Source organism: Myxocyprinus asiaticus, chromosome 5, assembly GCF_019703515.2.
Source record: "Myxocyprinus asiaticus isolate MX2 ecotype Aquarium Trade chromosome 5, UBuf_Myxa_2, whole genome shotgun sequence".
Taxonomy (NCBI): Eukaryota; Metazoa; Chordata; class Actinopteri; order Cypriniformes; family Catostomidae; genus Myxocyprinus; species Myxocyprinus asiaticus.
The window spans coordinates 11,619,330-11,691,418 of NC_059348.1; the positions used below are offsets into that span (position 1 = coordinate 11,619,330).

General features: G+C 38.8%; 1 long non-coding RNA gene across 1 annotated transcript; it reads left to right on the top strand.

The window, feature by feature from the left end:
- The first annotated feature begins 24,532 nt into the window (after window positions 1-24,532).
- LOC127440922 (uncharacterized) lies at window positions 24,533-39,782 on the top strand. The gene is made up of 3 exons (XR_007897232.1): window positions 24,533-24,878; window positions 38,500-38,618; window positions 38,751-39,782. It is a non-coding gene; the product is annotated as an uncharacterized LOC127440922 (long non-coding RNA).
- Window positions 39,783-72,089: the final 32,307 nt, after the last annotated feature.

Sequence of the window (72,089 nt, forward strand, 5' to 3'; positions counted from 1 at the left end):
CATTGTACTTTATGCTATGAGTTGCTGACAAGCAGAATCTCCCATCAGACATTTTTGCATCAGTTCAAGTGTATTTACTTTTATCTGTAGCTTGACCAATACAACGTTGCATCAGCAGCATATGGGAGACGAGTGTTTTCGACCCACCTCGAAACCAGGAAGTAACTGCGTTTGCATAATCAGTCACAGTGCGATTTAGACTAATTTTTCCTCCAAGATTAAATTTTAACTTCACTAACAATTAGGTTCAGAATTTGGGTTTGGGGGTAGGGGTTTATAAAATATGCATTCCTCTTCATTGTATTGTATCATTTACAAATAAAAAAAACTCCCACTCCAATTGCCATTACTTTGGTAATTAGCTGCAGATTTTCCAACCAAAATAGAATCTGCTTCTTGCAACAATATGAGAAGCATTTATAAAAAAATATTTTAATGCATTTGTAAAGATGTTTAAATACTGAAAGAAAAACTAATACTATTTCTGCAAGTGAACATAGAGTTAATCGGTCTACACTTGACTGAAATTTTAGTTAGACTTTGTCATCTGTTTATGGGCAAATGTGTTTATAAAACTCAAGGAAATGTTACTCATAGACTTATAGACATGATGATTTTCTGAACTGTACTCTGAAATTTGTCCTTACTCGGTTAAAGCAGTACTCAAGGGAACCATTAGGCCATAAATTGCTTTTCCCTCTGCTACAAATTGACAGAGACATGTCTATGTGATAAAGTATGCTGATGACTGCAGGAATAAAAGTCTGAGGAACAAAAACAATGTGATATGGCACATTTTAACAGCTGTAAATGCGCTAAGCTTTGTGGCTAAGCACTTGTTGCCATAGCTGCTCATGTTTGGAAATCATGAGATTTTATTACAGCAGCTTGTATAGCATAGACACTTCAGCTGACACGATAATCAGATTCCTTGGCAAATTATCAGAACCGCACATGGCCCAATGCTTCCCAAGCACACAGATCCAATGAATGATGACGCAGAGAGGCTGGTTGGGGTGAACTCAATATGTCACAATCTGAAAAGTTTGCTGCCATTAAATGTTCATATTGCCAGGAGCAGTTCTGTAGTACCACAAAATGATCAGAGAAGACAAAGTGGGTGTCCTAGGTTGTAAACAATCTGATTCTTTGTGAAGTAGCTGTAAATGCTTGACTAATGAGTGGGCGACTCTTCACACGCATTCACCATTCTTTTGTTGTATGAATTCAGTTTTGGCAATTGTTCATCACAGTGTTAATAAAAACTAAAATGAAAATTACATTTTATAATAAGGTTGTATCCCTTAACATTAACTCACTACATTAGTTAACATGAACAAACATTGGACAATACTTGTTCAGCCCTAATTAATCTTGATTAATGTTAATTTCAACAGATACTACTACATTTTTTAAATGAAAAGTTGTATGTTAATGCATTATGAACTAACATGAACAGTAAACAATTGTATTTTCATAAATTAACATTAAATAACATAGTGACGGGTTGGTTATTAACCAAGTAACCATAAGCAAATGATGTTACCCTAAAATAATAAAAAGGCCATAAACTAATTTTAGCTTTTGATGCAGTGTATTTTTTTTCTGTCCTAATTAAACATGAAAAATGCCACAATAACGCAATAAAACTAGAGAAATGTACAGCTGTTAAATGTATTTAAATAATATTTTAAATAATTAATTGTGCAGCCCTAAAACACTAAAACTAAATATACTGAAAAACATAACTTAAACTATGAAACATAAAAAAAAAAAAACTAGAAAGAAACTTTAAAACGTTGAAAAAACTAAAACAAACTCAAACTAGCCGTCGCAAAGTGAAAACAAATGAAGACTCTAAATATTATTAAAAAAAAAAAAAACTAAAAAAACTACATAGTAAGACTTGTTTTCTTCAGGAAATATGAATCTGGACTATGTGCATGTCCTGTTATGCCATTAATGCACATAGGCCCAGCTGTTTATTAGAAAGATGTAAAGAGTTGTTCTGGAAAGGTAATCTTTGAAAGAGGTGTTGCTTCATTACCTTGAAGTAACACCTCATCATCTAGTGCTTCATTAATCTCACGTTTGACCTTATTTGTATGATGAAACGCAACTTTGCTTATTGCTTGATTTGGTGTTCCATTAATTTCTTCAGATTCTCAAATGGCATGTTGCATGGCATTAATAATAATAATAAAACAAATTATAATAACAATAAATAAAGGCAGTGAAACTGAGTGTCCCAGGAAGTCTTGTAAAAGTACACACATTGTAAATAAAATCTGATTACTGATGGTGTCCCCAAGGAGGTCTGTAATGCCTGAGTGTAGTTATTCGTTCCCATATCAACGTTCCCATTCATCTCAATGAATGTTGCTTGGCTGGCACATTTACCACTGGAAGTACCTACCTGGGCACTCATGCTGCCTTCAAGTGCACATGGAAATCTCCTATGTCTACGTTGGACATTCGTTATTACAACATGTCAAGCAAGTTGGAAACAATAAAAATAATAATATTAACAATGTTAATAATAGTAGCAATAATAGTTTCTTCACACTTAAAGGTGCTAAATGTGTCGCTTTGAGCCACCTTAGAATAAAATTCATGTTCATTCTAATGTGTGACTTGAATTTACAGCTTTCCGTGCCAGTATACAGGGACCAAAAATGAAATGTTTTCATTTTGGTTCATTCCGAGCAGAAACAGTATATTTTTGTTCTGGTTCCGGCGTTACGCAGCCTCCTTTCCAAATGGTAACCAGTTAGAATGAAATAAATGAATGGTTAAAACGTTCTTTTTAAAATGACATATTCTGTGCTAAGGGTGGGTGATATACCAGTTGCAGTGTTTTCAGATCTCACAAGAGAAACAAGGCACCTGTTTTGGAAAAACAAGCTTAAAATTAGGGACTTGCCTCACAAAATAAGCAAAAATAAGTGATTACAGTGGCTTATGTAAAGTAACGTCTTTTCAATACATATATTCTTATTAATAATATAGATCTCTAAAAATATTTGGCCACCTAAAATGAATTAATAGCCTAAATCTCTCCTGCACGCACTGCGTGAGCGCATTTGAACTAAACATCACCTTTTACGGGCATATTTTTTTTTTTTTTTTATTTTTTTTTTCATTGGTTTTTAAACTAGCGGTGTTTTTCAGAATCAAAGTGCATGCTTATGTTCTACTAAAAGGATAGAAGCCTAATTTTTTCAGGCAACAGGAAGTGATGTTATTCCGAAAATGTACTGTGATAAACTCTTTGGTTTTTGGTTCAAAATTATTGGAACAAAATTAACCAGTTATTAATAATGTTTTCACTCCGGAACAATTGAAAGGGATTTTGTTCCTGTTTTCAGCTACATTCTGCAAAAAAAATTTATTTCGTTTTCAGTTTTCGTTCCTTGAACTGTTTTTAGTCCCTGCACGGTGGTAAGGGTCATTTAGGTCTGGTACCTACTGTAAAGGATGTATTAATTAATGCATGTTTTCTAGAAAATTATTAGCTAAACTGCATAAAACAAACCACAATGTGAGAGTTATTAGCTAAACATTAGACCACAAGAACACAGTCAACGACTGTCCTCAACTGTGACATCAAAGGCAGCAGACTGGGAAAAATCTAAGTCTATAAAAACAGAAAAATCTATTACTGGCAAAACTTATACTATTATATAATGAAACATTTTTTATCTATATATTGCTTGCCAAAATTTTTATTTCGTCTGAGTGTTGAATTGCCGACAATGAAGAAAGATGCTTTTTGGGCCCATAATGCTGTAGTTACTTCCAGCAGGGCCTAACTCGACCATGCTAATAACCAGCTAAAACTTGACCCTTGGTTGTCCATGTCATTGTACATGTGGGAAGGGTTCATAAAATAGAGGTACAGTAAGTCCTGAGGCAGAGGGGCAAGTAATTGAGTTGGTAGCGGTCAAGTTGTTGCGTACAACACACCAACACATCTGATGCAGGCACGGGTAACCGGTTCCACGTGGGACAGATAAGATGCTTGATTTTTCTATTTGTATGACACTACTACACACTGTTTGTACCCAACAACAAATCCATTTCCTCATTCATTCCACATGCAAGGCTGTTAGCCAATGATGATTTGATTAATTTGTGCTAAAAGGTTCGATACTCTGCCAGAATTCCTCTCAGTTCTCATATGTTTACACCATAGAAAGCACTCAGCCTATGATAATCAATTGCACAAGTAGCTTGTTGAACATTGTTGACAATATAATTAGCAACGCAATGATTTTGTTTGTCTCAATTGAAAATGACAAGTATAATTAGCTTTGGCAAAATGTCAAGAACTGCACCACATTCATCTTCCTACCACTTAATATCAACTTGCCATTTGGAAACAAAAAAGGTGACTACATAATCGTTGGGATGTATCGTTTCAAAGGGCACCTTGCCTACCTTGAGTAAATCATAGAAATGGAACTGTCCAATTCCGAAGGGCATCTGTACAGTTTTCCAACTATCTGTAAATGTTATCCAATAGAGCTGTCTCTAAAATGTCTTAATGCGCCACAAACTACCTATACTGTACTGACAAAGACACATTTAGTATTGAAAGGTCGGTAAGGTTTCTTTATACCAACATTCGTCTAACTTTCATGCATAAAGACAAAGTTTATAAAGAACAACGCAAGCAGTGTAGGAAAAAAAAAAAACTGAAATGACAAAAAAGATCCAAGTTTGCGTTAAAGTCCACAGTAGTTACCACAATGTGAAAAATTCACTGAGTGCAACCATTTGAACACCAAAGAAAATATTACACTGATGTGAAATGGGATGAAGCTGGAGAAAATGTTCAGTAATTCATAATGTATTCCAGTGAGTGTACTGCAATTGAAAAATACACCAAAAAAGTTTAAACTTTTGAAAGCACTAACCCTCTAAAAGATGTTAAGTTGTTTTCAGCAACCTCTTTTGAATGCTCACAATAAAACACAAAGGAAAGTTGTTAAAAATAAAGCATCAGGTGATAATCAGAGCTCTGTTTCGTAAGATGTGATTTTGTTGAGTGAATACTGTGAAACTCAAAAGAGAGAAACGCAAGATGCAATATTTTTTTTCATGAATTTGAATGCAGCCAGCCCAATGCCTATTGCATATTGACAGTCTGGTCAAGGGCCAAAATGAATGAGATGCACAATGCAGCTATGGTATTTGAACTGGCTCTGATACTGACTATATCCACTGGCCCCAATTCATTTGTATATCACCAACTTATTATTTTTATTCTGTTTTTTTTTTTTTTTTTTTAGTTGTTTAAATGTCTGAATAAAACATTTGCATATATTCCTTCCCACTGAGTAGCTAACTCCGTTGCTTGCATGTTCAGTCCAAGGGGTCAAGGTTTGGTGGGTCAGCAGAGATAAATCAGACTCATCTCACACGGAAACAGTATGTTGACTATTCTTTAGCTAAAATCAGTCTGTGCTTACTGAAATGTGAAACACTGCCCCCAGTGGCCAAAATTGGTAACTGTTGTTGGGTGTGTGGGCACATCTGGGGCCAGTTGCACCAGCTGTGCGTAAGTTAAAACTTAGCCTAGTTGTGGCGTAAATGGGCATTAAGTCACAATTTACGCACTACTAAATATTTGAGCGTTGCACCATTAAACTTAGGTGGAACGTAACCCTACGTACAAACTAAATATTTACGGCAGACTCCGACCAGGAATAATGGATAGAATAATAAAGCAGACTGATATTTTATGACATCAATGAGCTCATGTTTTGCATGACAGGCATCAATCATTTCAACATACATTATGATGTTGACATTTACGAGAGAGTAACAGTGCAGTTTTCAGGGTGCATGGCCCGGTGTCAAGTTTCAACACATTCCAAATATATATATATATATATATATATATATATATATATATATATATATGTGTATATATATAATATAGGATATTAAAATGAATAAATGTCTGTTTTTCCAGCCTGTTGTATTAGTACTTATTTATCACCCCTCATTTTTTTTAGATGCAGTTCTTATAATATTGTTATTTACACAGGGCAAATATACTATTTATCAAATCTACTTTTATTACGTATCATATTTTAATGGGGATTTAATTTATTACAGCTGACAGTTACGTGAGCAAACAAGGTTTGAACATCAACCTTAACTCAAATTGAAGTTCATGGTTGTTTAACACTTCTGTGTATAAATATGAAGGCTGTTTATTGGATCAGTACAGGTAAACGTCATATTATGCAACTACGCATCACTTTACGGAGAGCTTATGACCTACTACTTAAGTCTTGCCTTAAGAAAGGGTGGTGCAACCAAATTAAGCACCGACTTAGTTACAAACTAACTAGTAGTAACTAAGCCCTTAGTGTGAACTTTACGTCCTAACTTACGTGAGAACTTATGCACAGCTGGTGCAACCCTACCCTGAGCTCCATTTTCTGGGTGTATTGTCCACGGGGTGGGGGGTGAGTTGTTTTCAGCTGTACAGGCTGTAATACAGTGAAGAGGAATAGATGTTTTATAGTGCAGAATTCTCCGGGCTGAAGTTAGTGTGCAGTTATGACATGCGATATTCACAGTAATATTTTGTTATTCAATTGCAAACTGAAACACATTTTACAGAGATATTGATGTTTCATTATGATGGATACAATATATTTGAATTAACATGAAATATTGTACAGTCATAACAACAAATTGTTTCTTCTTTAACTTGTAGTTTGTTTGTCAGAAAAGTAAATGTAGAGATGACCAACAACTCACATTAAACAATAATGGTGTTTACAAACAATTTGAGATTGGCATAAATTTATGGGGAACTATTTCAATATCTCCAGTCTCTTTTCACAGACTGTGCATTGCTGTGAGTGGATCAATGAATGGTCCTTCTGAATCGTTATATGTAGACTATTTCAAAATAAAGAAACACTTGGAACTCATGAAGATAGGTAAACTTCGTACAGCAATTCCCAGCAATGGTCTTACTGGGGGTCTTACTGGGGAAATGAATGTGGGTGCTACATTCTCCAAAATCACTCTATAGCATTGGCTAGCCTCGACTGCAGTCATTTTAGACCCTGTTTACAGTTGGTATTAAGATATTTTGTATAATTCAATCAAAAGTTGTCCACGCTAAATACGGGGGTAAACAGAGTCTAAAACGTTTTGTGATCAGATCACAAAAACCATATAGATATAAGGTGTGTCCCAAACCGCGCACTTCTGCACTGTTTTACATCATTTTGTAGTAGAAGAAAAACTGAATTTTTAACACTGAAAATGAAAAAAAAAAAAAAAAAATGTTTCAATAAGTATCAAGATTATTCACTTCTTCCACCATCAAAACAAAGTGTGGAATGTTGGAGACTTCGTGCACTCAGTGCTCGCGGCTTGCCGTATGTAGCAGAAGGGGCGTAGTTACCTGGCTGTGTTGCTGATCTGACAAAACAATTGTAAATAATGGAGAATGTTCTGGCAAGTGAAACATCAGTGAAGACAGTACCTTACAAATGTAAGTTGAATGCTTACCAGCACCCCACCCTGTGTGAATATGTACGTTTGAGATGTTAGTGTTGAACTGAGGTTGGCTAACGTGCTTAAGCTAGTGGCAACACAATGCATGCGTTTGAAACGTCACTTCTGTCAGCTGTTAAATGGTGAATGCTTTGGTATAGAAAAAACTGTTAAGTGTTCCATTTGGGACAAATCTACACTTTTAAATTTCCTACACTACATGGCTGAGTGCATAGTGTATACTGTAAGTGCAGAGTGAACAGTGCGTCAATTGGGACACAGCTATAGGGATTCATCCTTGTCTCATAAAGTAATAGTTTGTCCATGCACTTTCCAAACAGTAAAATTGCTATAGTATGAGTTTAAGAAAGAAAGAAAGAAACTATAAAATTTGCCATTTTTGTTCACTAAATACAGATGGTGCACATACTGGAAGTGTCAGGTTTAAAATGAGCACTTTTTCAGATATAAGACTGTTGACAGGTACAGTTGGTAAGAAACAGAGTGAGAGGAGCAAAGATTCCCCCAAAACACGCACACAGAAGCAGACACCAATAGGATTTTGGACAAAAGCTGCATCCTTTGTTAAGGAAGACCTGCAAAATAAATGCAAGTTGACAGGCAAAGTGGGGGAAAGTATTACCACAACAAAAAGAACGAGGGAGGAGCATCTCCTCTCTGTGAGCTCACTAGAGGAGTTTGAGGACAGAGCAGCGGGAGACGAGGAAGTGTCATGCTGAGCATTGTGTCCATTCATTCGTTGATGACTGCCCGTTACACAGCGCACTGCAATCAAAATCTCCATGTACCCCAATATTCGCTCACTGACACTAATAGCACAGGCTCAACCTGTCATAGTTCACCATGAAACCTGCGGGAAAACACACCAATCCCTACAACAGTGTACATCACCATCCTTTTTTCTCTCTCTCATTCCTCCTGTAGAATGAGAGATGTCTGCTCATGCTGCTTTTGATTCCTGATGGCTCTGAAAGCAGAGAAAAGGATTATAGTCTTGACATTATTTGCGATACAACCAATGCTATCTGGGTTGACATGACATTTTGGACAACTATTACCAATTATTACATATATTTTTGAAAAGCTGTTTTTTAAAATATTAGATTTAGGTCTGTGTTCATTTAAAATAGATCATAAATAATAAATCAAATAAAATAACAAAATAATAATACAATTAAATTATATTTAACATATGAATTGAAATTTCTGTTTTAGTTCCATTTCAATCAATTTCAGTCAACATGAAATTAAAATGGACCCTTTTTATGATACAACTGAGAACTTTCCTAAACCCCCTTTTTTTTTTTTTTTTTTTTTTGTCTCAACATTTTCCTGATCCATGCAATCATTGTGTGCAATGTCTAAATGCTGATTTTTAGGTAATTTGAGGAAACATTTAATAACTTTTTTAATGTTACAAAAGCTAATGAGAATTCCTGAAATTATCACATTTATTTTGAGACAAAATACTTACACTCAATGAGCACTTTATTAGGAACACCTGTACACCTACTTATTTTTGCAATTATCTAATCAGTCAATTATGTGGCAGCAGTGCCATGCTTAAAATCAAGCAAATACAGGTCAGGAGCTTCTGTTAATGTTCACATCAACTATCAGAATGGGGAAAAAATTTGATCTCAGCTATTTCAACTGTGCCTTGATTATTGGTGCCAGATGGGCTGGTTTGAGTATTTCTGTAACCGCTGATCTCCTGGGATTTTCACACACAACAGTCTCTAGAGTTTACTCAGAATGGTGCCAAAAACAAAAAACTTCCAGTGAGTGGCAGTTCTTTGGATGGAAACGCCTTGTTGATGAGAGAGGTCAACAAAGAATGGCCAGACTGGTTCGAGCTGATAGAAAGGCTATGGTAACTCAGATAACCACTCTGTACAGTTGTAGTGAGCAGAATAGCATCTCAGAATGCACAACATATCAAACCCTGAGGCGGATGGGCTACAACAGCAGAAGACCATGTTGGGCACTTTATTAGGACCATAGTGTTCCTAATAAAGTGCTCGGTGAGTTTCATTTTCAGTTTTGCTCAAGGTGATTAAATTAATTTTTTTTTAATAACTGTCTAATAAGTGAATGGATGGTATTTGGGGTTAAAAAATAAATAAAAAATAAAAATAAAAAAACATTGTTGCAGGGGCTAAAGGCCCCCCATAAAATACACTGTTTTTCTGAATTGGGGGTAACAGATTTGTTATGAAAAATGTTCAAAGTGGGCTCACATTGTCTGATCCAATTACAATGGAGATTATATATATATATATAGAATGCTGTTTTAAAATTCGAAATGTGATTGAAATTAACAGGAAATGGTGCACTCTTTTCTGAAGTGGTTATTTTCAATAAGCATTATCTTAATTTGTCACTCAAAAAAGCATCTTGCTGTCTCAAAAGTATTTGGGGTAAAAGCCCCCCTCGCCACCTTTTTGTTTTAAAATTATTTTGAATCAGAACAACCCTCCGTTATGATTTATTTTCACACAAATGATATTGCTCCATCAATATGCAATAAAAACATGTATTTTGTAAATTGTGGTACACATTGCAACCAGAAAAAAAAAACACTGTTTCCCCACCGCATTAAATATGTTTCACTTGGAAACTTGCCAACTTACGGAAGTAAAATGAGTTGCAAACGTTGGTTCATGCTGACTTTAAATAAGGTAATAAAACTAGCCTAGCATCAGTTCATGATCAGTTTTCCTCAAAATAAAAACAATAATTTGAGATTAATGTGTGACTACATTTCCATTTTGCCCTTTGCTACTAAAACAACCTTAAAGGTTGTATTTTGAAAGTTAGCATGCTAGTTGTGTTAGCTAAGTGTCTTCCTTTTAATGAGGCTTGAAGACAACAGTTTTCTCTAGACTCACTAGTCAGACATGATCGCTGCAGAGGTCTTTAGGCTCATAGTGCTCTAAAGTAGAGTTTTCTGAAAATCATAAACACATGGTTAATAAAGTCATAAAATATCTACACACAGGCTCCTACTGCAATACAGAGACAGATTTCATAAGTCCAGAGTGAGAGATACAATATCACCACATCCTATATCCTGGAGAAGTATGCAGTCTAAAAGGGGTCAGAAAAGAGGACATTGGTATGTTTATTTGAGCGGTGTTGCCCTTTTATTACATTCCAGTCATCACTACTTTAGATTCACACCCTTGAAATATTGACCCACAACACTGCACAATTTGGGACAGCTTCATTATTAAATGAACACACGTGATTCAACTCAACAGCTCGTTAGTAAAGAATGCCACACTCAATGATACAGGTTTTTACTGTATGCACTGTAAAAAATAATTTTGCTGTTTAGTTGTATCAACATGATTTTTTGAGTGAAATTTTAAGTTGTCATTGTTTCAACTTGTTAACAACACACACACACACACACAAAAACTGAGACTATGAAATGTGATCGTCTTGCACAGTGAAGGCCAGTTAAAAGCTTATTACCATCACATTGCTACAATGCTAGATAGTGTCTGATTAACTAACACTGTATGTATTGTAAAGTATATCTTTAGTGCAAAAAACTACATGTAAATTCTGGAGCTTGGTCTAATATTCCCCATTAATAAAGAAATCTGCCATATCTGTAATACAATCCTGCCTCTCTCTCTCTCTCTCTCTCTCTCTCTCTCTCTCTCTCGGTCTCTGCCTCTCTCTCTCTCTCTCTCTCTCTCTCTCTCTCTCTCTCTCTCTGTCTCTCTCTGTCTCTCTCTCTCTGCCCAGTAGTAGGCTACAGTGTAATCCAAATAACACTGCTATTACTTACTATTTCATAAACAGACTGGGACAAGTAGAGAAGACACTTATCAGATGCTGGGTTGCAGGGGTGACTGTTTTATTGATTGATCCGGTGTAAAGTTCATTCAGGGTCTGTTTTGATATTTCTCGTGTGGGAAATAGTCTTGAAGAGCGAGACTGCACATAGTGCAGCTGGTGGAGCTGGTATTTAGATTTCATCTGCTGGGGATTAGATTTGTTTTTCAGCCAACTTCCCTGGCATGCTGCATTCATCTAGTTAAGATGTGAAAATAATGCAGCCTGAGCTGATGAGGTGATTAGAGATGTTGATGATGACGGAATGACAACATGATTGTTTAATATTGTGAATGATTATTATTGTTCTGTATGTTGATCAGTGTCAGAAATTCACTTTTACATAAAGGGGCAATATTTGTCCCTGGAATTTGCTTTTTATTTTTTAAAACATAAACTCATCCGTTTATGTCAAATGCATCAATTTAGTCAATTCATTAACACAAATTCTCAAGATTGAGAATGTATTACCTCACCCTAAGAATTAAATTAATTTCATACTTTCATACATAATGTGTAATATTAGGAACTATTGCAGATGTTACAAATGTACAAAATAAAATAAAATAATAATAATTTTTTACGAAGGCATTTTGCCATCCAAATTTTGCCATTTTTGGTAGCATTTTTTACCCAAGCCAACCTTGATTTCTGACCCTGATGTGGATAATAAAGCAGTTATTTAGCTCAGTTTATAAAAATGAATGACCAAAACCATAGAGCTTAAGTTTTTTGCATATTTGTCAAACCCAGGCAGTAGTTATCAATGTAATGGCATTAACTATTTTTCTAAAAGAAACAATAAATATTATTATTGCTATTATTTACATAAACAAATGAATCTCATTAAATTAATCTCATCCATAAATTCTGTACTCTCCTATATTAAAAATTGGTTTAAAGACAATAAAATAAAATGTTCTTGCATGCTCAATATGAGCCTAGGCTGTAGCAGTGGAATTAATAACCTTCCTTATGTCCAGTTCCTCATGTCCTGGGTTCATTGCACTAATTTTCTACATTTCAGCTTTATGCTTGTATTTTATGTGCAAATAAAAAAAAAGAGAGATAAAAGTATATTTCTTCATTTGGGGTCAGAAATTAACAGGGGCTCTGGGCATAAATGCCACCAAAAGTGACAAAAATGTCATATTCTCCATTTTAGATATGGTATATTGTTGTGTTAATTTATGTTAATTGTTTGTAATTATTTAGAATTTTCTGTTTAGAGAATGCCCTCACAAAGGTCAACAATGCCCCAAAATTAAAATCCAGGGGGAAAACATTACCCCTTAATGGACAAGTTAAATTCTGACACTGATTTAGTCCATATGAATTTTAGAAAAAAAAAAAAAGAAAAAAGCAAAGCAAGTAATAAGACTTGCTAGGCCCTTCAGTAATGTGATTGAAAGAAGAAAATATACTCAAATAAGCCATTTTTTCCAATCAACAATGTCAAAATAAATATCATGCCGACATTTCAGGTTTGTCACCACAAGTCTGTCTTTTGCCTGCACAAAATGGCGCCCCCAAAGAGGATTGTTTCTGTCAGTAAAGAGAAAGATTCGCTTAACTTATGGAGCGCACAATATTTTTGGGGGGAGTTTCTGAATTGCTTCTTTTTGCCCGTTGTTAGGTGTATCTATCTCTCAAACAAGCCTGACAGAAGATTTGACACTAATGTCAGTCAATTGGATATTTTGTTTTGACATTCTTGCTGTGGTCGTTCGGTTTAGCATCTCGCTTACATTATGCCCCTTATTCTGTTTTTGTTTTCCTTGTCTTCGCAGCACTTGCGTGGCGTGTTGTGTTTTCTGTTGTTTTGTATACTGCTGTTTTGTCTGCAACATTGTAATTGTGCTATTGACGGCTGTATTTACATGAAACCTGAATGCTTGCTGTATTTATCTAGTAAGCGTGTCAGGTTATAATGCAGTGACGAGGTAGAAGGGTGGATGCTGACAAATAGATTATGTCACTGCGAAATGCTGGTTTGGCATTAGGGTGCTGGGAAATTATACAGCACCGAGACTGCGAACGACACGGAGCGACAGAACAAGCTGCTGAGGACGCCTCACATTTCGGGATAGTGCCCATACAAGACAGGATCAGTGTCAGGAAAGATTTGACTCACAATTATTGTGTTTTGGTCACCACCTCCATGGCCCGCAGCTGTCCTCCACATCCCATTGTAAGGAGCCATTTTATTGTGTATATGCAAATGTTTTTGAGGGCCAATTTTCAGACCTGACACCTTAACTTTAGGGGAAAGTTGATAAGTGTCATTTTAGTTTGCAATTGTCCCATTAGCTTAGAGACCCACTAGCCCATTCATGCATTTCATGTAGCAGATTCAAATTCAAATTCAAATTTCAAATATTCTTAGCGTACTTCCTGACATATTAGACAAAGTAAACAAGTAGGGCTTAGTCTAATAATCAATTGCAAGTTAATTTAATTGTGCATTTATCAGCGGTACTTGCTTAGATACTTAAACAAACCCCTAACCAAAAGTATTAAACTTCAGCTCGTAGCTTATCCATGTTTCAAAGTGTTAAGAAGAGGTGTACTATTACATTTCTAAGTGAACAGACTTACAATTGTCGCCTGGGACGAACACATTAGCAACCAGGGCAGTCTCATTTCAAAGACGATTCCATCATAGACTCAGCAATCTTCAGATTTATCGCACCTATTTAACTGCAATATGTTTCTTTATACTTATAAATATAGTACTTTAGTTACATTGCACTATCATAGCCATATTTTAGATCCCTTAACCCAACCCCATTCCTAAACCTAACCACTTATCAACCAACCCAATCTCAATGAATTCATCACAATTGTACTTGCTAGTATTTGCACTAGTTCATGCATACGAAATCAAACGAGTTATACACCCACCAATGAGAGATGCCTCGCTCATGTCCATGTAGTTCCTGATGTGGTGTTTGTTCCGTGTTAATCCAAAACTGTTTTTCGTAACTTTAACCCCTAACCCCATCCCTAAACCTAACCATAGAGTGTAACACCTTACCCTTCCCAGAGAGTAAACAAAAGCATGATAGCAATATTAAAGCTGCACTATGTAAGATTTTTGAGTTACAATTAACAAAAGTTCATTACATTTGGGTACATAAAAATCCATGTTCAAAACCCTGTCAGTACCTACAATGATGATTTTTTTTTTAGAGCCATCTGGATGGATTTGGCTCAAAAGCACAGGCATACATCATTCGTCCTTGCATGTTTACCTCATGTCTGTAAGCTCAGAAAGAAGGATCGGCTGTGGTGTGACTCACATGAATGTCAAGGAAGCGGGAAGCGAATGCAACACCTGTTAAGCAGTGGCGTGAAACATTCTCCTTATGTATTTATAACTGTTATAACTGTTTGGCGAAGTTGTTTACCTGCTTTAATGCTTGGATATGTTTTCTGGTAGTGCTGTTGAAGCTTACATAGTTTGTCATGCTATTATCGAACTGTAGTCATGTGTACTGATCACAATGTGTTTACAAGTTTCCTTTTTTCGATGAAGTTACTGTAACATGTAAAGTAATATTTATGACTTCTTAGTATTTTATAACATTGCTGCAGTTTTCAGATTCCCAAAGTGTGTGTACTGTTGTTTTCTAAGGCTATTCTTATTTTTACCTCAGTAACAGAAATACACAAGTTGCTGTCACTGTCCGTTGTCCTTTTAGCAGAATTATTATAATTTATTTTTTTTAGAACTAATGGTTTAAATGCTGCAAGCAAGTGTAAGCCGATGAAGTATTTTTGGAGCAATAAATTAGTGTGCAAACACTTACCATTTTTTTCATTTAGCAAATAGCCTGTTTAAATAAATCTAAAAGCCATTATAAGTACAAGGTGGTTCCCCATGAATGTACGCTCATCTCAACTTGTTTGTAATGTACAGATTTCATAGCACAGTAATGTATATTAATTTGTTCACCATCCTTAACCATCTCTCTATTATAACTTTACTTCCAAATAAACAATTAAAAATGTATTATTGTAATTGTTATATTGCACATTTCTGCATGTTAATTTTATGTTCAATAAAATATATTTCATAATTACTTATTAAATCCTCATTTTGCATTTTAATATTACAGTCTTATTGTGTGCAGTGCATAGACCTACTATTGTAGTATTAGGGTTCAACATGAAAACAAGACGTTGACTCATGACTACTGCAGGTAAATATCTCCTTTTGTCCTCTAACCATAAGATTAATTTGCGCAGAAGAGCAGTGTCGAAACACAACTCACGTAAAATGTTCTTCCACAAGTAACTTGCAGTTTTATGCTTCAACTGCTAAAGAGCCATAAGTGACAGTGTAGCTTTAAAAGCCATGATGCGCAATACGAAAGAAAGTGCCACCTCCGGGTTCCAACAAGTGTCCATGAAGCGTGACTGCTTGATGTATAAGTTGAACGTTTTGGTACTATTGAAGTATGAATTGGTACGAATTTGCCACTCCATAGTATTGGGATGAATTCTCATGAGACTATGTTGTGTCTGCAATATAAAACGGTAGGCAAATGTAGTCACAATAATTTTAGTTATGTATAATATAGATATTTTAGAGCACCTAGCCCAACCCCTATGCCTAAACCTAACTAATAGTATGTAACTATTTCGGTGTAAAACTACTTTCTCCCATCCCATCTTTATATGCAGAGACAACTATAAATAAGCCATTCATAGGTCCATTTTCTAGAAAACTGTAAACACTGTGTCTCTGTGGCACTATAAAATTTGTTCTCTTTGTAGCTTTTTAAAAACAATGTTAATTTTTGCAATTAAGAGGCGCTAGTCGGGCAGGAATTACACACTTCAGCTTTAAGGTTGTAATCGCTAAAAATCTCTTTGTAAGGCAGTCACATCTGATTCAAAACTATGCATCCAAACATTTGCATGTCACAGTTGGTCACAGAACACGTGAGATCCGATGGCATTTGACATCATTGACGTCAAAGCTTTCATAACATTTGCTATCAAAATGAGTGTGGGTCGGGATCTGACTGTTATGGTGGTTGGAGATAATGAATGTTGCATAAAGATTGAAATATGCATCTGGTCCTCACACAGAGGTCACACAACCTCAGAAAATCTGGAATACAGTGCGCAAACAGCATGGATTATTTTTATGATCATTTTTTATGGTGCTTTTCTCATATTTTGTGCCACAACTCTGAAAATTCTGAAAACTCCTTTTGTGTCCCACAACAAACAAAACAATCAGCAAATAAGTAATAAATAAATGAAGCAATGACTAAATGATGACATAATTTTCAGTTCTTTTTATTTTAGAATGTACCTTGGGCCTTGTTATGAGAGTGTGTTGTAGCAACACTTGCACAATGAGTTTTTGTGAGTTTTCTGAGTTTTGCATGGAAAAGCACCACTCACATTTTCTATCTAGTTTTGCTAGGCTCACTATATTTGATATGCCCACACATAGCATTGTAAAAAAATGCTTTAAAGTGGTAGTCTTTCCCTGTGGTGCAGGAAGCCAAAACAGAACGTTCTGACAAATTCATGCATTTATATGTGAAATGAACATGAAATTTTATAATTTAAAGTGCCACTTGCATCACATATTTCTGCTATTTAGTTTACACTCACAGTTTAAGGTGGGGTTTTTAAATTCATATTAAATGCAGTATTCTCTTCTTGACCCATATTTGTTCTATCCTAATGCCATCTACTGGATGCAAAATATATATATATATATATTTTATTTTTTAGACACTTGTTCCATTTTTGTTCCACTGAGTTCTAGCTTATTATAAAGTTAAATTACCTCCATATAACATATGATTAGTTTGAATGGCTGAGTCGGGTTTAGACCAGGCAAAAGGTGGTTTTCTCAACAATGTGAATCGTGCAGTGATATTATGAATCTTCCAGATTTACAAAATCCTTAATTGCCTGTTTAAGTATTTAATTTGTGTATGCACTTTATTTTTACTCCTGCTTTATCTCTCAATATGTAAAGGCTACTGCACTCATTTCAATTTACTGAAGCGTCTCTTCCTTTAAAGACTGTGAATGCATTATGAGAAGAGTTGTTTTCCAGTTACCTTATTTAAATATATAAAACATCTCACAGAACTTCATTCTGTAATGCATTTCCGAACAATCAAAACAAGCTTGTATGTGTTTTACATATATTTTGCTAAATGTTTCTATCTTACAAACATGTTCAGGAACTTGCAGCCACAGAATGCACCGGCTGGCATTAGAGCACAGCTACATGACATCTTATTCTAGATTCTGGACATCTTGGAGACAAAATGGCAGCAGTTGTAGCAGACTTTAAATCCGCTTAATTTTTCCCCCCACTCTGGTTCAAATTACTGTATGCACTGGCATACTTCAGTTTCATTCCAGTGGTTGTCTAAAAACCACAGAATTTCAGGACATACAGATACAGACAGAGGAACAACTGGAATTAATACAATATTGATCCTATAGAAAATAAAATGTATGCATTTGGGAGATACTTTAATTTAGAGACTTTAATTTAGAGACATTTGCAGTGCATTCAAGGTATACTTTTTTCCAGTATGTGTAATCCCTGAATCGAAAACTTGACCTAAATCGTGCTATTGACAGGGTTGGGGAGTAACGGAATACATGTAACAGGATTACGTATTTAAAATACAAAATATAAGTAACTGTATTCCACTTCAGTTACAATTTAAATCATTGGTATTTAGAATACAGTTACATTCAAAAAGTATTTTGATTACTGAAGAGATTACTTTGCATTTTATTGCCATTTGTTTAATTTAATATTTAGTCCTTTCAGATGGAAAACATTTATACATATAAATGATGTGATCCAAAGTGCATTTGAACAGCGGTGAAACACTTTCTTATGATGTGTTACATTCATACGAGCAGACAGAGAAGTAATTTTGAAGTAAGTTTGGAGCAGAAGAAATAGAAATAAACCTTGTCTAAACTGTCAGCTTTACGCTAAGCTAAAATGCTATTTCTAGCCATTTTACATGCACGTGTTACCAGGAACAATCATATTTTTTTTATCAAGAAAATTCACGTTGGATCATAATTAATTTTTTTCTAGTAAGACCTTTGATATTAGGGCAAAAATTGTATTCTTGATAATAATTTTTGTATTGTCTTCCTGTAAAAATATCTAAAAATCCTTAAAACAAGATCAGTTTGATTTATCTTGTTTTAGAAACAACACTGCATAAGATATTTAGGTTTTTCAGAGAATGTATTTTTAACATGTGTATTTTGTCTTACTGTACTGGCAGAGTTTTTATAGTCAAAACAAGTGAAAAAATCTACCAGTGCTGAAGAAGTAATCCAAAGTATTTAGAATACATTACTGACCTTGAGTAATCTAACGGAATATGTTACAAATGACATTTTACAGCATGTATTCTGTAATCTGTAGTGGAATACATTTCAAAAGTAACCCTCCCAACCCTGGCTATTGACATGCTCTGGTAGAAGCTACAGAAACAAGAACATAATGTATTAACTTGTACAGTTAAATAAGTTTGTATTACATTTAATAACCCCTAGAAAAAGTCTGCATTTTCAGTTTGGCCTCAATATCAGCAGTGTTTAATAATGCAAAATGTGTAGCAGTAGGACCGGATGTGGGCGCGTCAAAATTAATTTTCTCTTTTAACTCTCTTATGTTTATAGTTTCTCTATATAAAATAAGTCTCAGATAGGCCTATTTAAATCATATTATTATTATTAATAATAATAATTATAAACATATTTATTATTATTATTATTATTATTATTTAATTATATTATTGATATATTCTTTAATTTTTCTTACCAGATGTAGCTGAATATGTAGGCTACATTAACTGTGTTTCTCTTATTTTTGACAGTAATATCTGCAGAAACAGAATTTCAGTTTATGTCTGCAGCAGGGTCGTTTCAGACCATTCTGGCACCCTAGGCGAGATCCTATTGCTTCCCCCGTTGGGGGTGGTGGGGTATGGGGTGCATTGTGGTAGCCTGCTCTTTAGCGCACCCCCCCAGCAGGTGGCATCCTAGGCCCTGATCTGCAGTATAACAATGTTATTCTGGAGGCAGGATGCGTCAAGCAATTGAAAAATGTCAAGCACACATTTCGTAGTGAATATTAAATGCAAATACAAACATTAAAAGAAATAAGAATAAATTAATATATCCTACAAAGAGTTGAAAGCACCATAAATCTATATCAGAAATTTTTTTATACACTCAAGGCTTATTTTCTGAGCACATATTTTAACATAATCTGGAGGACATAATTATTTATTTAAATGACATGTGCAGAATTAGCTAAATTCAGTGGAATAAATGGCAAGAGCGAGCCTCAGAAAAAAGTATGCATGTTTTTAGTTACTGTTACTCTTGACAAGCTTTCTGAGATGCGCAAAATAAACAGGATGCAAATGGAGTCGAGACCTCGGACATCCGATCTGAACTTGATATCACCGTGCGCATTTTCATAATGTTTACACTGTAGTAATATTCGCTTCACATACTCATTATTGCTTTGCAATTTTTATATATGTTTATTTAAAATATCGCTTCATCAATATCAGTCTTCCGAATATTTTTTCTGTTATTCGGATTAATTCGTTATTTGTTATGAAGTTATTATTCATGTCTTTCTGAATAAGGTATTCGGCTTCGGGCACATCCCTAAATAAATACCTTAAAAAATATATTGTTCATTGTTAGTTCATGATACCAAATGCATTAACTAATGTTAACAAATGTAATGTTATTATGAAGTGCTTCCAAAATTTCAATATAACAGTTGAGCAATATTTTGGTAACACATCACATTAATGTTCCCTTTGTTAAGGGTTTATAAAGGGGGTTATTAATAACTAATACACCATATACAAATGCATTCTAAATAATTGATATGTTGTTATAACAAGATGACTAAATCGAGTTTTGTCAGTGATTTGTATTACATATGAAAATGGCTTGTTAGTCATTAATGGACCCCTTTACAAGCTCTTAACAAAGGGATCATTAATGATCAGCATAAACAAAAATTTTAAAGCAGTGGGTTTGCTCAGTTAAACATGAGAATCTGGGTCTTATGTTAATGGCATGAACCCAGTATGTACCCCAAGTTTAGTAAAAATGAGTGAATTTTTTTAGTCATTCTTACTGAACTTTTCAAAAGAAATTAGTATTAATGGTTAAAAAAGAAGTTTCAAGAATGTTTTCATTGACTGCATCTTCACTTCTCATAATCCCACCCTAAATACTGCTAAAATCCCTCTAAATTTGGACGTGTTTTACACTGATGTCTGGAAATAGACTCCATGCAAATGTGTTGGCTTGAAAAATCCTTCAGAAGTAATGGAAAAAACACAGGGAAAAGTAGGTCAGCATCGTAGACCCTGCAGTTTGAATAGAGTAGACAGATCTTTCTCTCTCCCTGTCTCTCTCTTTCTCCATCTATACCTCTAAAATGGAAAGCTGAAATGCAATATTAGGTTGTAAATGATAAAACACACAAAGTGACCAACAGGGGCATCTAAAAGGAAAGAGAGATTAAAAAGAGAGAAAAGGTGGCTGCTTTTGATAGAAGTGCACATTGTCAAAGTGGGCAGAAAAGACAACCTTGAACTCTTGACAAATGAATAAAAATGTGATGGGGAGACCGAGGCAATTTGTCACACGATGGAGTTTTCACAAGGGCTATATGTCGAGGTTTTGAATCAAAAGTCCAGTTACATTGTGTGTTTTCTCTAGCAGAGGAATGTTAGTCCAAAATTGTATTACATTTTAATATTCTTGTGGATTCTATCCTGCAAACTAAAATTGCTGTTGGGTAAACAAGTGAACACAATAAAACCTGGCATACAGGTAAACAGACCTGATTGGAAGTCACATGTCTTGACAGGACGAGTTCTACAAGTATCTTTATTCCATAAGTAGCCTAGTCTAATGTCCCTGACCACACACACACACACACAAAATAAATAAATAAATAAATAAAATAACAAAACACATACTTGAAGCACAAATAATGAACTGAATAATATGATTTCCAACACAAGCAGATTAACTGACTAATGATTTGATGAAAGCAATGATGCTTACATTTTTAAATACTTTTTATTCGCATTTCAAGTGAATTAAATTTAGCAAAAAAAGCAAAGGATTTTAAAGTCCCTTTTACAAATAGATCTATTACAGATTAGCATTTTCCATTTCTATCTTAAGTTAAATGTCTCCACATTTTCTTTTGTTTTTTGTCCCTGGATTTCCCTGGAATGTCCATTCAAATAGTTACATTAACCATTCACCTTTCTCTACATTCTTCATGCATTGTATGAACATAATCCAAACATTTATCCGATAATTCTTGGAAAGTATATCTTGTATCCGAAAGTATCTTCTGTGCTATGTAAAGTATACACTCTTATACTCAAACGCCCATCAGAAAGGTTTCGGGATGCAGACATTCATTGATAATATTTAGTTGTCAGTTTTCTATTTCTGTCAGTGGGTAATGCATAGAATAATATCACAGACTTTTTGCAAACTATTTTCAAAAGGGCATGTTAGCATTTGTGTTCATGGGTGAAACCATGAGATGTCTAGGAACATGTCTAAGTCATATAACAGCAATAATAATAATACTAATAAAAACAAATAAAATAACAAATAAATAAATAATATCTCTCATAAAGACATTTTTGGTATTTTGACACTAACAAAGAACATTTCCCCACACATTTCTCATTATAATAATGCAAAAAATAAAACCTTATTATCACTACTGACATGCAAAAAAATAAAAAAATAAAATAAAAAAATAAACATACAAATATACATGAAAATTATTTAAACTGTAAATAAGTATTTGTACAGCATGGTATTTGTTGTGCTGTCTTTCATTGATTTAAATAAATGAATTACTGATTTACAGTACAGCATTTTACAATATAAAAATTATTGTATTGAAGAAATGAGAATGTAACGAGAATCAACATTTAGAATAATGCAAACAAACTCAAAAATCACATTAACAAGAAATTGTATCGTCATGAAAATGTTACAATGCAAAAAATAAATAAATAAAAATCTTAATAGTCCCAAATAGACTTCATTTTCGAAACATGACCTGGGAATGTTTCTGTCAGATTCATCCTGATGTAACAATAAAGGTTCTGGAAAGATGCAAAAGCCTCCTTTTGTTATCATAATCATAAAACATTTATTATGAGAATAATGCACATTTGGTTCTTATTGTAATGATGATGAAGGTTTATTCTTCAATTCTTGGGGGATTCTAAATGTTTTCCCTATCTGATTTCTCCATAGTTTTACAATGCCTGACCATTATAATCAGTTGCCATGGGAGACACCCTTTTAACGCATTTCACAAGCACATTTTCAGCTAAATCTGTTTGGCTTTAAAGGGCTATCAAGAGACTGTGGAAAAACTGCACCCAGTTTTAAGGACGCTAAAAGCAAAATGCTATTTATGAGAAAAAGAAAAAAGCAAATTTCCTTTCATGCCTTTATATTCTGAAAATAAGCCTCAATGTTTATTTTATTTCTAAATAAAAAATGATGTAGCTGCATAAAAGGCTCTCATTCTTGTAGATTCCAAGGGTTGATAGGGAACTAGAAAATTTTCATTATAGGGGATATAGCATGCCCCATATTGTGTCACAAGCTGTCACAATGAAATCTGCCATTTAACAGTCTATTCTAGGCTTTTCAGCTTATTTTAAACAGTAAAATAATTGTGAAACACAAAACAATTAATTGAAACAGCAAAATGTAAAAGATAACATAAAAATACCAAAACATTGTTTTGGCCATATTTATTGTAATAAATAAATTGTATATGTTTATAACATCTTAAACACGTAAGAACTAGCCCCAGTAAATATATAAATGTTCCTTGATCTTACTGTATATCTATGAAAAATATCGTTAATCTACCTTTCAATACTTTCATTATACAGTTGAGCCTTGCCTGAATGCCTGTGTGGCTTTATTGTATTCACTTGTTTACCCAACAGCTTTTACAAAAATATGTTAATATTGGAATTTTAATTTGGAGTACAGATTCAAGTCTTTTTTTTAATATTTATTTTAATAAAAAATACAATAATAATAATAATAATAATAAATAAATAAATAAATGAAAATTAAAAATAAAAATAAAAGAGAGAGAAAACCAAGCAAATTCAACTTCTGACTCAAAGCCTCCGAACCCTTGTGACAACTTCACAGTGTGACAATGGTCAAGGAGTTTTGTTTTAACTTGACACTTTTCAATCAAACAATATCAGTAATACTTTAAATTCAATTTTGCACTATTGCTGGGTTTAAACTTTCAGCTGCATTTGACATCACTGCTACCATACATAATCTCTCCTGCAACTCATGAATATTATAATAAGGTTTTCAATGAGAGGATATTCACATCCAGCTTTCTTTTTCAATATTCTGTACTCGTGACTCAAGGTGAGTGTGTTCTTTACTTTAGCTAGATGTCTGTATGAATTTGTGTAGAACACATTTGAAGTCTAATGAAAGACTAAGACACCGATAGATGTGAAACTGCAGTGAGGGCATGCATACAGTTTCTCAGAAGGTGCTGTCGCTACATTTTCAGTTTCATGTCCTGCTCATTGAGGCATGATTGTTTTATTATGTGATTATTTGTAATTGAGCAATGTTTTCAATTGACACAATATTAGAAGTGAGTTTGATGACAAGCCATCTGATTATTTACAATACCGATCTTCCTCTGTATTCAGTGCTTTTATCCAAACCTCTCCGAACCCATTCTACAAGACTTAATAAAGATAATGTATCTCTCATATATACAAAACAAAGATAAGAAAATTATAACGTGACAGAAAAATAAATAAATAAATAACTGAGTAAAATGTTACAATACATCAACCCTTTACTCTGCATTTTAAACTGGGATAGAAGAAAGTATTAAAAAAAGACATTTGAAAAATGGCACAGAGCTGCATCTGAAAAGCACACAACCCAAGCACTCTATATCTGTCGTCAATTCGTGTCGCAATTGACTCGACTCCAGCTGACTTCCTGTTCTGGTTGCTGCCAGCATGCTGCATGAGTGTTTGTAGCTTGCTAGTCTGCTTAGCATTGCTTATTCTTATACATTCATCGTTTTATCCTTTGCCATTTTACTGCGTGCTTCGGGTTTTTCCGCTTTTCTACTGTTTCAACTGTGTGTATTTTACCGCATGCACCTGTTTTCTTTCTTTTTCTCTTTTCCCGCTTGTCTACATCTCGTGTCTCAACTGTGTGCATTAGTTTTCTCCACTGTATTTTACATTGATGATTGCATCAATCTCAAACCTCTGCTGATCAGGAACAACATCAAACCACATCGATCTCAAACCCTCTCCGCTCAAGAACAACCATAACAACAACAACAACAAACAATTGCGGTAAGTCATGGCATCCGCTCATGTTATTTTTTCCTGCATTGCATGCCACATGTTTACTATAGATTCTTCCGTCAGCAGTGAGGGATTCACATGTGATAAATGTAAGGAATTAGTCAGGCTGACGGAGAAGGTTAATGAGTTAGAGACACGCATCCGAACACTAGTGGAAGTCTGTGAGAAAATGTGCCGGTAGATACTGTTTCGTATGCAGGTAGTACAGCGAGCAACACACACACTTTGGTTCAGGCTCTAGAGCCCCTACAGCAGGGCATTTGGGTGATGTCCCAGCAGCATACTCGATCAGCAAAGCGGCACCACTCTCCCGTTCCTGTTAGGGTTTCCAATCGATTCTCCCACTTGAGAATCATGTTGAAAGATCCTTAATAATTGGTGATTCTATTGTAAGGAATGTGGAAATAGAGATTCAAGCCACCATTGTTAAATGCATGCACATCAGATCAAATTTACAAGTGCTGGCTAATGCTAAATGTAGATTTTCTAAAATTGTTATTCATATCAGCACTAACGATGTCCGGCTTCACTAGTTGGAGATCACAAAAGATAATGTTAAAGAGGTCAGACACTGAAATATGCTCTGGCCCCCTCTCTGCTCATCGTGGTGACAAGGTTTATAGTAGATTAGTGTCACTGAATGGCTGGATTTTTGAGTGTAGAATAGCATAGGATTTATAGACAATTGGAAGAGTTTTTGGGGTAGACCTGACCTGCTAAGGAGAGACGGACTCCATCCCTCCAGGGAAGGTGCCACTCTCCTCTCAAGTAATTTGGATCATAGTCTTAATAGTGATAGTATTTGACTAATTGGGGCCCAGGTCAGTAAGCAGACAAAATGGTTAAATCCGAACGTCCGAACACAAAATCATTTAGAAAAAATGTGATTAAGGTCAAACTTGAAAAAACTAACAAAATTGAAGATAAACATCATTTAAAGGTAGGGCTACTAAACATTAGATCTCTTTCTACCAAAACACTAACTGTAAATTAAATTATTACAGATCATAGTTTGGATGCATTCTGTTTGACTGAAGCCTGGCTTAAACTGGATGAATATATTAGTTTAAATGAACCTACTCCCTCATGTTATTGTTATAAACATGAGCCTCGTTTGAAGGGTCGAGGAGGAGGTGTTGATACAATTTACAGTGAAGTTTTTGGTGTTACTCAGAGGACAGGATATAAGTTTAAGTCTTTTGAACTAATAATGCTTAATGTGACACCGTCAGATATAAATAAAAAATCTCTGTCGTCTTTTGCCCTTGCTACAGTATATAGATCACCCGGGCCGTACTCAGATTTCCTTGGTGAATTTGCTAATTTTCTATCAGATCTAGTAGTTAATGTAGATAGAGCTTCAATTGTTGGTGACTTCAACATTCACATAGATAATGAAAATGATACATTGGGATAAGCATTTATCGATATTCTCAACTCTCTTGGAGTCAGACAAAATGTGAAAGGACCAACTCATCGCCATAATCATATGCTAGATTTAATTCTGTCATATGGAGTTGATGTTGGTACTATAAAAATTCTACTGCAGAGCGATGACATCTCAGATCATTACCTCGTCTCTTGTTTGCTGCGATCAGCTTATGTCACTCAATCTACACCACGCTATCGTTCATTTAGAACTATTCTTTCTACCACTAAAGATTGCTTCACTAATAATCTTCCAGAATTGTCTCACATACTCAGTAAACCAAAAAGTATAGAAGAACTTGATGTAATAACAGAAAATATAAATACAGTCTTATCTAGCACTCTTGATAGTATCGCCCCACTTCGATTAAAGAAAATTCAAGAAAAATCCCCAGACCATGGTACAATGATCACAATGCTCAAGAGAGCAGCTCAGGAAATGGAGCGTAAGAATACAAAATTAGAGGTATTTAGCGGTGCATGTAAGGATATTGTCTGTAGCTACAGACAGGCAATAAAAGCTGCCAGGTCAGCATATTTTAGCAAACTCATAGAAAATAACCACAACAATCCTAGGTGTTTATTCAGTACTGTGGCTAAATTGGTTAGGAATAAAGCATCAACTGAACCAGATATTCCGTCACAGCACAATAGTAACGACTTCATGAATTTCTTTACTGATATAATTGAAATAATAAGAAATATGCAATCAACTGTCACAGCACCTCAGAAAACAGTGTCTCATCATTTTCCTCACGAGCAACTTTAATCCTTCGCTATCAGAGTTCATGAAGAGCTAACAAAACAAATAAAAAAATCAAAACCCACAACATGCATGTAGATCCAATACTAACTAAGCTCTTAAAAGAGGTATTCCCTGTAATCTCAGAACCTCTTCTTAATATTATTAACTCCTCGCTATCCTTAGGACATGTCCCAAGAAACTTTAAAATGTCCATTATCAAACCGCTTATTAAGAAGCCACAGCTTGATCCTGGAGAATTGGCTAATTACAGACCAATTTCAAATCTACTATTTATGTTGAAAATACCAGAAAAGGTAGTGTCCACCCAGCTATGTTCATTTCTACAGAGAAATGGTATATATGAAAAATTTCAGTCAGGAAATAGGCCCCATCACAGTATAGAGACTGCACATATCAGAATTACAAATGACTTGCTCTTATCATCTGATCGCGGCTGCATTTCTTTTCTAGTTCTTTTAGATCTTAGTGCTGCCTTCGACACAATAGATCACGACATTCTCTTGAATAGGCTGGAGAATTATGTAGGCATTAATGGACTTGCATTAGCATGGTTTAGGTCCTATTTAACAGACCGCTACCACTTTGTATGTTTAAACAAAGAACTATCAAATCAAACAAAAGTTAATTATGGAGTGCCACAGGGATCAGTTTTAGGGCCTCTGATTTTCTCCTTATACATGCTTCCCCTGGGAGATATTATCAGGAATCATGGAATAAGTTTCTACTGTTATGCCAATGATACCCAACAAAATTTCTTCTAAACCCAAAAAAAAAAAAAAGAAAAAAAAAAGAAAGAAATTCTCCAAATAAGCAGAGTGTATCAATGAAATCAAAGACTGGATGGCCAGAAATTTCCTTCTACTCAATTCCGACAAAACAGAGGTACTAATTATTGGACCAAAAACCTCTAAAAATAAGCTGCTAAAATAGAATTTGACTCTCAGTGGATGTACTGTTACGTCGTCTTCTACAGCGAAGAACTTGGCTGTTATATTTGATACACAGCAAAATCCCCTTTGTTAAATTACACTCCTGGTGTTTATATGGGTCTCACCAGCTGGTGTTAAAAACTAACAATGAAGCAGTTGAATCTACACTTTGTAGCATTGAATGTTAAATTGCCCAAACAGATAATTAAATAAAATAGGTACACTCTCTGAGTGATGACTGATCATTAGCGATGACACCTGCTGTTAACAAGCAGAGTCTACTGAAGGAAAGAGAAACATTGAGAACAGGAAAACAAGAGAACAGACCAGCAAACACCATAACAATTAAATCTGTCTTACAGCCACATTACATGTGCATCGACTGCAAATAAAATATGCTCTTGGACAACAAATTAAATGTCTCAGCATCTCACGGGAAAATGCTTGAAAATGCTCAAAATACAACAATGCCATGTTCTATTATTATAAGTAACTTTGGGATTTTTTTCATGTGTGCCTAAGGTTGGGAGTTAATAAAGCTTTAGCTTCAAGTGTTGCTGATTTTGTGTTTTTATTATTTATGTTTTTATTTCATTATGGTGATTAATGTTATCTTTGGTTAGGCACTGGAACCTTATTTTACCTTAACAAGATCTCCTCCAGTCAGTGCAATAACATTTCATCAAAACAAATATAATTGTAGTGTGATGGGAGAGAATACAACTAGCTGAAAGCAGGTTTTTCTTATTTTGAAAAGGGTCAGTTAGAAGTGTGATGGGCTGATTTCATTTGATGGATGCTCACTGTAAATAAAATGAAAGCTACATTATTCATGCCAACAGCAGTTTGTATGAAAGAGTTACTACAACAGGTGAAGTTGAGCAGATACTGCCAGTGAAGAATGTAATAACTGCTTATGAAAAAAAAAATTTTTTTGCTGCACAATTAGACATACAGACATCAACACTCGGCATATAAAACTCATCAATGGTGACAATCAACAAACTCATTTTCAGATAGAGACAGTTTCTGTTCACCTTATCACTGCCTGCATTACCTTTGTCTACTGATGGACTATTTTATTTTTTTATTTTATTTTATTTATTTATTTATCATACATTATACATTTGCACATATACAGTGAAATTCTTTTTCTCACATATCCCAGCTAGGCTGGGGTCAGAGTGCAGGGTCAGCCATGATACGGCATGATACGGTCAGCCACGACTACACTCTTGAAATGGAATACATAGACTATCGTTTAATTGCCAACAAAAGCTTTCATCAGCCAACTAACAAAGGACAATGCATCTATGTGAACTTCTGCAGTTAATCCAGGATGGACTTCAAATACATTAGTCATTAATCTTACAGTTCATGGGGTCACGTGACGCTATGCGAGAAGCAGACGTGTAAACGGCGAGCTCTGCGAACTTTGCTAATTTTTGTAATTATTTTCATGTTATAACCAGTGAGATTCGATATACCCAGTTACATATTTGCTTTTTGAGGTAAACATGGCAAAGAAGTCAAAATCCTCAGACTCAGAATCCTCAGAGACATTAAAAGACACTTACGTGTTCAAGCTGAGGCCTTTGGTGGGCCTGCAGACCAGGGACTCGATTTGGACGGCACGTCAGGAGAAGAAATTCAGCGTCAACTGTCCAACATCTCGGTGATGCTGACGAAGGTTGTTGCTGACTTGGAGGATCTCGCTGTAATACATCGATTGATTATGGAGATGGAAACAAAATTCTCTGAGTTGGTCACAAGAGTGACAGAAGTTGAAAGATGGATCGATTATTTGGAGTCTTCCGAAAGGGAATTATCCGCTAATCTGCCCGCGTCCAAAACAGCTTTGGAATCCATTTTGGAAAAACTTGAAGATTTGGAAAATAGGAGTCGGAGGAACAATATACAAATTGTTGGAATTCCTGAGCATGAGGAGGGCAGAGATATGGTGAAATTCCTTGATGAGCTCTTCCCGAGTCTGCTTGACATAACAGGCCATAAACTGGAAATCGAGTGAGCTCACAGAGTCCCAGCTCGCAGATCTGCTGAGGGAGACAGGCCCTGATCACTTCTGGCCAAATTTTTTAGATCATACGATAAAGATCTCATGTTGGAGAAAAGGACAACTTTCTTGGAAGAATCAGAACATTTTCTTGTTCCCGGACTTTGCGAATTCGACAAGAGAGAAACGTGATCAGTTTAAGGAATGTAAGAAACTCTTACATCAATGGAAGATCGCTTTTGCACTAATGTTTCCTGCTAAACTGAGAATAAACACCAAGGATGGTCGCAAAGTATTTTTATGCCCCAGGCAGGCACTGTCATTCATAGAATCTATGGGTGAGTAATCTATTGGGTGTTTTTTATGTGAGTGGACTGACTCACCGTACATAACTCGACTGTTTAAGGAATCTGGGCGCTATCTTTGTTTCTTTTTGCGTTGGCTCCGCCTAGCGGATGGAGTTTTGTAGCATGACACATCTTAAATAAACTTTTGCATTGATGGAAGATCACTTTTACACTGAAGTTCCTGGCCAGATTGAGAATGGACACTATGGATGACCACAAAATATATACATGCTCACATAAAGGACGTCTTTTCTAAAGTTAATGGACTGAGTAAGTCATGGTGTATTTCTTTTTTCATGCGGCCTCCGAGTGAGTTTGACTCGCTCAATACATACTTGATCATCTGAGGAACCGGGATGCCTATCTTGTTTCTGTTTGTGCTGGTTCCGCCTAGCGGCTGAAGCTTGTTTTGTGAAATAACACTGCTTCGGTTTAGTGTGGATGAATCTGTTTGTTCTTTGCACTTATGCCTCCTGTTGGCTGGAGTTTTGTTTTGTTTTTCTAATTCTTAAAAAAGACAAAGATCCAAGCAAATGTAAAAGTTACCAACCAATTTCCCTGATCCAGCTAGATGTAAAAATGTTGTCAAAAATTCTAGCTAACCAATTAAGTAAAGTTATGACATCTCTTATAGATCAGGTGGGGTTTATTCGGGGCCGCAGCTCTTTTGATAACATTAGGCGTTTCATCAATATCATGTGGTCAGTGGTGAATGATCAGACCCCGGTTGCAGAAAAGGCGTTTGATATGGTAGAATGGGATTGTCTTTTTAAGATTTTGTAAATATATGGGTTTAGGAGTACGTTTATTGGTTGGATCAAGTTACTTTATAGACACCCTTTAGCAGGGGTACAAACAAATGGATTAATTTCAGATTATTTTACTCTGGATAGGGGCACCCATCAGGGTTTCCCTCTTTCCCCATTATTGTTCTGTCTTGCCCTGGAACCATTTGCAGCCGCGATAAGAAAGGAGGATGATTGTCCAGGGGTGGTGGTGGAAGGCGTGGCGCATAAGCTTCTGCTTTATGCAGATAATATTTTATTATTCGTCTCTGACCCTACTAAATCTATGCCTTTCCTTCACAGAATTATTAATTCCTTTTCCAAATTCTCAGGATACAAAGTCAACTGGTCTAAATCCGAAGCTTTGGCTCTGACAGCGTACTGTCCTGTAACGGCCTTCCAGTGGCCCAAACAGGGCATTAAGTATTTGGGCATTTTATTCCCCACAAATTTGTCTGATTTAGTTAGAGTTCATTTTTACCCTTTAATAAAAAGGTTTTCGAGCAATGTAGACAGGTGGGCTTTATTACATTTATCGATGATTGGGAAGGTTAATGTTATTAAAATTAACTGTATTCCAAAATTTAACTACCTACTACAGTCTCTCCTGGTAGATGTCCCCCTCTCTTATTTCAAGCAATTTGAAAGCATAGTGAAGTCTTTCCTTTGGAATGATAAGCGCCCCAGATTACATTTCAATAAGTTATATAGGCCGATTGACAAAGGTGGGCTAGGCTTACCCAAGATTTCGTTTTATTATTATGCATTCGGTCTCAGACATTTGGCTCATTGGTCGCTTCCACCTGAAAGAGTCCCTCCCTGGTTCTGCATTGAACAAGAACTTCTTGCCCCTATCTTGCCATTGCAATGTCTTTCTACCAAGCTGCCCGGAGAAGTAAAGACACATCCCGTTATCTCACACATGCAGTTAGTGTGGACAGGGGTTTCCCGCATGCTCAATTCGGACATTTACCTGAACGTTGCCGCAAGTATTTGGTTAAACCCTAAACTGTGTATTAATAAGTCCCCATTTTGCTGGAGAGAATGGATTGAGAAGGGAGTTGCTACGCTGGGTGACCTGTATGAAAATGGAGCATTGAGATCCTTTGAAAATATTACACACCGGTTTGGGATTCCCAGATCTCAATTCTTCAGGTGCTTACAGCTGCGCCATCTACTTTATACCATCTTTGGGTGTAGTACACAGCCCCCTAAAGCTGCAGACAGAGATGGTACTAGCGGCTTTTGGAAAGGGTCACGAGGCTTCAGCGTACTATTCCTGGCTAATTCAGAGTCTAGGGGATGGGGTTTTTACATCTCTCAAGAAGTTATGGGAGAAAGACTTGAATTTAGTACTGGAGGATGAAGAATGGGGTAGGATTTTAAAAAATGCCAAGTCTATGTCTAGGGATGCAAGGATGCGGCTCATTCAATTTAAGATTCGTTTTTATTGGACTCCCTCTAGATTGCATAGGCTTGGTCTTAAAGATACACCCACCTGTTGCCGATGCCGATCAGAGGATGGGGACATAGCCCACATTTTTATGGTATTGTGCTAAGATTCAAGAGTTTTGGTCAAGGGTTCAGAGTTATGTCTGTGAGATCCTGAGCACTCAGATTTCATTCTGCCCCAGACTTTGTATTTTGGGTGATGGGGCGGGGGTTAACTTAGGGAATACACACATTAAAAACTGGGTCCTTACTAGTGTGATGATCGGCAGGAAAGTGATCCTTGGGGGATGGAAGTTGGCTGGTGCACCCTCATTTCATGAGTGGTGCACCGAATTGGGCACAGTGGCGGCCTTTGAAAGGATGTTGCATAGGCAGCTGGGCAGCTTGGGTGCCTTTGAGAAGAAGTGGGGCACTTATTTGGCCTTCTTGGAGGGTGCCAGGGAGGAACAGTGGAGAGGGACAGTTTAAATGGTGTGTAAGTAATTAATTGATGTGTGGAACCCTTTTTTCTTTTTTGTTGGGCAATTTTTTGTGTTTTTTTTAATTATTATTTTTTTTTATGTCTGAGTATTTGTTTGGACTGTCTGCTTGTATGTGTGTCTGTTATTATTCGGTGTCTGACCACTGGGATGTGTGTTGGGTGGGGGGGAAGGAGGGAGGGAGCGGGATATATTTTGTTGAAAATTGATTCCGTGTTTTCATGTGCTGTTTATGTTGATCTGAGTGTGGAATCAATAAAAATTGTTAATGACAAAAAAAATAAAAATAAATAAATAAAAATCTTACAGTTCATAAAAAATATTTTTTTTTTAACTCTGGATCTTAACACTTACTTAGTTTACTAATCTTAAACTATGACCTGCACTGCACATAAATAACATATTGGCATTATATTCATGCTGGTTAGCCAGTGGGGAACTGGCCCCCACAGTGAGCCTGGTTTCTCCCAAGGTTATTTTTCTCCATTAACCAACATGTTTTGGAGTTTTGTGTTCCTTGCCACAGTCACCTTCAGCTTGCTAACAGGGGTTCTAAATACAATTATTAATTATTACATTTTTATACACAATTTACAATCATATTTAATTAAACTACACAGTGATCATTCTAAGAATTTATAGATATTTTTGTTAATGCACAATTTTCTGTAAAGCTGCTTTGAAACGATGTGTGTTGTGAAAAGCGCTATACAAATAAAAATGATTTGACGACTAGAATATAATAATGACATTGACCTTTTGAAAAGGTATCGCCTGAATCACTAGGGTGTTTTCATAGATGTAAATTTAGTTAGGGGTGCAATTACCTCTCCCTTGAATCAAAATAACCCAGTTACACCAGAGATAAATGTTTTGACAAATCTGTGCTATAGCCACAGGCAAAATGCAACTGTGCAGTGTGGATGAATTGGGAATTTCTCTGTCAACTATAAATGCACTCTCCAGGCCCCATATTGTCCATCAGTTCATACCTTTTCACTGCACTCAGTAAGTTTATTCTTCACACAAACACGTTTACTTGACTGGGTAAAGGTAAAGCTTCATATAAACACTCAAAATGCTTTATTTAGTGGGACTGGCAGCTGCCAACACATTTGAAGCTTCAGCTGGGCTCTCTCCCTTACTCTGAGGTCTGGCCCCTTTTATTTCCCCGTCTCTGACTGTGAACAAAGAAATAGCAATTACCAGCAATTCATCTCAGGTGAAAACCCTTACCACTTCCTCTCTTCCCAGATGAACGCTCGATGGAAGGGTCACAAATTGGTGTAAGCCAAACGGTGTGGAGAAGAACTTTTTTCATGGGACATTGGTGTTAAGGGGATCTGCCAATATCCTTTTGTTAAATCCAATGTCGAATAAAAGTGAGCCGTGCCCAAGCGATCAAGCAGTTCGTCAATATGAGGCATTGGATAAGCATAAAATTTTAACACTGCATTAACTTTTCTATCGCCCACAAAGAACCAGACCAAGCTGTCACTCTACGGTACCAACACCACCGTGCTGGCCCAGTCACTGTGGGATTCTTCTATTACCCCCATAATGAGCATAGCCTTTAATTCTTCCCTTACTTCCTGTTTTTTGTGTTCAGGTAAGCGGTACAGACAACTACGTACCACTACCCCTGGGGGTGTATTTGGTTAGTGCAGCCATGGCGAGGCGAGAACACGCTGGGAAATTCTTTTGCAACTCCTGTATGTTGTCATAGCCAGAGGTAGCCTCCACAAGGGATAAAGGGTGAAGTGACTGGCTTTTAGATTCACCTCTGGGCCAAGCTCCTTCCTCTCCAGAACTACCATCGCCAAGGATACGGGTACCTCCTCTCTCCATGGTTTTAGTAGGTTGAGAAGGTAAATCTGACATGCCCTGCCCCTATCCATATGCACTACCTCATAATCGGCTTCCCCAACTCGCCATGTGACCTCAAAGGGCCCTTGCCACTTCGTGAGTAATTCTGAGCTCGATGTGGGCAGTAATACAAGTATTTTATCTCCCTGTGCAAACTCCCGTAGCTGAACTCCCCTGTTATTCAGCCAGGACTGATGTTCTTGCGCCTGTAGCAAATCCTCCTGTGATAGTCGCACCAATGTGTGGAGTTTTGCTCTCAGGTCAAGAACGTATTGAATTTCATTTTTGCTCTGTGAAGGTCCCTCCTCCCAATTTTCCTTTATGACGTCTAACACGCCACGGGGCTTATGCCCATATAACAATTCAAATGGTTAAAACCCCGTGGAGGCTTGCGGGACCTCTTGCACTGTGAATAATAGGGGTTCGAGCCACTCATCCCAGTTCCGAGCATCTTCGTGCATGAGGTCTTATTAAAATGTTTGACCAAGCCGTCTGTTTATTATAAGTAACTTTGGGATTTTTTTTCATGTGTGCAAAAGATAAAGCTTTAGCTTCATTTAGTGTTGCTGATTTTGTGTTATAATTTTTTTTTATTTTAAGTCAACATTATGATGATTTGTGTTATCTTTGGTTAGGCACTTTTTCGACATTGTGAAGTTTTCTTCCAATAGTGCAATAAAGTTTCAGCAAAACAAGTATAATTGTACTGGGGTGAAAGAAAATACAATCAGCTGAAAGCAGGTTTTTCTTATTTTGAAAAAGTCAGTTAGAGATGTAATGCAGTGAATCTATTTGATGGATGCACACTGTAAATATAACAAAAGCTACATTATTCATACCAACAGCAGTTTATATGAAAGAGTTACAACGACAGATATTTTATCAAGTTGAGCAGATACTTCCAGTGAATGACACAACTGCTTACAGAAAAAGAAAAATAGAATTTTGACATAATTAAACATACAGACATCAACACTCGGTGTACAAAACTCATCAATGGTGACAATCAACAAACTCATTTTTAAATCTATGCCGCAATGCATGCTGGGTGGCATTGTTGAGTTGTGTACTATGCAAACACCCATAATGCATGGTGGCATGAATCTGAAATTGACTTTGTTGATTGTCAACATTAATGAGTTTTGTATGCTGTGTCTTGATGTCTGTGTGCATCATCTATATCTCATAAATTATCCTTAAGAGACAGTTTCTGGTCACCTTATCACAGCATTGACTTCACCCTTTTTATTCACCTTTTTCCTTAGTATTTCTGAAATGTATATGGTTTTACTTTCAATAATGAGACTTCAGATGAGATCTCATTTAAATATATCAGATCTCTATCGCACTGTTTTGTACATGACCAGTACTACACTGCCCTGAATATAATGAAGTTTCAGGTATCTAACCAAAGAGAACAATAATCACCATAATCGTGACTTCAAATTAAACAAAATGACATCAGCAACACTGAGACAAATCTCTATTAATTATCAGTAAATAACTTTTGCAGACATTTAAAAACAAACATCCTCACTCAACATATTGCAAGATTGTTGTCTAATAACATATTTTATTTGCAGTTGTAGTAAATCTCAGTAAGACAGATTCAATTGTTGTGATGTCTGCTGGTTTGTTCTCTTGCTTTCCTGTTCTTGTTGTTCCTCTTTCCTTCAGTAAACTCCATTGGTTAACAGCAGGTGTCATCAACTAATGATCAAACATCACTCAGAGAGTGTATCAACTTGATCTCATTACCTGTTTGGCCAATTCAACATTCAACCCAACACAGAGTAGATTCAACACTGTTCAGTGTTAGTTTTTAACACCAGCGAGTGAGAACCATATAAACACCAAGAGTGTTCATTTAACACCGGGGATTTTGCTGTGTGTATACACATACACTGGCAGCCAAAAGTTTGGAATAATGTACAGATTTTGCTCTTATGGAAAGAAATTGGTACTTTTATTCACCAAAGTGGCATTCAACTGATCACAATGTATAGTGGACATTAATAACGTGAAAAATTACTATTACAAAAAAAAAAAAAAAAAAAAAAAAAAAAAAATACATAACTTCTAAAACTACTTCAAAGAGTTCTCATAAAAAAATCCTCCACGTGGGGCCTGGGTAGCTCAGTGGTAAAAGACTCTGGCTACCACCCCTGGAGTTTGCTAGTTAGAATCCCAGGGCCTGCTGAGTGACTCCAGCCAGGTCTCCTAAGCAACCAAATTCACTATATGCATGGAACGTTAATTACAACTTCCAGAATAATATAAGCCAACTCAAAAACTTCCAGTGAAATGTCACTTGCTGTAGCGGCATATTCAATTTTCTGATAGATACAGTGTAAATAGCCTGTAAGGCGATATTAATCTTTTTTTTTTAATAGTTAGGCCTAACAGTTATTCAGTTGTTCAAATAGATTCTAAAAATAAGTGAACGAAATGAAAAAGATGTTTAAATTTCAGCGTTGTGAGTGGACGAGAGCTGAGCACTGTTGCATCCCTTAGTGTTCATCCTCAGCAAAATTAAATTCGGCTATTAGTTTTCACACTTTCCCCTCCGATGACCAACAACGAAAGAAATGGATCTCAAATATAAGAAGAGTCAACCTAACCATCTCTCACCATACCCATGTGTGTAGTTGACACTTTGTGTCAGAAGAGGCCACAGAGCCGGCTGAACTAGGAAGTAGGCGGAAGCTGAAGCTGAAGCCTGGTGCCGTACCTGTGTTGTTCCCCTGGAACAATTACTCTCTTGTAGTGAAAAGGCTTGGAGTTTAAGAATGGAGAGTAAGGCCAGAAATCGTGCAGAATGGGGAAGATGTTGGCCCTATATACGCCAACAACCATGATTACGGCACAGCTCCGGACCCCACATTTGTTAACGCTGTTTTCAGCAAAAACAGAAGAATTCGCAATGAGATTGTACAGCTAAGGCAACAGCTAGAGCAGTTGTCACTCAAACAGTGCTTTGGGCTACAGCGTTTTTCAGGCTCTGACAGGGACATCTGTTTCTACACAAAGTATTTAAGCCTACTTTTTTAATAGCCTAAGTGACTCCTCACTAATACCATAGTCTATTTTGTTATGTCACATTTGTTCACTTCTTAAGTGCGATTGACTAATATTTCTTGCTCTGTTATTCAGGCTTGTTGTTCAGACTTTTTACTTTGTCCTTGGCTAACATAAAAAAACATAGAGCCAACTAAATTAAAGAGTTGTCCACAAACGTTACTTATGCCACTAAATGCGACTAGAAATCTTGTAAATGTAATTTCCTCATTAACACTTAGGCTACAAGCAAATGCTCTCCAAGGCACAAACGTTTTGGGAAAGTTTCTAAGAATGCGAACAGACGGTCATACAGACAGACGAATGCAAGTTACTTGAGATTCACCTCTGACTAACAAAGTAGTGAACACGCTATCAAAATAAGAACCTCGAATTTACTAAAATACTTTTCATTTTTAACTAGACTCAAGAAATGAAAAGAAATGCAAGAAATATATGCATACCATGACATTTCTATTTTTCCAGGTTCTCCTCTTATGACCACCTGATGCGGTTTTGGCAGCTCATTGAACCATCACTGCAATTCATGGTTTGAGTTTCCAGAGCAAGAACTACAAACAGTGACTGCAAAAAGTGCTGTCATGGTATATTATTACAATTACTTTTTACGATTTTATCATGTAACCATAAACATTGATGTCATATTAACAGTAATAACCTATTCTGCATTACAGCAAATATAAGAATATTTTTTAAATATATTTCATCTGACACAGTCTTTACAGCCAATAGATGAACTGTTCCTCTTCCTGAACTACCTTGCCCTTGGACTGAAGCAGAGGGACCTGGCTGATCGGTATGGGGTCCATCAATCTACCGTCAACAGGATCATCCTTACATGGAGCAGTTTTTTGTTCTGTATTCTTGGCTCACAGCGAATTTGGATGCCCCAACACAAAATTAATGAGCATTTGCCAGTAGAGTTCAGAGATTATGCAGACACTACCGTAATCCTGGAATGCACAGAGCTCAGATGCCAAACACCTACCTCTCCTTTGCTCCAAAGTGAAGTGTATTCAAACTACAAGTCCCACTGCACCCTGTAGGGAATGATTGGCATGGCCCCCCATGGTGCTATAACCTTTGTTTCTCCCCTCTTTGCTGGCTCAGAAAGTGACAAGCAGATCTTTGCAGAGTCAGGAATACTTACATTACTTAGGCAGGATATGGCAATAATGGTGGACAGAGGCTTTCTTGTGGATGACTGTGTGCCCTGTAAAGTGTACAGGCCTGCATTTCTTTCTGGGAGTCCTCAGATGCCAGCACATGAGGTCAAGGAGACCCAGGCTATTGCACATCTGAGAGTGCATGTTGAGCGCCTTATTCGCCATTTAAAGGAACACAAATTCTTTGACACGGTCATCCCCTTAAATATGTTTGGTAACATTAACCAGCTCTAAGTAGTTGCATGCCTTCTGTTAAATTACCAGAGTGGCCCACTTGTAAAAGCTTGGTCTAAATAGAGGCATCAAGACCAGTGCGCAGTTCTGTTTAGTGTTTAAACTATTTTACTGTTGTTAGCTACTGCTATTGTTACATGATAAAGAATGGATTTACATCTCTACAACTTCATACAGGGATCTGTATTTTTCCCTCATTTTCAGTTTCATGCTTCCAGTGAATAAACCTACATTTGTTTGTAACTGCCTTTTTTTAAATGGCTCCCCAAAGCATTGTGTATTTTGTTGTGCTTCATTACAAACAGCATTTAAACAATACTATTTTTAGGTACTGAGTTATAACCTCAAACACTCACATAAATAACATTTATAAAAAAATATGTAATTAAAAAAATTAATGATGACATGTTCAGCTACATAAAATAATTTGTATACATTGTATACTAGAATTCTATTCTATTAGAATATATTTGTGGCAGATGACAATAGTGAGCACATGAAAACTGCTCAGAAATGTAATGAAAACCAAACTATTTGAACTGTGTAAAGTTGTAAAGATTTGTAAAAATGAACGTCATGTTTACTTGTGAAACCTCCGTTCCCTGATGGAGGGAACGAGATGTTGTGTCGATGTAGTGACACTAGGGGTCACCCTTGGGAGCCCGAGACACCTCTGGTCTTTGATAAAAGGCCAATGAAAATTGGCGAGTGGTATTTGCATGCCACTCCCCCGGACATACGGGTATAAAAGGAGCTGGTATGCAACCACTCATTCAGGTTTTATGCTGAGGAGCCGATATAAGGTCTGGCCATTTCAGCGGGTAGTGCAGCGTTGTGGCAGGAGGGACACAATGTCTCGTTCCCTCCATCAGGGAACGGAGGTTACACAAGTAACCATGACGTTCACTCTCTGTCACTCACTCGACATTGTGTCGATGTAGTGACACTAGGGGTCCCTATACGAAATGCCACAATTGGCTGAACTGTGTTACGTGAACTGGCGGTGTGTGGTGGGCAGACTACTGTGTGCCTCATAGCCAGCACACCAGGTCAACACATAATCTCCCCCAACATATTTATGAATGTTGAATGGCCCTTTTTGGGGACAAGTCAACTACCCAAGAGATAGAAACAGGCTTAACCCAGTCGTGGCCTCTTTTCCCCTTCTCTTTTTTTTCCACTCCCTAAAAGAGAAGGGGGATTATCCGACTGGCCGCAAGGTCTAGTCGGGGGGTGTCCCTCCCAAGGGGAAGACAGCGGAGACCACACCTCGCCCAAAGAGAGGGGGGGATATTTAAGTGGAAGGATATGTCACAGGGGCCAGACATGGAGATTCCAGAGGTCTGGTCGCGGGTGCCAGAGGGTGCCCGTCCCTGAGAAAGAAGGTCCTTCCTCAGGGGAATTTGCCAGGGGGGAGCTGTCGCGAGGAGCGTGAGGTCCGAGAACCACATCTAGGTGGGCCAGTAGGGTGCTACCAGGACAACCTGCTCCTCATCCTCCCTGACCTTGCACAGGGTCTGTGTAAGCAGGCTTACTGGGGGAAACGCATATTTGGGTAGGCCAGGGGGCCAGCTGTGTGCCAGTGCGTCTATGCCGAGGGGAGCCTCAGTGAGGGCATACCAGAGCGGGCAGTGGGAGAATTCTTGGGAGGCGAACAGGTCCACCTGTGCCCGTCCGAATTGACTCCAAATCAGCTGGACCACCTGAGGGTGGAGTCTCCACTCTCCCCTGAGGGTAACCTGCCGTGACAGGGCATCCACTGTAGTGTTGAGGTTGCCCGGGATGTGAGTGGCTTGCAGCGACTTGAAGTGCTGCTGACTCCAGAGGAGGAGACGGCAGGCGTGTTGTGACATACAACAAGAGCGCAGACTGCCTTGGCGGTTGACATAGGCTACCGTTGCCATGTTGTCTGTCCGAACTAACATATGCTTGCCCTGGATCAATGGCCGGAACCTCCGCAGGGCGAGCAGAATTGCCAACAACTCGAGGCAGTTGATGTGCCAATGCAGTCGCGGACCCGTCCAGAAGCTGGCGGCTGCGTGCCCATTGCAAACAGTGCCCCAGCCCATTTTGGAGGCGTCTGTCGTGAACATGACGCACCTGGAGACCAGTTCTAGAGGAACACCTGCCCGTAGAAATGAGAGGTCGGTCCAAGGGCTGAAAAGACGGTGACAGACCAGCGTGATGACCACGCGATGTGTCCCATGGCACCATGCCCATCTCGGGACTCGAGTCTGGAGCCAGTGCTGAAGTGGCCTCATATGCATCAACCCGAGCGGGGTAGCCACCGTCGAGGATGCCATATGCCCCAGGAGCCTCTGAAAAAGTTTCAGTGGAACCGCTGTTTTCTGTTTGAATGCCTTCAAACAGGCCAGCACCGACTGGCCGCACTCGTTCGTAAGGCACGCCATCAAGGAGACTGAATCCAACTCCAAACCAAGAAAAGAGATGCTCTGAACCGGGAGGCGCTTGCTCTTTTCCCTGTTGACCCAAAGCCCTTGTCGGCTGAGGTGTGGGAGCACCAGGTCCCTGTGTGCACACAACATGTCTCAAGAGTGAGCTAGGATTAGCCAGTCATTGAGATAGTTGAGAACGGGGCAAGGGCAGCCTCTGCGACCTTTGTGAAGATGCGAGGAGACAGGGACAGGCCGAAAGGGAGGACTTTGTACTGATATGCCTGACCCTCGAATGCAAACCGCAGGAAGGGTCTGTGTCGAGGAAGATTGAGACGTGGAAGTACGCATCCTTCAGGTCTACCGCCGCGAACCAATCTTGATGCCGGATGCTCACCAGAATGCGTTTTTGCATCAGCATCTTGAACGGGAGTCTGTGTAAGGCAGGCTGCAGCTGAGCCGGTGCAGGCACTGCAGGGGGACGCCCTTGGCGACGAGCAGACGGGGTGCCGGATCATGAGCCGTGCCGGGGCAGGATGTTCCGGATTGCCTCCATCTGCTGCTTCACCGCCGAGAACTGCTGGGCAAAGTCCTCGACGGTGTCGCCGAATAGGCCAGCCTGGGAAATGGGGGCAGCAAGGAACCGTGTCTTGTCGGCCTTGCCCATCTCAACCAGGTTGAGCCAAAGGTGGCGCTCCTAGACCACTAGTGTGGCCATCGTCCGCCCGAGAGACCGTGCCATGACCTTCGTCGCTCGGAGAGTGAGGTCGGTCGCCGAGCGCAGTTCCTGCATCAAATCTGGGGCGGAACTTCCCTCGTGCAGTTCTTTCAATGCCTTGGCTTGGTGGACCTGCAGGAGAGCCATGGCATGCAGGGCCATGATGCCATTCCTTCAGATGTTGCTTGACCTCTGATGTTGCTAGAGAATTCATGTACAGCTGCTGATGGTAGCTTAACACAAAACAGCACTCTGAGGGACCCAGACAGTAGCCATAAAGGGGTAAGGATGGTCGTGGTGGTGAGGTGGTATGTGGGCAAGTTTTTGGTGAACTCCATGCTGGAAGGTGATAGGATAGAACACTCCCTTCTTGAACTTTTCCAAAGGCACTGTCCACCAGTGGTACATCCCCTGCTATTCCCATTGTTGTTATGGCTGGAGCAGTTTCCCTTGGTATTCCTTGGTAAATCTCATTCACACGCAGAACTGACATGTCTGGAAGGTCACAGGTCCAGTCACAGGCCCCTTTGTACAAGTTACTTCTGAAAATATACACGACTGAACAGTTAGACAAGCGTTTATGTACTGTTTGTTATTATCATAAATGAATGCTTTTCATGTCAAATTCTACTTCAGTGTTGTGTAGCTCTACACTACAGGGATGTTATGTGTGTATGTGTATGTCTGTGTATGGTCATTCAGTTCAATTAGAGGTTCATCTAAAGTCTAATAAAAACTAGTCTAAAAATACAAAGTACAATTTTACATTTCAAGTACATATTTTGATTCATGTAGCAGACGTACTGCCCATTCCTACACATTACCTGATCCCTTCAGCCAATCTTCTCTCCTTGGGCCTAGCTGACAACACCACCATCTCATTTGTTGGACCAGGCTTAAAGCCCTGTCAAGAAATGTTGTACAAGAACTTATTTACTTTGTGTAAATTGTTTAGCTCATATGATCACATATTTTCATAAGGAAGGATGCTGTATGCAGCCTTGAAAGTTGATGTGATTTACATGACATAACTAGGAAGAAGTGAGACACATAATGTAACATATGTTAATTGTGCTAGTGTAGAAAACATCACCTGGGTTCTAGGTTTGTGCCACTGCTGCTCAGACCCTGTGCAGCTGTGAGTAGGGGGGACAGCCGTTGCTCCCTGCTGGCTGTAATGTGAGGTCTGGTAGAGCAAAGCTGCAACATGATTGCATAGTGCAAGCCTTGCCACACATGAGCAATGATAGGCCAACAGCTCAACATGTTTAGAGTCTTTGAGAACAACCTGTAAAAAAAATGTAGCCTATGTGTTTTGAGGTTCAGGTAAATAATATTATTGAGAGTGGCTGAGATTGCTGAAATACATATTTATTAACAGAACTACATGGAGTCACAGTGTAGCTAGTGATGTGTTTTAACCATGCTCACTGTGTACAATGTCAAATGCTGGCAACCTACCTGCCTCTACTCTCTGTGAATTTTACCTGTGTCCCCTATGTCTACTAAACAATAAACATAGATATTGTACTATGTACTGTTGAGTAAAATACTTTTTGAAATACACAGTGTAGGCCCTAGTTGGTGCACGGTTCTGTTGGTGCAACAGTAGGCTGTAGGTCCAAACAGTATTACAGTCACTATCTATTCTCCAGCTTATTTTATACTAGCACATGGAATTCCCAGAAAGCAGAAAGTATTAACATTATTGAACCTGTTCTCATTCCCCTACACTCAAGTTGTGTGGTTTCTCTTTTTTCCTCATCGACCTGAAGCAGCTTGCCATCTCAGACACCTCTCCTGCCTCATTCTTGTCAGAAACTGAGAAACAGAGGCAACGAATTAAGCAAAGACCACATAGCAAGACAAAATGTTATGCTAGTGCTAAGCCTGGTTATGTCAAGGAGAGTAACAGGAGACAGATCTATATATTTCAATGCTGCCAATTTAGTGGTTATATTCTGTTTACCAATGCTAATGTTAAGCTATCATTGGTCTTTCAACTTAACGGTAACTAACTTATGTTCAGCAATGTTAGCTAAGTTAACTGTCTATAGCTAGCTTACAGAACAAAATAATTATAGCTTACTTTTGCTAACTTACCTTCGTAGTCATGGATAAAGCTGGATATGTACAGCTTAAATCCCTTTTCACATTTGCTTGATGAAGTCTTTCAATTTGACTGAATCAGGCGGAATACATCATTTATGTTGACTCGAGGTAGATCCTGCAGGCAGCGAGTATAAAACATGTTTGACAACTTTTTCAGGAATGACAGTTGACCGGAAATGCCCGAGCTGGCTTATCTAAACCAGGAATTAACCGTGCATATAGTCAATCGGCCTGGTTGCTAGGGAGGGTAGAGTCACATGGGGTAACCTCCTCATGGTCACTATAATGTGGTTCTTCTAGGTGGGACACGTGGTGAGTTGAGCGTGGATGCCGCGGTGGATGGCATGAAGACTCCACACGTGCTATCTCCGTGGCAATGCGCTCAACAAGCCATGTGATAAGATGCGTGGGTTTGCGGTCTCAGATGCGGAGGCATCTGGGATTCGTCCTCCGCCACCCAGATTGAGGCGAATCACTTTTTGTTTTTTTGTTTCAAAAGTGGCTTTTTCTTTGCAATTCTTCCCATAAGGCCTGCACCCCTGAGTCTTCTCTTTACTGTTGTACATGAAACTGGTGTTGAGTGGGTAGAATTCAATGAAGCTGTCAGCTGAGGACATGTGAGGCGTCTATTTCTCAAACTAGAGACTCTGATGTACTTATCTTCTTGTTTAGTTGTACATCTGGTCTTCCACATCTCTTTCTGTCCTTGTTAGAGCCAGTTGTCCTTTGTCTTTGAAGACTGTAGTGTACACCTTTGTATGAAATCTTCAGTTTTTTGGCAATTTCAAGCATTGTATAGCCTTTATTCCTCAAAACAATGACTGACTGATGAGTTTCTAGAAAAAGCTGTTTCTTTTTTGCAATTTTTGACCTAATATTGACCTTAAGACATGTCAGTCTATTGCATACTGTGGCAACTCAAAAATAAACACAAAGACAATGTTAAGCTTCATTTAACAAACCAAATAGCTTTCAACTGTGTTTGATATAATGGCAAGTGATTTTCTAGTATCAAATTAGCAATTTATCATGATTACTCAAGGATAAGGTGTTGGAGTGATGGCTGCTGGAACTGGGGCCTGTCTAGATTTGATCAAAAATAACTTTTTCAAATAGTGATGATGCTGTTTTTTTACATCGGTAATGTCCTGACTATACTTTGTGATCATTTGAATGCCACATTTCCTTCCAAAACAGCAAAATCTGTACATTATTCCAAACTTTTGGCCGCCAGTGTGTGTGTATGTATATATATATATATATATATATATATATATATATATATATATATATATATATATATATACACTATATTGCCAAAAGTATTCGCTCATCTGCCTTTAGATGCATATGAAATTAAGCGACATCCCATTCTTAATCTATAGGGTTTAATATGACGTCGGCCCACCCTTTGCAGCTATAACAGCTTCAACTCTTCTGGGAAGGATTTCCACAAGGTTTAGGAGTGTGTTTATGGGAATTTTTGACCATTCTTCCAGAAGCGCATTTGTGAGGTCAGACACTGATGTTGGACGAGAAGGCCTGGCTCGCAGTCTTCGCTCTAATTCATCCCAAAGGTGCTCTATCGGGTTGAGGTCAGGACTCTGTGCAGGCCAGTCATGTTCTTCCACACCAAACTCGCTCATCCATGTCTTTATGGACCTTGCTTTGTGCACTGGTGCGCAGTCATGTTGGAACAGGAAGGGGCCATCCCCAAACTGTTCCCACAAATTTGGGAGCATGGAATTGTCCAAAATCTCTTGGTATGCTGAAGCATTCAGAGTTCCTTTCACTGGAACTAAGGGGCCAAGCCCAGCTCCTGAAAAACAACCCCACACCATAATCCCCCCCTCCACCAAACTTCACAGTTGGCACAATGCAGTCAGACAAGTACCGTTCTCCTGGCAACCGCCAAACCCAGACTCGTCCATCAGATTGCCAGATGGAGAAGCGTGATTCGTCACTCCAGAGACCGCGTCTCCACTGCTCTAGAGTCCAGTGGCGGCGTGCTTTACACCACTGCATCCGACGCTTTGCATTGCACTTGGTGATGTATGGCTTGGATGCAGCTGCTCGGCCATGGAAACCCATTCCATGAAGCTCTCTATGCACTGTTCTTGAGCTAATCTGAAGGCCACATGAACTTTGGAGGTCCGTAGCGACTGACTCTGCAGAAAGTTGGCGACCTCTGCGCACTATGCGCCTCAGCATCCGCTGACCCCACTCTGTCATTTTACGTGGCCTACCACTTCATGGCTGAGTTGCTGTCATTCCCATTCGCTTCCACTTTGTTATAATACCACTGACAGTTGACTGTGGAATATTTAGTAGCGAGGAAATTTCACGACTGGACTTGTTGCACAAGTGGCATCCTATCACAGTACCACACTGGAATTCACTGAGCTCCTGAGAGCGGCCCATTCTTTCACAAATGTTTGTAGAAGCAGCCTGCATGCCTAGGTGCTTCATTTTATACACCTGTGGCCATGGAAGTGATTGGAACACCTGAATTCAATTATTTGGATGGGTGAGCGAATACTTTTGGCAATATAGTGTATATATATACCAGTCACTATATACACCTATTTAAGAAAGCACGTTCAAAGAAAGTGACGTAATCCATAGCAACAAGGTCAGTTCCCTGCCTCTACTCTTACCTTTTTTTAAGCAAAAACTCTTAGCCAAGAACTCTTAGGGGAAACTCCTAGTGGTAAGATAAAATCTTTGTGAATACGGCACCAGTATCAGTATCAGTAACAATATTCCAGGATCAATACAATTTAAGCTCAGTCGATAGCATTTGTGGCATAATGTTGATTAACACAAAAATTAATTTAGACATGTGCTGCCTTTAGACAAATCTAGGTTACAGTGAGGCACTTAATATGTCGATTTCTGAAGCTCATCTGGTAGAGCATGGCACTAGCAATGCCAGAGTCATGGGTTTGATTCTCAGGGAACACTCAAACTGATGAAAACAATGTATATCTAGAATTTGCTTTGGATAAATCATCTGTAAAATGTATTATGTAAACAAGGTAAGTGAATGGGTCTAATCTGTTGATGTTAAAAATACTCACTTTTTTCAAAAGTATAGCCACAAGATGTAAACAACATGCATGTTAACATGATTTTAGTGTGATAAAATTGCGTATGTACCTTTTCTGTGTAAAGTGCAATTTTACATCTTCGTCACCATGACAGTGTTACACTGTAAATCCTGCACTCCCAGTAAATGACAATTTAAACAACTTTATAGCTGAAGTTTTAACTGAAAAATTAATGGAAATGCTTTTATAAAATTATAAGATCCAAAAATTGGCCAAATTCACTTACATTGTAAGTTCCTCACTGTAATCTTGATTTTTATAAGAACAGAAGGGACAAGTAGAAATTATGTTTTGTGGTAATCAACATTATGCCACTTAGTCGATAGAGCTTTAATTGTATTGTATTTTTTATTATTATTATTATTATTTATATTATTCTGGAAACAAATGAATGATGCTTTATTTATTATAACTTAGCACAATTCATTTTCATACATGCACAGTTTTTGTGATTGACAGTGGATCATGGATGGTATCTGAAGCTCCAGCTGTGTTACTGTCCACTCTGAATGTGCAAAGATGAAACTAATCTTTCACCCCCGCCCTCCTGCATCTAACATGTCTGCCTCAGCAGGATGGTACTAGACAGCCATTTCTAATCCTCTTTAATGTCCACATCTTCACTGCATGTTTGGTGTCATTGAATTATGCTATGATACCATGCTGCGTCATTACATTTGGGTTACAAAGTTCAAGGCTCACAACATCAGAGGTATTTTGTACATAAAACCATACACTGTAGTCATTACCATTTTACCATGCACTGCATCAACAGTACATACTGAAAATTTGTAACATTTATATTCACAGAATTTACTTACTGTAAACTGTTTTATTCATTATATTTCCTTGTATTGAATCTCTGATTTGAAGACATTTGACCTATAGTTTACATTTAAAAATTCTTTTTTATTTTTTTATTTATTCGTCTGTATTACAAACTCAACATTCAATGTGATTAATGACTTAATAGTACAACTCTGCTTCAATTACTTCTGTACAATGTAAAGGATTCTAATTTAAAGGAGTCAATTTAAAATTCTGTATGCAACCTATTTTAGTCCTCGAAACTGATACATTTTCAAGTGAAACAAGATATTCAGTGATAAAAGTTATAAGACGTGGGATGATTTAATACATCAGGAATTGACTTGATCATGAAAAGTGGGTGTTGCATACCAGAATGGAGCCACACAGCAAAGTAAATGTACACTCCTGGTGTTTATATGGTTCTCACTCGCTGGTGTTAAAAACTAACACCGAAGCAGTGTTGAATCTACAGCAGATAATTCAATAAAGTAGATACACTCTCTGAATGATGATTGATCATTAGTGACGACACCTGATATTAACAAGCAGAGTCTACTGAAGGAAAGAGGAACAACACGAACAGGAAAACAAGAGAACAAACCAACAAACACCACAACAATTGAATCTGTCTTATAGCCACACAACATTAAATGTACATCAGCTGCAAATAAAATGTTATTAGACAACAAATGAAATGTCTCATCTCACGGAAGAAAGCTTGAAAATGCAACATTGCCATGTTCTATTATTATAAGTAACTTTGGTGGTGGTGTAGTGGGCTAAAGCGCATAACTAGTAATCAAAAGTTTGCTGGTTCAATCCCCACAGCCACCACCATTGTATCCTTGCGCAAGGCACTTAACTCCAGGTTGCTTCAAGGGGATTGTCCCTGTAATAAGTGCACTATAAGTTGCTTTGGATAAAAACATTTGCATCAATGCATAGACTAATTTGGCTCATCTTTATCTTGTTACTGTTTTGACCATATTATCTTTCATTAGTAGGCTTCACAAAATTGACTGCTCAAAATCAGTTTTATGATCAGTGTAACGTTGCTGGCACTGGCAATGATGAAGACAATGACGATGGAGTGAAGAGAACCTAAGTGCAGTTTATTTACAAACGTGATAACCAATAACCCTAACTACAAATGTGAAACATAAACATGAACTTGACTATGACTTGACTATAAACATGGCTTGACTATGCACATTCGATAATTGACAATGGACTATGGAAAACATGAGGGTTAAATACATGACATGGGAGAACATAAACCAATGAACAAACAGAACTCTAAACAAGATAATTAAACAATAAACCAATGAAAACAAGACACATGAACATAAAGGGAAAACAGGACATCACATGTCCTAGAATTTCAAAATAAAAGACATGAATCAACAAAATACACATGACATATCCCCCCCACTAAGGGGCGGCTCCCGAGACCCCAACACAAACAAAACACGTAAAACATGACATAAATTCAAAGTTCTGTAGGGAGCTGGGGGGGGTGTGTCTTGAGGCGTGGGGCGTGGCGTGGCGAGAAAGTGCGAGGGTCATGGGACCAGGGCAAAGTCCATGGGGGGTGGAGCCATAAGAGGCTTGAGGGGCGGAGCCATGGAAGGTGGAGCCGTGAGAGGGTCAAGGGGCGGAGCCATGGAACTTGGTGCCCAGAGAGTAGCCGAGCGTCCAAGGGTCCAAGCAGAGTCAGAGGGCCGAAAATTCCCCTTGCCTGCTCAGGAGAACTAAGGGTGGGTATAAGGGTGGGAACCATCTCCAGGTCCAACTGCTCAGGTGTGGCTTTGATGTGGCATGGAGCAGGCTGAGGCATTGCTGTGACGTGGCATGGAGCAGGCTGAGGCGTTGCTGTGATGTGGCATGGAGCAGGCTGAGGTGTTGCTGTGATGTGGCGTGGCATGGAGCAGGCTGAGGCGTTGCTGTGACGTGGCATGGAGCAGGCTGAGGCATTGCTGTGACGTGGCATGGAGCAGGCTGAGGCGTTGCTGTGACGTGGCATGGAGCAAAAGATGGCGCTAGCTCAGTGACCATGACGAGGAACTCTGGCTTGGCGGCCATGTCGTGGAACGCTGGCTCAGCGGCGGCCATGTCGTGGAATGCTGGCTCGGCGACCATGACGTGAAATGCTGGCTTGGCATCCACCTCCCCCACAGTGAACATGGAACCAATGATCTGTAGGGCGAGGTCGATATATTGAGCCAGGCTGAGGGAACTGCGACCGCCAGGCATCAAGGAGGAGATCGGCTCACTTAACCCCACCCTAAAAATTTCCTTGAGGGCGACCACATTAAAATTCACTTGGCTGGCCAGAGCGCAAAAGTCCTCTATGTACGACGATTCCCCTGACGTAGCCGATTGAGCTTAACTGCTGGGTTCATAGTTGGTCAAGTATTCTGTAATGTTGCTGGCACTGGCAATGATGAAGACGATGACGAAGGAGTGAAGAGAACCCAAGTGCAGTTTATTTACAAACATGATAACCAATAACCCTAACTACAAACATGAAACATAAACATGGGCTTGACTATGGCTTGACTATGGCTTGACTATGGCTTGACTATGGCTTGACTATGGCTTGACTATGGCTTGACTATGGCTTGACTATTCACATTCAGTGCTTGACAATGGACTATGGAAAACATGAGGGTTAAATACATGACATGGGAGAACATAAACCAATGAACAAACAGAACTCCAAACAAGATAATTAAACAATAAACCAATAAAACAAGACACATGAACATAGAGGGAAAACAGGACATCACATGACGTGAACAGGAACTAGAATTTCAAAATAAAAGACATTAATCAACAAAATACACATGACAATCAGATCAACACCAGTTTGGATTCTTAAATGTAGATGCAGAAATTGTTTGGCCGCACATGGACATTTAGGGTACATTGTATTTCATTGTGGTTTTGCAATTGCACCATTCATCTTGCAAGCTTTTGTAGACATGTTTGGAGCTTTGCTCAATACATTTTTCAATCATTGTGACATCCTTATTTACTCATTTAATTATGAGGAAGCCATTAGTCACGTATGTCTGGTACTGAAGACATTCCTTGACAAAAAAGCTACACAACATGGTGAAAAAAAACAAATGTGATTTCCGTCAGCCAGCAGTTTCCTTCCTTGGTTACAGTACACTCTGAGCTCCAGTGTACAAATATACAGCACTATGGTTAGAAAAACCCCAGTGTTCATTACTCTCACTAGATTTTTTTCACTTTAATGAACATTGATATACACTAGAACTGGTTCAAAGAACACAAGTATATGTTTTACCAAGGCAGTACAAGACCCCAGAGGCCACATTTTCAAAGGACACAACTGAACCACCACATGCATAGTGACACCAGTAAGATTACAAATTATGGAGGATATTCAAAATGGTATGCTATTTCTGCACACATACAACTGTTTAGTTTCAGCAATAGAAAGACTACACTTAATTCAGTAGATCCATCTAAGTTTGGTTATCTATGTATCAAGGCAACGGCAGCCCTCAAAAAACATAAACTTACATTTAGCAGACACTTTTATCCTAAGCAACTTACAGTGCATTCAGGGTGTACATTTTATCTGTCCATATGTTCCTTGAGAAAAACTCTTGACACAACATGCTATAGGTTGTGCCACAAGAAAAAGCAAACACATTTCAATTGATGCAAAAATGTCTGATGGGATCTGGAGCTTGTCAGTAATCCAGCAGACTTGATGTCAGGGTACTGGAACATTCGATAGCAACACGTTGAGTTCCCACGTGATTATGTTGGCATTGTTCGCACTCAGTCCATTTCAAGTCAATTGTAAATTAACCCATTGATAACAAGCCACTAGAAACCAAGTATTTTTATAATAAAACCATATTGGTAACAATATACATACCAATACACAATAGCTTTGTTCCAAAAGTTATAGAGCTTCCTAAGCCTCTATTATTTATCTAAGGAAGAATCCTAACCAACATGGAACCTCATAAGTGACTTGATTTCCTAATCCATGAAGGAATGTGTTCAAAAGGTGCTAACTTATGTTTAAGTAGGTAGCCAAAGTCTTTCTAACAAGTCAGACCACTGTTGGCCATCTTTGGAACACTCTCAGGAGGCTATTTCTAGTCATGACAGTGCAGCACATAACTACTTGAATGGGGAAAGACTGAATTCTCCAAAACAGTCAGTCAAGATTACGATCAAAGAACATATTTCAAATCCGACAATACTGGTATCATAAACTGTGCTTCTTAATCTCAGATCACACTAAAAAAAATGACATTTTCCTGGCTTGTATAGCTAAAGCGCACGTGCGTTTTCGAGTTGATTGACAGGCGATGTCTGTATCTTAAAGGTGATTGGCTATTTTGCCTTTAGGGCAGGAATTCCTTTCTACATCCGTTGACCGTAGGGCGTTTCCATTTCTCCCATTCATTTTAACAGAATTGACCCGGCTCTGCTAAACAGTCTCTGGTTTAACTGAGTAGTTCATCTGAAACTTAAAAATCTGACAAGATTTACTCATCCTCACCTTAATGAATACTGTGGGCCATCTTTTCAATACAATGGCAATGGTTAGTGACTCACTTTAAAGACATAAAACGTATCATAAAAGTAGTCCATATGACTCCTGCATCATATTGTCTTGATGCAGGGTTATTATAGTTTTGGATTTTTTATTTAGTTTTTGTTTCTATTTTATATTCAATTTGTTATTTCAGTTTAGTTTGTTTTTATTTTAGTTTTAATATTGTATGGCTGCCAAAGCTAAAGAACTTACTAGTATCATTTAAAATGTCTAAAGTCATTACATTTCTCAGGGCAGTCTTGTGTTACCTCTATCTAGAGGCATTTTCATGTTTAATTCAGGCAACGTTCACACTGAAATGTTTTTGTCTGGAAATGCATGTTTTTTTCTAAGTTTTGGCCTATCATCCACACCGAGACGGCATTGTCCAGCGAAAACTCAGCTTTTCGAAAACGCTCTGCCAAGTGGACAAATTTGAAAACATAGTCTTCGCGTTGTAGTGTGGATGGGAAGACGGAGATATCTGAAAACGATGAGGTATTTGTTGTCATGTGACACAGTCATGTGATCCTTTCAACCCAAAACAATCAATATGGAGGCCCGTGCCATCGTGGTGTTGTTGTGCCTGCTATCCACTTTGAAAATCGTGTTAAAGATAAATGTAACCTTGTACAACCTTCACATTGCTTTCCTTCAAAGGCAACGGGAAGTTTACTCGGAATTGCTGTCTGGCAGGGGAACACATGGACAATTGCGTTTCATACATGGAACATCTATTTTTCACACGCTGCAAGGGGATTTAAGCATTTTCATATGTTTCAGTGTGGATGAGCAACTTTTGGAAAACATTTGAAAATGGCAGTGTTGATGGAGAGTTTTTTGAAAAAGAAAACGTAGTTTTCAGATGTATCCAGATTAATGTGGACATAGCATTATGTAGATTGTAAATATTTCAAATTTTAGAATATAAGGTGAAGATGGGTAAAGTGGGACAGTTAAGCTTAACCCCTATATATGTATTTCCTTAACTGGTTAAAAATCAGTACTAAACTAATCTTTAAAAAGTAAACAATTTCATTGTTGAGGTTTTTAATTGATGATTTTACATTAGGTTGTTTGGCAGAGCTCATTTAATCACACAAAGAAATGAATGGGAAGGTAAATGACAGAAATTTGGGGCAATTGTTTTTAGGCTGATTAAAAAGTAAAAGTTGACTTAATGTTTGTATATGTTATATTAGATGAATTGTGATGTGAAAGGGTATAAGAATTTTTTTTGCTTTTGACTGAGGTAGAAACATCCTAAGCTTTCTATAAAGATATAATGTCAGGTTATGTGGCATTCGGATCATAATTAAAAGTGACAAACAATACAAAAAAGTAAAATTTCCAAAAGTGTCCCACTTTGCCATATTCACTCTACTGTTAATACAAAAATAAAACTAAAATGAATTTAAGGTCATTTAAATTTGTTATGAGTTAGTTTTAGAGTTATGAAAAAGTATTTTAGTTTAGCTTCAGTTTTTCCCAATATTTATTTGCTTTTTTTTTTTTTTTTTTTTTGCTTTTTTTTTTAGTTAATGAAAAGGGGAAATGTCTTGGACTAAGGTTGCAAATTACTTGGGTTTGATGAGTGCAGTAAATAAAACATGGTACTACAAGCCCTCACATTGTGCCTGAGATATTTACATCAGTGGGAGTAATAGGCTAAATCTATAATTAGTTAAGTGTTAGGGGAAGTTCACTGCCTTGTTACAGAAAACCTTTAACAATTTACAGCTGGATTGGTTCATTGTAGCAGCAAGTGTTTACAGCCATGCAATATATTAACCTGAGTTCTCATTACTGAACAGACACCCATTACATTTTAATAAATCAGATTGAAGAACATAGTTGGGATCCATTTGGAAAGTTTATTAAAAATTCACAATCAAATCCAACAGTCATAGTTCTTTCAATTTCCCAGACTTTGTTATTTGAAAGCCAACCAATCAAATCCAATAATGTCAAATCTGTACAAAAGGAAACCATAACAATACCCAAAGAACTACATACCAGTTGTTTGCACCAAATAATATAAAATAGAGCTGGTTTTCTTGTCCTAGTGACTAAACAGTATTGAGTACTACAGTAACAAGGACTCAGTCCTGATGTAATGATGTTCTTCTGTGGTGAACTTAAGAATTGACAGGACTGTATGTAACATTATTAACAAAAAGAAAATATCATATGAATGCAATTGTTTTATTCCTGTGTCATGATCATTTAGAAGTAGGCCACTTACCAGAGTTATAGCTTTGAATCTTTTATTTAGTTTTCATCTCTATTTTATTTTTAGTTTATCCTTTCAATTTAAATAATTTTTTGTTAGTTTTCACTCTATGACATTTAGTTTGAATTTAGTTTTAGTATTTCAGTATATGCATATTCTGTTTTAATTTCAGTTTTTTAAGGCTGCCAAAGTTAACGCATTAACTGATATCATTTAAATATTTTAACAGCATTAAATTCTGTACACTATTGTTGTCATCACGAAAAAAATCACATTGTCTCAAACATTACTTGAAATGTCAAGTTTTGGGCTCATAACTCAAATATCTATGTTCACTGAACTCATTTATCTTAAAAATCTATAGACTTATGGTGCTTCAATTATTAAATTGTGTTTCCTTGGTCAAAGGGAACTTATGGGGGCATTTCCATAGTTGTTATGTGTGATGTTACTATTACAGTGATCTGTGTCCCCTTTGGTCAAATTTGGCCCTGTTGACTTTATCTTAGTTCTCATTATGAATGTGCAGCTGAAGTACAGATATTTTTACTGATCAGCCACAACATTAAAACCATCAGCCTAATATTGTGTAGGTCCCTCTCGTGCCGCCAAAACAGCGCCATCCCGCATCTCAGAATAACATTCTGAGATGCTATTCTTCTCACCACAATTGTACAGAGCTGATATCTGAGTTACCATAGACTTTTTGTCAGTTCAAACTAGTCTAGTCATTCTTTATTGACATTTCTCATCAACGATGGCATTTCTGTCCACAGAACTGCCGCTCACTGGATGTTTTTTGTTTTTGGCTCAATTCTGAGTACATTTTAAAGACTGTTGTGTTTGGAAATCCCAGGAGATCAGCAGTTATGGAAATACTCAAACCAGCTCATCTGACACTAGCATTCATCCATGCGATTATCTAATCAGTCAATCGTGTAGCAGCAGTGCAGTGCAAAAAATCATGCAGATACGGGTCAGGAGCTTCAGTTAATGTTCATATCAACCATCAGAATGGGGAAAAAAACGTGATCTCAGCGATTTTGACTGTCCCAGTTCTCCCTATGGCCGGTCCACCGCTGGCAACAACTTTTGTACATTATGCCTTGATCTGTTATTTATGCTCTGTAGTCTGTATTCATCCTCTATGCTCATATCGGCTAATGCCTTTATGATCCCATGCACAGGCAAACAGCTTTGATGTTAATACCTTAATGTTCCAACAGCCTCCCTTGTGTATAATCCTCATACTCTTGCTCAGCCCCTGGACTGCAAGCTCGAAAGATGCCTTTACAAAGAGAATTACAGAGCAGCCTCTGCATTAACAAGCAAGCGTGTCATCTCCAGCACTGAATCACATGTAGAGATTCACACATAAACACGGCTGAGAGATTTGCAACAGATAATGACTGATCAACTGGACAAGCAAACTCAAACAGTGACATTTTATTTCATTAAAAAGCCAAAGAAGATGGATAATTGATAAATGTTGTTTTTCTAGCAATAATATTCTAATGTTTTATGCATTTTTTTTTTTTTTTTTCTGTATTATCTTGGCTTGGACTTGACCTGAATTTTTGGAAATGTCTGACCTGGCTTAATTTTCATTTTGTTAAGAACTGCACAAGCTATAAAACTAACTACAGTAGATTACACCAATGGCCCTCAACTGGTTTTGTTTCAGGGTACAGATCTTGCATTAGAAATCAAGTGGCAACCCAACACAGTACCAATACTGTTCAATGTATTATGGGTTGTATTTTCTTTTAAAATAATATTTGTAGATTTATTATGGTAGTTGTTTGTATGGTGCAGATTAAATTACTTGTCTACAGCACTGCAGATTTAAACACAGTTGTAGTCACAGTAGAGCTATTACAACTCTATTCACTTTCTTGAACTGTTTTATTGCATTATGGCATGGAACCATTGTGATTCATTTTTGCCACTCATCAACACAAAGTAATGGTTTAATAGTTTTTTAGAAAAGATTTACGAGGGTGAAGGGGCCGAATGTATCAGTGACACAGAAAAGCATTCCCAAATCACAATGCTACTCCCAGCATGCTTCACTGTGTGGATGGTGTTCTCGGTGCGATTCTCAGTGGCACAGGTTTATACTGCTTGTCTCAGACTAAAATCTTCCTCCAAATTGCTGAGTATCCCACATTCTTCGGGGCTGACTCCAGCTGAGAGCTGATATGAGATTGTTTCAATAAAGGCTCTGCTACCTTTCCATACAGGCCAGATTTATGAAGTGAGTGCTATTGTGGTCTCATCCACACTGTCTCATCACTGTCAGGGGGGCCTGAAACTCTTTTAAATTGGCTCTTGGCCTCATCTTGCCCAGACATTCAATTTTGAGGAGGTTGACCGGTCCTGGGCAGATGCACAGTTGTTCCACATTGTCTGACTTTTTAAATGATGAACTGTGTTTCAATGTCTATATTCAGTGCCTTGGAATTGCTCTTATATTCTTGGCCTGGCTGGCATATTTCAAGCATCTTGTCTTCTGCCTGCTGGGCTTGCTCTTGGGTCTTAATGCTGTATTGTGTCTTGGAATTACATAGAGCAAAGATGCCCCCAAACAAATGTGTGTTTAATTTGAAACCATGCAAATACCACAGCTGCGTAAAGGTGGATTTCTATCTAAAAATATATATTTGAGTTTGAGCTATAAGTTAAAGCTATACGTTTTGTTTTTCTATAATATTTTATATTTTCTCCTATAATGGCTTAATGTATAGAGGCTCTATGGAACAATCAAAACATTGCAAAATTTGTTTGAGCAGTCGGACAATTTCTGGCTTAATTAATGGCATGAGTTTGGGGTGGAACTACATGTTTGTTTGGAAACCTGCTTGAAAATAGCCAACATTTTTTTGTAGTTCTGTTTTTTGCCACTGATGCCGCAGAAATGACTCAATTCAGCTTTCATTTCAATATAAAATGCTATTTGCAAACCATTTTATTTCTGTAATTTGACATATTTCTGAGTGAAACAAGATTTCCAACAAAAAAAAAAAATGTAGGGTGGATTGGATTGTGATAAGTGGACGTTGTATACCAAAATGGAGCAAGATGATTGGAGGGGAGGGGTTTGAAAAGTGAGTTTTGTGCACTGAAGATTTTTATTGTCTTACTGAGTATTTTTGCCTTTTTTCCAGTAAAAACATCCTTAAAACATGAGGAAAAAATACTTGAGAAGCAGAATGATATAGGATATTTTGTCTTGTTTTCAGAGAAAACACACAATTCAATGGGATCTATGCTTAAAACAAGGAAAAAAAAAAAAAAGAAAAAAAATACAAATAAATTGCCAATGGGATAAGAAAATTTAACTTTTCTCTTTGAATCAAGTTTATTTTTTTTATAACCTGGCAAATATTTTAAGCATAAACGTAACTCAATTTGTTTAGATTTCTCTGAAAACAAGATTTGTCTTGTTTTAAAAATGTTTTGATATTTTTACTAAAAAACATGACAAAAATAACTGAAAATGTAAAATAAAATTTTTTTTGCAGTGTGAGCTCAATCGAAAATGTACATCGTTTAAAAAATGAAGCAAGTTACCATTTTTGTAAAATACATTAAAATTACAAAAATTTCTAGAATATTTGAATGCACATTTTTTTAATACATTTTACAAAATTTGCGCTGATTAATCATATGCAATAAGACCAGGATACGTAGTAAAAAAGTAAATAGGGTTTAGATTTTGAATTTGGATTTCATGTTAACTTCGATGTTTACAGTATTGTCTTTTGATTTGGAATTTAGTAAAACGTGGATTTTTCTCACTTTGACATTATACAATACTTTGCTGATGGCTGTGCTGATATTGGGCAGATAAATTGTAAATTAATTACATTATGTTCCTAATAATGATGAATCTGTGTCATGTATTCTCCAAAAAAAAAAAAAAAAAGTGAGCTAAGTTTAAATCATTACTTTTATGGTTTGTGTGCAAGAACTTGAGCATGATTGTGACAGCTGACCTGCTGTGATTGATGCCAGTCTGTGCTTTTACAGTATTGCATCCCAGCACTGTTGCAGCGGTATCAGAGAATATTGCTCCAAAGGGACAGTTCACAATCTCTTATGTGCTCTAAATTGCTATGCCTCCATCAAGAGCATAACCAACAGCTCCCAAAGGAGCAATAAAATGCATCCACTAACCCATTTTAACACTATTATGGTCAGATCCACACACCCTTTATAAAGGATGTTTGTCTGGTTTGAGTAACCTGCATTTTTTTTTTTTTTTTTTTTTTTTGTAGGGCGGCACCATGCCACGCTCTCATACAACATTTTGATTAATTAATTTCACCCATACATTTCTACTGTTAATAAAGCATGCACCATGGCCAGAAATGATGATGCATTTTTTTTTTTTTTCAATATGTTTTATTGGTTCTTGCATTGTTTGTACCACTGTTGTTATATCTGTTGTCCATTTGAGTTATGAGTAATGTGGTGTGAAATTAGAGTGCGTTTTTCTAGTCACCGTCATTGTGGTCTGTGTGCTGGGGGTGAATCAATGTCAAACTCCTATAAATTGTTTTTATTATTTCCTTATATTTAAGTAATAGTTTCTTCTTGAAAATAATTTATGTTGAGTGGGAAACTCTACTTAAACACTGCTAGTATGCAATTTTATCCTGGAGGATGTGATGTTAACCACATTATACCACCCCAACACATACCAGCTATAAGTGGAGAGAGAGTGTTTAATGTATTATTAGGAGGTTGTCTATTGGCTTTATGATTGACAAAGCCAATAGACAAATTTGGCCAAGGTTACACCCCTACTGATTAAAAAAACAAAAAAAAAAACAGAATGGGGGTATTTCATGAAAACAGAGTCAGGGGTCTGTCCCAATAATAACATTTGCAACATTTGTACTTGCCTACTTGTGTTACATATTACCAGTATATTTAGCCACTGTATGCAAGTAGGACAATTTAGGACTTTTGATTGCATGTTGGGACACACTTTTACACTTGACTATGATGGTCTGGGTTGCAGCAGACTGGTTGTTGTTGGTCATGGTGATGAATATAATGTAATATAATATCATATAATGAAAAATATAGGTTTTCTTAGCAAGTAAGAAGCATATCTGCCATCAGACCTTCTTTTCTTTATTTACAGACATGACGTAAACATATGGGCAAATGACAGAAGCCTGAAATGTCCTGAAATATCAAACCAGACAGCTCTGAATGTAAAATCAATATTATATTTAATGTGCTTTTGGAGCTTGACAGTCATAATTACCATCCTCTCATCCTACAATCTTGTTTCATGGATGAAAAAGTCATACTGGTTTGGAATGAGGAGGGTGAGTAAATGACTATGTTTTTCTTTTTCTTTTCTTTTTTTTAAATAAACCAAGTAAAAATGTTTTATTTATTTATGTAACACAAAAAGTATACAGAACAATGTAGGCCAAGAGATACAAAATTCAGAATACATTCAAATTATTATATCAAATTTTTCAATGAACAGTTAAGGTTTTTAAAAGCAGTTTATTCAATAAAAATGAAAATGTTTGAAAATGTATTTCGATATTTTTTTTTTAATCAGATATAATAGGGGAGGCAAAAAAAAAAAAAAAAAAAAAGGAATTTACCCAATTTTAAATGTTTCGGTTTTAATTTAAATCATTAGATTACTTTGTTAATTCCTCATAAAAAAAGAAACAATTAGATTTTCAATACAAATAAAGATGTTCACATACTTTATGTGAAATAGATGAGACAGAAAGAGAGCACCGATAAAACTCCAATTCCGAAAAAGTTGGGACAGTATGAAAAATGATAATAAAAACAAAAAGGAGTGATTTGTAAATTATATTCACCCTGTGCTATATTGAAAGCACTACAACTAAACATTATATGATGTTTTTCTTTGTTAATTTCCTTGTTGTTTGAAAATGTACTCAAATCAGATGATTGCAACATGCTCCAAAAAAGTTGGGACAGTCGAGTGTTTACCACTGTGAAACGTCACCATTTTTTCTAATAACGTATTAAGCATTTAGGCACTGAAGACACAAGTTTGTTATGGTTAGAAAGTGGAATTTTCCCCCAATCATCCTTTATGTAGGTCTTTAGCTGCACAGTTGTATGGGGTCTTCGTTGCCGTATGGTGTGCTTCATAATGCACCACACATTCTCAATTGGAGAGAGGTCAGGACTGCAGGCAGGCTAGTCTAGCACCCACACTCTCTGCTTACACAGCCATGCACTTGTAATCCGGACAGAATGTGGTTTGAAGTTGTCCTGCTGGAAAACGCATGGATGTCCCTGGAAAAGACTGTGCTGGATGGCAGTATATGTTGCTCCAAAATTTTTACATATCTGTCTGCTTTAAAGAGCACCTATTATGGTTTTTAAAATATTACCTTTCATGTAGTGTGTTATATAACTGTTTGTGAATGTAAAAAATCTGCAAAGTGCACGAAATATGGAGCTATTGACACCCAAAAGAAAGAACCGATTCTGAACACCTGAAACGAGTCGTTAGTAATTTCAGACTGACTTCCTGCACTAACCTATGTAATTTGGAAACAAAAAACCCACCTCTGATCTGTTTACATGTACAGCCAGTGCAGGCTGTTAGCCTGTTAGCTGTTATCCTCTGCTAACCGGCTAACTCACATTATTGTCAAACTACATATAAACTTACCACTGAGAAACGTCCTGTTCTCGTCGTGCTTGCAATGGTGGTTCGGGTTGATCTTCCGATGTATCACTATTGGACTTGGGCTCAAATTGGTAAGGTAAAACAGACATTTTTTCAGACGGAGCTGAAACTCGGATATGGTAGTGGACGTTTCCTTTCCGACACGTGCTGTAAGTGGTAGACCAATCACAACAGACTGGGACATCTGACCAATCAGAGCAGAGTAGGCTCTCTAAAAGGAGGAGTTTAGAATAAATCCTTTAGAACGGATCATTGAAGGAGTCATTTTTGACACTGGGAAAAAAAGGTAATGTTGCGATTTAAATTATGAGCAAATTAAAGTGTTTTTTGACCTTGGATGCATGTAAATCTATTGTATGAGACCTTTAAAACAAAATTAGGCACATTTATCATAATAGGTGCACTATAATGGTGCCCTCACAGATGTGTGAGTTAACCATGCCATGGGCACTGACACACCCCTGGCCCATACAGAAACTGGCTTTTGGATCTGATGCTAATAACAGCTTGGGTGGTCTTTTTCCTCTTTGGCCTGGATAACACGACAGCTTTGTTTTTCAAAAAACCTTTTGAAATGTGGACTCTTCAGACTAAAAAACACAGTTCCACTGTTCTACTGTATTTTCCATCTACGATGTGACCGAGCCCAGAGAAGTTGGCAGCGCTTCTGGACAGTGTTGATGTAAGGCTTCTGCTTTGCGTAGTAAAGTCTTAACTTGCATCTGTGGATGCAGTGGTGAATGGTGTTGACTAACAAAGGTTTACTAAAGTAATCCCAAGCCCATGTTCATGTTCATGATATGCATTACAGATGAATGACGTTTATTAAGACAGTGACGTCTGAGGGATCAGAGATCATGCGCATTCAGAAATGGTTTCCACCTCGCCCTTTACGCACAGAGATTTGACCAGATTCTCTGAATCTTTTAACTATATTGTGCACTCTAGAGGGTGAAATGCCCAAAATCCTTCCAATTTGTCTTTGGGGAACATTGTTCTCAAAGTGCTGGATTATTTGCTGAAGCGTCTGTTGGCAAATTGACAAGTCTCAAATGATCCTTGCTCTTGAAGGACTAGGCTGTTTATGGAGGCTCCTTATATACTATGACATGATTGCCACACCTGTTTAACATCTTCTATTTCATATCGCCTTATTTCAACTTGTCAAATTGTTATTAGTCTTAAATTGCCCGTCTCAACTTTTTTTGGAGCATGTTGCAATCATCTGATTAGAAATGACTGTACATTTTCAAAAAACAATGAAATTCTCAAGGAAAAACATCATATTATGTGTAGTTGAAGTGCTTTCAATATAGCAAAGGGTGAATATAATTTACAAATCACTCTTTTTTTTTTATTATTAGCATTTTTCATACAGTCCCAACTTTTTCCGGAATTGGGGTTGTATAATGCAATTATTAATTTTAAATCAGAATTTCTATACCACCCCACACTGGCTGAAAAATAACCAAAATCACTCTAGCAGCTCTAAGTTTTAGGCAAGAACAAAGAAATGGAATACACCTAGCCCCAAATAACACTGCAAAGAAATCTTGTGTTGTAAGTGTATGTTTACTTAGTACACTGCACATACAAGTATGTGTACTGGGACAGATGCTAGATCTCAGTTTAACTCATTTGACAGATAGTGCCTTCTAACAATATTGTGTCCTCAACACTACTGTACTGGGTCATTAAGACCCACACAGATTGCAGAATGAGCACCCCCTGCTGGCCTCACCTTTCTCAGAAACAAACTTGAAAACATAGCTCACCCAAAAATGAAAATTCTCTTATCATTTACTCACCCTCATGGCATCCTAGATGCGTATGGCTTTCTTTTTTTCATCAGAAAACAAACAAATATTTTTAGATGAATGTTTCAGCTATGGTGACCAAAACTTTTAGGCTCCAAAAAGCACATAAAGGCATCATAAAAGTAATACATATGACTCCAGTGGTTTAATCAATGTCATCTGAAGCACTCCAATCAGTTTTGGGTGCAAACCAAAATGTAACTCCTTTCACATTGTACATGTTACTATTGCAGTATCTTAACACTATCATGATATCAAGCTCGATTACACTTCATAGTGCTTGAGCGCTAGATGGCACTGGGAAGTGTAATCAAGCTTGAAATCTTGACACCAAGGTGACAGCTGATGTCAAGATTTGCTGATGTGACTTGAAAAAGGAGTTATATTTTGGTCTGTTCACACACAAAATCGATGCATAAATCACCATGTATAGTTTTAATTTGGGAATTAAAGGTGTTAGCTGTGGCGTCCAAGCAAAATGAACACTGCTCATTTAATCTATTGACAATGCATGTGGCACAGTGCATAAAGTATATGCACTGAAAACAAAAGTGAAATTGGCCCTTAATAAATTGTACGTTATCACATTTCCCTCTTTTATTTGTTTTAATTATGTTTTTCATTTTACTGAACAATAATATGATGTTCCCTATCTGTCACTCACTTGACATTGTGTCGATGTAGTGACACTAGGGGTCACTCTTGGGAGCCCTAAACACCTCTGATTTTGAAAAAAGGCCAATGGGAATTGGCGAGTGGAATTACGGGTATAAAAGGAGCTGGCTCGCAACCACTCATTCAGATTTTCTCTTCGGAGCCGAGCGGTTGTGTTCAGCGAGCTGAATTACTCTGCCAATCCATTCACCTTGAAAAGCTGTTGGATTTACAGCGCATTACAGCGGCTTCTCCCCCTCTTGCACTGGTGAAGTGCAGAGAATGCCACTGGGTGCTTCAGCAGCTAAAAGAGTATATTCTTCCTACTGAAAGAGTATATTTTCTCTTCTAAAAGAGTGGCATTAACCGAGAGTGTCTTTTTAAAGATGCCTCTCCGTTTGTGTGTATTTCCTGGTTGCGGTCGTTACCTCTCCGCTTCCGATGACCACGATCACGGTCTTACGTGCTTGGGTGCTTCCCACGCAGAGACAGCGTTTGTGGATGGGTCATGTTCTCACTGCGAGAGCGTGACGATGGCAACGTTGCGGTTATGGTTTTTCCTTCGTTAGAGGGAAAGACCACCCCAGCGGCTCCCCGCCTCGGTCCTTCAACCTACAGGTTTGAGGCCACGTCGGTTAGCACTGGGGGTGATTTGGGGACCCCAATGGGAGCCACTCTGCCGGGTAACTCCCCACGGACCTCCCATTCCTCAGTACGCTTGTTTGCCCCGTTGGGATGAGATCACCGGCTCGTCTCAGGGTGAGTTCACGATCTCGTTTCGGCACTCGCGAAGTGGATGAGCTCTCAATTGCAGCATCGGAGAGCGGGCTGTCCAGTCTGATGCTGAGGACTCGACTGGGCTCCCACCTTCGGGTGCGGTCACCCAGTCGCAGTAAGATGCGCAGCTGGCAGCCATGCTTTCCTGGGTGGCTGCGTGTGTCGGGCTGGAGTGGAACCCTTCACCCCCCCCGAACCCTCAAAGCCTGACGATTGGTTCCTGGTCCCAGAGCGCCACTCACGGCCGCTCCCCGCCCAGTTCCCTTTCTTCCCGGAGGTGCTTGAGGAGCCTACAAGGTCATGGCAGGCACCTTTCACTGCCTGGATCCGGTCTCTGAGCTCCTCCGCTTTCACTACCCTCGATGGTGGGGCTGCCAGGGGGTACTCGGCAATTCCCCAGGTGGATAAGGTGGTTGCGATGTACCTGTGCCCGCAAAATGCCACCACCTGGCGGGGCAGCCTGAGACCCCCGTCCAGTGCCTGTAGGGATGCGTCGTCTCTGGCGACTAAGGCCTGCAGTGCCGCTGGACAGGCTGCCTCCAACCTGCACGCCATGGCCTCCCTGCAAGTGCACCAAGCCAAGGCACTAAGAGAACTGCACGAGGGTAGTTCTGACCCGGGATTGATGCTACCTTGTGTGCGGAGATCGCTACCCTTCTACGGAAGGGTGCGATAGAGCCTATCCCTCTGGCAGAGATGAAGAAGGGGTTTTTTAGGCGGTGGGTTGCGGCCAATCTTGGACCTGCGAGTACTGAACCGGGCTTTGCACAGACTTACATTCAAGATACTGACGCAAAAATGTATTTTAGCAAGCGCCCGGCATCAAGATTGTTCACAGTGGTAGACCTGAAGGACGTGTACTTCCACGTCTCTGTTTTACCTCGACACAGACCCTTCCTGCAGTTTGCTTTTGAGGGCTGGGTGTACCAGTACAAGGTCCTCCCCTTCGGCCTGTCCTTGTCCCCTTGCGTCTTCACGTCAGGTCGCAGAGGCAGCCCTTGCCCCGCTAAGGGAAGTGGGCATCCGTATCCTCAACTATCTCGACGACTGGCTAATCCTAGCTCACTCTCAGGATGTGTTGTGCACACAGGGACATGGTGCTCATGCACCTTAGCCGGCTGGGGCTTCGGGTCAACAGGGAAAAGAGCAAGCTCTCCCCGGTTCGGAGCATCTCTTTTCTCGGCTTGGAGTTGGACTCAGTCTCGATGGCGCCTCACGAACGAGCACACACAGTCAGTGCTGAACTGTCTGAAGGCATTCAGATGGAGGACAGCGGTTCCACTGAAACTTTTTCAGAGGCTTCTGGGGCATATGGCATCCTCAGCGGTGGCTACACCGCTCGGGTTGATGCATATGAGACCGCTTCAGCACTGGCTTCAGACTCGAGCCCCAAGATGGGCATGGTGCCACGAGACACATTGCGTGGTCGTTACGCCGATCTGTCGCTGCCTCTTCAGCTCTTGGACCGACCTAGCATTTCTACGGGCAGGGGTTCCCCTAGAGCAGGTTTCCAGGTGCCTCAAGTCGCTGCGAGCCACTCATATCCCGGACAACCTCAACACCACAGCAGACGTACTGTCACAACAGGTTATGCTCAGGGGAGAGTGGAGACTCCACCGCCAGATTGTCCAGCTGATTCGGAGTTGATTCAGTCGAGCACAGGTAGACCTGTTTGCTTCCCAGGAATCCTCCCACTGCCCGCTTTGGTACGCCGACTGAGGCACCCCTCGGTATAGACACGCTGGCACACAGCTGGCCCCCGGGACTACGCAAATACGCGTTTCCCCCAGTGAGCCTACTTGCACAGACCCTGTGCAAGGTCAGAGAGGATGGGAGCAGGTTGTCCTAGTAGCACCCTACTGGTCCACCCAGACATGGTTCTCGGACCTCACGCTCCTCGCGACAGCCCCCCCGGCGAATTTCCCAGAGGAAGGACCTTCTTTCTCAGGGACGGGGCACCATCTGGCACCCGCGACCAGACTTCTGGAATCTCCACGTCTGGCCCTTGGACGGGACGTGGAAGACCTGCAGTGGTAGACACGATCACTCAGGCTAGGGCTCCCTCTACGAGGCGCCTGTATGCCTTGAAGTGGCGTCTGTCCGCTAAGTGGTGTTCTTCCCAATGCGAAGACCCCCAGAGATGTGCAGTTGAATCGGTGCTTTCCTTCCTGCAAGAGAGGCTGGTGGGGCGGCTGTCCCCCTCCACCTCGAAGGTGAATGTAGCCGCCATTTCGGCACATCACGATGCAGTAGATGATATGTATTTGGGGAAGCACAACTTGATCATCAGGTTCCTGAGAGGCACTAGGAGGTTGAATCCCTCCAGACCATGCCTCATCCCCTCGTTGGACCACTCTGTAGTCCTTCGGGGTCTATGGGGAGCTCCCTTCGAGCCCCTGGAGTCAGTTGAGCTTAAGGTACTCTCTTTGAAGACAGCCCTCCTGACTGCGCTCACTTCCATCAAGAGGGTAGGGGATCTGCAGGCATTCTCTGTCAGCGAAACGTGCCTGGAGTTCAGTCCAGGCTACTCTAACATGATCCTGAGACCCCGACCGGACTCTGTGCCCAAGGTTCCCACGACCCCGTTTAGGGATCAGGTGGTGAACCTGCAAGTGCTTCCCTGGGAGGAGGCAGACCCAGCCTTGGCATTGCTGTGTCTATGAGCCCACTCTATTAGGAGTGTGGCAGCCTCATGGGACCTGACCAATGGCGCCTCTATGGCAGACATCTGCAGAGCAGTGGGCTGGGCAACACCTTTGTGAGGTTCTATAATCTCCGGGTTGAGCCGGTCTCGTCCCGTGTATTGTCAGGTATGAGCAGGTAAGTTCCGGGACAGTTGGCCGGGCGTACCGCTTGCGCATAGCACCTTTCCCCTCCCATGAGGTGAAGATGTGCGCTTTTGACTCCCAGTCGTGTTCACAAGTTGTGATCGCTGGATGACTTTCCTCCTTAGCCCTGTGGCAGACGAGTTTGCGGAGAAACTCGCTGTCAGCCCAGTACATGTGCTAACTAAGCCCTGTACTGGGGTAGGTGCTCCACATGCACTGGTTCCCCATAGGTGACCCCATGTGATATATCTTCCGCTAAATCGTTTCCCTATCGGTAAACTGCATCTTCCTTGGGCAGAAGTTCCTCTGCCCCAAGTCACCGTGTTTGTAGAACTCCTCCCCCGTTGGTAGGACCTACCATGGGACTTCTCCACATGCCATACTTCCGCCAAGACTCGGTAAGACCATGTGATGTATTTCCACTCTAAATGCCCCCCCTCCCTCTGGGCGGGGTGTGGTCTCCATGGTGTCTTCCCCTTGGGAGTGACACCCCCCGACATAGACATTTATGGCCCCCAGCCGGTAAACAAAATTCCACTCTTTTTGGGGAGAAAAAAAGAGGAAAAGAGGCCACGGCTGGGCTAGCCTGTCCCTATTTGTTGGGCAAGTCAACTTGTTCCCAAAGGACCGTTTGACACTCATAAGAGCATTGGGGGAGGTTACATGACAGCCTGGTGCACTGGCTACGAGGCACACAGCGGTCTGCCCGTCTCACACCGCCAGTCCACGTAACACAGTTCAGCTTATTGTGGCTTTTCGTATAGGGACCCCTAGTGTCACTACATCGACACAACGTCGAGTCAGTGACAGATAGGGAATGTCCTGGTTACTTTCATAACCTCCGTTCCGTGATGGAGGGAACAAGACGTTGTGTCCCTCTTGCCACAATACTGAACTACCTCCTGAAATGGCCGGGACCTTGTCTCGGCTCTTCAGCAAAAAACCTGAATGAGTGGTTGCGAGCCAGCTCCTTTTATACCCGTATGTCCGGGGGGAGTGGCATGCATATTCCACTCGCCAATTCCCATTGGCCTTTTTTCAAAATCAGAGGTGTTTGCGGCTCCCAAGGGTGACCCCTAGTGTCACTACATCGACACAACATCTCGTTCCCTCCATCAGGGAACGGAGGTTACGAAAGTAACCAGGACGTTTTTTAATGTGTTTTCTTTGTTTAAAACAAACTTATTTCAATTATTTAATTATTTTAATCAATTTCTGTTGATTATTTTAATTATTTAATAAGGATTGGAGTTGTGTTAACAGTTCTGCTTAGTGTTAAATTATAGCACTTTACAGTACTGTGTAAAAGTTTTAGGCACTTGTGAAAAATGTTGCATAGTGAGGATGTCTTCAAAAATAATTGAATAAATAGTTTTAATTTATCACTTAACATCATACAAAGTCCAGTAAACATAAAAAAGCTAAATCAATATTTGGTGTGGCCACCTTTGCCTTTAAAACAGCACCAATTCTCCTAGGTACACCTGGACAGTTTTTCTTGGTTGTTGGCAGATAGGATGTTCCAAGCTTCTATCTAACCACAGTTCTTCTATCTGTTTAGGCTGTCTCAATTGCTTCTGTCTCTTCATGTAATCCCAGACTCGATGTTCAGTGGGGGACTCTGTGGGGGCAATGCCATCTCGTTAGCTTTATGATTCTTTAAAAGAAGAAAATTTGTTACAATCAAATTATTCTTACTGCACTGCAAAAGTTGGACAATGGACTGGAGTTAAGAGTACTGAGTTATTGAAAATACATTGCACAAAGCTTCTTATAAACTCAGCAAAAAAAAGAAATGTCCTCTCACTTTCAACTGCTTTTATTTTCAGCAAACTTAACATGTGTAAATATTTGTATGAACATAAAAAGATTCAACAATTAAGACATAAACTGAACAAGTTTCACAAACATATGAATAACAGAAATGGAATAATGGGGGGGGTCAAAATCAAAAGGAACAGTTAGTATCTGGTGTGGCCACCAGCTGCATTAAGTACTGCAGTGAATCTCCTCCTCATGGACTGCGCCAGATTTGCCAGTTCTTGCTGTGAGATGTTACCCCACTCTTCCACCAAGGCACTTGCAAGTTCCCGGACATTTCTGGGGGGAATGGCCCTAGCCCTCACCCTCTGATCCAACAGGTTCCAGACGTGCTCAATGGGATTGAGATCCGGGCTCTTCCCTGGCTATGGCAGAACACTGACATTCCTGTCTTAAAGGAAATCACTCACAGCAGTATGGCTGTTGGAATTGTCATGCTGGAGGGTCATGTCAGGATGAGCCTGCAGGAAGGGTACCACATGAGGTAAGAGGATGTATTCCCTGTAACGCACAGCATTGAGATTGCCTTCAATGACAACAAGCTGAGTCTGTCAAGCTGTGACACACCGCCCCAGACCATGACGGACCCTCCACCTCCAAATCGATCCCGCTCCAGAGTACAGGCCTCGGTGTAACGTTCATTCCTTCGATGATAAACGCTAGTCCCACCATCACCCCTGGTGAGACAAAACCGCGACTCGTCAATAAAGAGCACTTTTTGCCAGTCATGTCTGGTCCAGTGAAGGTGGGTTTGTGCCCATAGGCAACGTTGTTGCCAGTGATATCTGGTAAGGACCTGCCTTACAACAGGCCTACAGTCTGAGCACTGATGGGGGGATTGTGCATTCCTGATGTAACTCGGGCAGTTGTTGTTGCCATCCTGTTCCTGTCCTGCAGGTGTGATATTCGGATGCACCGATCCTGTGCAGGTGTTGTTACACGTGGTCTGCCACTGTGAGGATGATCAGCTGTCCTTCCTGTCTCCCTGTAGCACTGGTTTAGGCGTCTCACAGTACGGCCACATCTGCAGTCCTCATGCCTACATGCAGCATGCCTAAGGCACGTTCATGCAGATGAGCAGGGACCCTGGGCATCTTTCTATTGGTGTTTTTCAGAGTCAGTAGAAAGGTCTCTTTAGTGTCCTATGTTTTTATAACTGTAGCCTTAATTGCCTACTGTCTGTAAGCTGTTAGTGTCTTAATGACCGTTCCACAGGTGCATGTTCATTAATTGTTTATGGTTCATTGAACAAGCATGGAAAACATTGTTTATACCCTTTACAATAAAGATCTGTAATGTTATTTGGATTTTTACAAAATTATCTTTAAAATTCAGTGTCCTGAAAAAGGGACGTTTCTTTTTTTGCTGAGTTTATGTATTGTAAGTAGGATGAATGTGATAAATCTTGCTAGATTTACTCACTTTACTCATTTACATTTATTCATTTGGCAGAAGCTTTTATCCAAAGTGACTTACAAAAGAGGAATACATTATAAGATAATCATCTTAAGGAGATAGTGGTTCGAAAAGTGCTGCATTACAAAGTTTCACTAGCATCAGAAAAGAAGTATTCAAGACAGATTAGTGCAACAAGAATTATTTTTTTTTTGTTTGTTTTTTTGCTCATGGAAAAGATGTGTTTTTAGCTGTTTTTTTAAGAAGTTTTTTAAAGTGAGTCAGCTTCACGGATGGAGTTGGGAAGGTCATTCCACCAACATGGTACAATGAAACTGAAAGTACGAGAAAGTTTTTTGGTGCCTCTTTGTGTTGGTACAACAAGGCGACGTTCCTTAGCCGACTGCAGACTTCTGGTGGGAATGTAGCTCTGCAGAAATTATTTTAAGAATGCTGGAGCAGACCCAGTGACTGTTCTGTATGCCAGCATCAGAGCCTTGAATTTGATACATGCATCAACCAGCAGCCAGTAAAGAGACACAAGGAGTGGTGTAACAGGCACTCTCTTTGGTTCATTATAGACCAGACGTGCTGCTGCATTTGGATCATTTGCAGGGGTCTAATTGTGCGTGCAGGGAGGCCTGCAATGAGAGCGTTACAGTAATCCAGTCTAGCTAAGTGACT